This window comes from Dasypus novemcinctus, chromosome 9 (assembly GCF_030445035.2).
Source record: "Dasypus novemcinctus isolate mDasNov1 chromosome 9, mDasNov1.1.hap2, whole genome shotgun sequence".
NCBI lineage: Eukaryota > Metazoa > Chordata > Mammalia > Cingulata > Dasypodidae > Dasypus > Dasypus novemcinctus.
In genome coordinates this window covers 35591762-35663850 of record NC_080681.1, presented here as the reverse complement: position 1 = coordinate 35663850, position 72089 = coordinate 35591762, and positions in this window count along the sequence as shown.

Here is a 72089-nt window from a genome sequence, read left to right as displayed (position 1 = left end):
TGGATCAGGTTTTGAGCCGAGAGCACTGCCAAAGAGCACCATCTGCTGGCAGAACAAGGAAGTACATGTGAGGAAATTAAAAGTAATAAATAAGCTTTTTGCAACCTTTATAACCTCTCTACCCAAGGTCCTAGGAAGTTGGTCTGCAACCCATTACTGGCTCCAGGGCCCAGATTTCAGCAACTAGCAGGAAAAATCCTAAAGGCCCAGAAGAGGTTGAACAAATAATCAAAGAACAGCAGTAACACACAGCCTCCCACCACTAAATCCCTCCAAAAGAGTAATTGAGCATCTGAGTAAACTCACCATCAAAATCAGATGCCAGGACATCAGCAAAACATTAGAAGCCTTACTAACAAAATGGGAGGAATGGCCCAAGCAAAGGAACATATCAAAGCCCCAGAAGAGACACAGGATTTCAGACAATTAATCAATGAGAGTATACAAATTTCCAAAATCAAATTAATGAGTTCAAAAGCATTACAGCTAAAAAGATAAAGGACATCAAGAAAACAAAGAGTGGGCACAAAGAAGAATTTGAAAGCCTGAATAGAAAAGTACCAGAGCTCATAGGAATTAGAGATACAATAGGTGCAATAAAAAACACATTAGAGGCATACAACAGCAGATTCGAAGCAACAGAAGAGAAAATAAGTGATACAGAAGACATAACAGATAAAATTAAAAAGAGAAAAGAATGGGGGGAAAATTGAGCAGGGGCTCAGGGAGTTGAACAATAATACAAAGGGCAACAACATATATGTCATGGGAGTTCCAGGAAGAGAAGAGAAGGAAAAAGGGACAGAAAGAGTATTTGAGGAAGTGTACCCCAATCAGAATAAATGTGAATAGTCCTATTCTAAGACACATACTACTCAGAGTGTCAAACATCAAAGTTAAAGAGAAAATTCTGAGAGCAGCAAGGGAGAAGCAAACCATCACATACAAGGGATGCCTAGTAAGACTTAGTGCAGATTTCTCATCAGAAACCATGGATGTGAGAAGACAGTGGTATGATACAATTAAGATACTGAAAGAGAAAAACTACCAGCTGAGAATTCTTTATCCAGCAGAATTGTCCTTCAAATATGAAGGTGAGTTTAAAATATTCATATTTGGAAAGCAGACTTGGCCCAGTGGTTAGGGCGTCTGTCTATTACATGGGAGGTCCACGGTTCAAACCCCGGGCTTCCTTGACCCGTGTGCAGCTGGCCCCTGTGCAATGCTGATGTGCGCAAGGAGTGCCCTGCCACGCAGGGGTGTCCCCCGCGTAGGGGAGCCCCAAGTGCAAGGAGTGCAACCCATAAGAAGAGCTGCCCAGCGTGAAAGAAAGCGCAGCCTGCCCAGGAATGGCACCACCCACACGGAGAGCTGACGCAGCAAGATGATGCAACAAAAAGAAACACAGATTCCTGGTGCCTCTGATAAGGATAGAAGTGGTCACAGAAGAACACACAGTGAATGGACACAAAAAGCAGACAATTGGGGGGGGGCGGGGAAGAGGACAGAAATAAATAAATAAATCTATAAAAAATAAATAAATAAATAAATAAAATATTCATATTCATACCCAGGGGATCTGAATCTCTGGACTGACCATATGATAGACAGGTCCTGAGCCTCAACAGACTTCAGCTCCTACACTCTGATTTATTGGACTTAACCCACTCAGCTAACATGGAGTTGAAGAAGGTCAACCACCACACCATGGAGCCAAGAGTGCCTACAACTGAAAGCAAGAGGATTGCATCCAGCATCCATGTGGAATCTAAGCGCCCTCTTGACATAGATGTGGAATGGACACAACCAATCCAAGGTCCACAGGATGGAGGAATAGAATATGATTAGAGTGGACTTACTGATATTCTATTCATGAACTATCGTGGTTAGTAATTGAAGAAAATGTGGCACTGATGTGGAAAAAGTGGCCATGGTGGCTGCTAGGTGAGGGGATTGGGAGGAAGAGATGAGATGTGGAGGTGTTTTCAGGACTTGGAGCTGTCCTTGGTGGTGCTGCAGGGACAATTACCGGACATTTTATGTCCTCCTATGGCCCGCTGGATGGAAGGTGGGAGAGTGTGGGCTATGATGTGGACCACTGACCATGAGGTGTAGTGATGCTCAGAGATGTATTCAACAAATGCAATGAATGTGTCATGATGATGGAGGAGAATGTTGCTATGGGGGGAGTAGTGGGGTGAGGGGGGTGGAGGGTACATGGGGACCTCAAATTTTTTGAATGTAATATTTTTAAAAACGAATTTTAAAAATAAGTAAATAAATAAAAAATAAATAAAATAAAATATTCATATTCAAACAGAAACTATGAGAGTTCATTAAAAAAAGAATCCACCTTTGCAGGAAATATTGAAGGGAGCCTTACAGCCTGAAAGAAAAAAACAGAAGAGAATTAGAAGAAAGACTAGCAGAAAGGATAGCCAAAAGAGTGAAAAAGGCAGATGAAAATAAGATATGACATATGAAAACCAAATAATAAAATAGTGGAAGTAAATAATGCAATTACAGTAACATCATTGAATGTGAATGGATTAAACTCCCCAGTCAAAAGATACAGGTTGATAGTGGATTTTTTAAAAATTGAGCCATCCTTATGCTGCCTAACAGAGATTCATCTTAGTCCCAGGGATATAAACCAGCTGAAAGTGAAAGGTTGGAAAAAAGATACTCCATGTAAACAGTAACTAAAAAAGAGCAGGGGAAGCTATACTAATATCAGACAAAATACTTTAAATGCAAAAAAGTTATAAGAGATACAGAAGGCCATTACATATTAATAAAAGGGACAATTCACCAGGATGAAATAATAGTCATAAATATCTATGCACCTAACCAGGGTGCCCCAAAATACATAAGACAAACTCTGGCAAAATTGAAGGGAGAAACAAATATCTCTACATTACTAGTTGGAGAATTTAACACCCCACTCACATCATTAAATAGAACAACTAGACAGAAGATCAACAAGGAAACAGAAACTTGAACAATATGACAAACCAGCTAGACCTAACAGACATATACAGAACCTTGCACCCAAAGTCAGCAGGTTATACATTCTTCTCAAGTGTTCATGGATCTTTCTCCAGGATAGACCACTTGCTAGGTCAAAAGGCAGGTCCCAATAAATATAAAAAGACTGACATTTTACAAAGCACCTTCTCAGATCATAATGGAATGCAAGCCCTGGGAAGAGAAAGGAGTCATTTGCCTGAAAGGTTGCAGTCAAAGAGAATAGAGCAGCTGAGCAGCTGAAAAGGCCCAAGAGACCAGGCAGAGATTGCCTACTATCTTGCTTCAACACATGGCAACAGACTTTGTTGAGAAAGCTGTCTTTAGTTGAACTCTTTAGGCCTTATAACTGTAAGCTTTTACCCCCAATAATACTCTTTATAAAAGTCAACAGATTTCTGGTACTGTGGATTAGCACCTCTTTGGCTGACTAATATAGTGGGAATGTAGAATGGTACAGCCACTGAGGCAGATTATTTGGCAGTTCCTAAAGAAGTTGACTATAGATTTGCCACATGTCCCACCAATACCACTATTGGGTATATACCCAGAAGAACTGATAGCGGTAATGAAAATAGACATCTGCACACTGATGTTCATAGTGGCATTATTCACAATTGCCAAAATAAGAAAATAACGCAGGTGTCCATCAACCAATGAATGGATAAACTGGTGTATACACATGATGGAATATTATGCAGCTGTAAGAAGAAAAGAAGTCGTAAAGCATATGACATTATGTTGACTGAAGCAAGCCAGACACAGAAGGACAAACACTGTATGATTGCACTACTATGAACTAAACATATTGTTTTATCTGATGGAGTTAATAACCAGAAATTAGAAAGAGGTTATCGAATGGAAAGCTGAGGGTTAACTTGTGCAGAATTGGTACAAAGGATGTATGTCAATCTTTGGAAATGAATAGAAAAGGTGAAGCACAACAAATGTTTGTAACTAGCAGTATTATTTTGTGGGTATGACAGTGGTTTAAAGCAAAAGTCTAAGGTCATGAATACTACTAAAAGGAAAGCTAAAAAGTGTAACATGGGGAAGCAGATGTGGCTCAAGAGGTTGAGCACCTGTCTCCCACATGGGAGGTCCTGGGTTTGGTTCCAGTGCTTCCTGGAAAAAAAAAAAAAAAACAAGCCAAACAAATGAAAAAACCAATTCAGGGAAGCCAGTGTGGCTCAGTGGTTGAGCACTGGCTTCCCACATAACGAGGTCCCGGGTTCAATCTCCAAACCCCAGTACTGAAAAAAAAAAAAAAAAAGTATAACATGAGACTGTATAGTATAGTAAAACCACATAGGAAATATGAATATGGGTAAAATTGCATCTATAAGACCTTTTTTCTTTGAAACTGAACAAATGTTTGTTAATACTACAAGATGTTAATATCAAATGAAAAACACTATGCTAAGTGAAAGTAACTAGACACAAAATACTACATATTGTATGATCCCATTAATATAAATTGTAAATATAAATCAATTTATAAAGATGAAATTAGTCATTATATAGGGCTGGGAAGGATCGCTAAGGGATGTGGAGTTTTTCTCTTTGGAGTAATGAAGATGTTCTAAAATTTTTTGTGATGATGAATGCACAACATTGTGATTATACTAAAAGACACTGTTACACATTTTGGATAGATCATATGGTATGTGAATATATCCCAATAAAATTGCTTAATAAATAAATAACGCAAGCACAGCCAGAAATAGCAGCTATGCACAGTAGGGGAAGCAAAGAGAGATTGAGAGGTGAAGAATTTTCTTGATTGTTTTTTGTTTATTATTATTTGAAATAATGCAAATGCTCTAATAATGATTGAAGTGATGAATACGCAACTATGTGATTATACCAAATACCATTGACTGCATTTGGATGAACTGTATGCTTGATTTTTCATTTAGGAGGTACTGGGGATTGAATTGAACCTGGGTCCTGGTACATGGGAGGCAGGCAATCAAACACTGAGCAACATCTACATCCTGTTTTATTAACATGTATCAATAAAATTGATGTTTTTCAAAAAACTACAGTGAGATACCATTTCACACATTATAGAATGGTCATTACTAAAAAAAACAGAAAACCACAAGGGTTGGAGTGGATGTGGAAAAATAGGAACATTCATTCACTGTTGGTGGAAATGTAAAATGGTGCAGCTGCTGTGGAAGCCAGTTTTGTGGCTCATGAGGAAAGCTAAGTATAGCATTCCCACATGATACATCAATACCACGACTAGGAACATATATTCAGACAAACTGAAAGCAGGGACATGAACAGACATTTACACACCAATGTTCATTGTGCCGTTATTCACAATTGTCAAAAGATGGGGGGGGAAAAACAAGTGTTCATCAACCAATGAATGAATGAGCATAATAAGGTATATACATATGATGGAATATTATTCAGATGTAAGAACGACTGAAGTCTTGATGCATGTGGCAACATGGGTGGACCTTGAGGACATTATGTTGAATGAAATAAGCCAGATATAAAAGGACAAATATTGTATGATCTTCCTAATATGACCTAGTTATAATAAGCAAACTCATAGAGATAGAATCTAGAATATACAATACCAGGAGATAAAATTAGGGTAGAGAATGGGAAGCCGATGCTTCATTTGGACAGAATTTCTGTTTAGGTTGTTTGTAAATGGATAGAAGGGATGGGAGCACATTATTGTGAGTATAATTAACAGCTCTGAATTGCATGTGAATGTGGTTGAAAGAGGAAATTTAGGGCCACGTGTGCCACTAGAAGGAAAGCTAAAGGATAAATCATGGGACTATATAGTCCCATGCACCCTGTTGTGGATGGTACTGTGGTTAATAGTACAAATATATGAATGTTCTTCACCCCAAATCCCTCAAGAGTGAGGAATGAACAAATGAAAGGGGGGAGTTTAACCATGGACCAAAGTAGATTCATTGGTATTGCACTTATTATCTTGTGCTAATGGAAGAACTTGTAACACTGAAATAAAGATAGTTGCCAGGGGTTCAAAAGGGAGAGTAAGTATGAATAGGTGGAACACAGGGAATTTTTGGGGCAGTGAAATTGTTCTATATGATACTGCAATGGTGGACACATGACATATATTTGTCAAAGCCTATAAAACTGTACAGCACAATGTGTAAACCATAATGTAAACTATAGACTCTGGTTAGTAGCAATGCTTCAATATTGGTTCATCAGTTGTAACAAATGTACCACACTAATGTAAGATGTTAATAATAGAGGAAACTACGTGTGTGGGTGTGTGTGTGGCAGGGGGTAGTTATATGGGAATTCCCTATACTTTTGGTGTAAATTTTCTGTAAATCTAAATCTTGTCTAAAAATATAAAGATTATTATTACCGAAAAGAGATAAAGAAGTGAACAAAATAGATGAGAGGATCTAAGAACTGTAGAACAATACAAATTGTCTAACATATCAGAGGGGAAAAGATACAGACCAAGGCAGAGAAACATTTAAGATTATTGCTGAGAACTTCCTTAATATAATAAAGGAAATAACAAATCAGATCAAATAAGCTTGGAAAACTCCAAAAAGGAGTGTCTTGGTGTCCAAGGGCTCTTATGACAAATGCCACACACTGGTTGGCTTAAACAACAGGAATTTATTGGCTCACAATTTTGAAGGCTACAAGTCCAAAAAGAAGGTGGAATCAAGGCCATGCTTTTTCCAAAGTCCACAGTGTTTTTTGATGGCTTTCTGGCTATCCCCCTTCTCTGGATTCTACTTTTCCTGGCAGTCATCTGTGTCTCTGTCTAGCTTCCCCTGCTTATAAGTACTCATCATATGGATTGATGCCTACCTTGATTTAATTTGGCCTCATCTAAAAAGGATCTTGAAATATCATATTCACAAATGAGTCCACAGCCAAAGGAGTGGGGATTCGGACTTGAATATGTCTTTGTGTGGGTGACATGATTCAATCCCCAACAAGGAGAAATACTAAAAACAAGAAACAAAAACAAAGCCCTACACACACTCCAAAACACAATGATCTCAAACTTCTGAAAACCAATGAAGAAGAGATAATCTTGAAGGCAAGAGCAAGCCAGAGATAAAAGGTACATTGCTACTGAGGAAAAATGATACAAATTACAGCAGACTATTTATTATAAATATATATACCAACAGGCAATGGAGTGACCTCTTTAATATGCTGAAAAGAAAAAACGCAAACTATCTACTCAAAAATTTGACCATGTAAAAATACCTTTCAAACAAAGCTGAGAAAATTTTATTATTAGCAGACCTGCAAAGCAAGAAATGCTAAAGTCCCTCAATAATAATGGATAATATAAGAGATATAAGGAACTTGAATTTATACAATGAAATCTAAATCTCCAAAAATGATTAATAAGGGTAAATATAAAACCATTTTTCTCATTTTCAATAATTCCAAAAGATAATTGTTATAAAGACAGGATTCCCGAGAGAAACAGAACTGACAGGGTATGTGTATGAGAGAGAGAGAGAGAGAGAGAGAGAGAGAGTGTGTGTGTGTGTGTGTGTGTGTCTGTAAATGTTAAGTTATTCTAAGAATTGGCTCACATGACCAAGGGGTTTGGAAAGTTCAAATTCTATAGAGTAGGCCACAAATTGGGAACTCCAATAAGAGGGTTGATGAATTCCCCAGGAATGCCAGGTTGGCTGAAGTAGGGATAGAAATTCTTTCTTCTGACTGCTGAAATCATCGGTTCTCTCTTTAAGGCCTTAAATTGGGTGAGACTTCTCTCATTGCTGAAGGCAATCTCTTTTGTTGATTCTAGATGTAATCACCTGTAGATATAATCAATTAACTGCAGATTTAAAATTATGAAATACCCTGACAGTAGCAATCAGTCCAGTGCTTGCCAAACAACTGGATATCATAACCTAGCCAAGATGACACATGAATTTAACCATCACAACTTGGCACCCACACACATTTCCTTAAACTGTACCTAGTACCCAAATAAAAACAATAACAGTCATACTTTTGCCTACATAATTCAACTGTTTGTCCCACATACAACCAGAAATGCACTAGTTCTTTCCCCAAAAGAGGATGCAAGTCCTTGAGTAACAATTACTCTTAAACTTGATATCCAAAATTTAAATACTATGTCATAAAGTTAATATGACTTATTTTATATGATAAAGGGATAAGACAGAAAAGGAAACAAGGATGTTTGTTTTATATATATATACAAACATATTCATTTAAAAAAAACAAGAAAGAAATATAATAATGATTATAGCTCTCCTCTATGCAACTGTTCATATGTAATCCTACACCATTTTTGAATGGTACCTGTATATCAGGAAGAACCATCTGTAAACCAAGCCCAATTTTTCCTCTAGTCAGTCAACTAATGATAGAAAACTCCACAAGAGTCTGTAACTACAGCCTGGAAAAGAGACAGTAATGTGGCGTGGCAGAAGTGGGGGCCATGCACATTTGAACCACTTCTTCATGTAACTTCCTCTTTCCTAACCTGCTTAAGCCCTGGGATACTTCCATAGGGTCTTGCCAAAGGCTCCAGGCAGCATTTCTACTTGCCTCTGAAACCTCAAGTGCCATTGGATCTCCTGGATCATGTGACCCTAGTAGCAGAGCAGTTTGTGCAGCAGCCTGGATCTGTTGCAAAGCCCCCTCTTGCTCTGGTCCCTAATAAAAACTAGCAGCTTCTTGGGTCACTCAGTAAATGGACTAGTGTAACACAAATGCGGAATATGTTGCCTCCAAAATTCAAAGAAGTTAACTAGGTGTTGTTCCTCTTTTTGGCTGTAGGAAGGGCCAGATAAAACAGCTTATCCTTCACCTTAGATTGGATATCTTGGCATGCCCCAAATCACTGGAAGCCTAGAAATTTCACTGAGGTGGAAGATCCCTAATTTTTTTCATTTTATCTCCCACCCCCTAACTCACAAACATGTACAAATAAGTCTAGAGTTGTTGGTATTCCTTGCACAGTAGGTCCAATTACCATAATTCCATCAATATAATGGACCAGTATTACGTTTTGTGGAAGGAAAATGCAGTCTAGATTATGACATAGGGCTGGGGGGGTTGATATATCTTTGAAGGAGGATGGTTAAGGTATATTGCCAGCCTTGCCAGCTGAAAGAAAACTAATTCCGGTGGTCTTTATAAAGGTATTGAGAAAAAGCACTGGCCAGATAAAAAGCTGAATACCAGGTGTCAGGGGATGTGTTGATTTGCTCAGTGATACCACATCTGAACAGCAGCTGCAATTGGTGACACAAACAGGTTAAGTTTATGATAATCCATTGTCATCCTCCAAAATCCATCTGTGTTCTGCAAAGGCTGAATAGGAGAGCTGAATAAGGATGTGGTGGAAATTACCACCCCTGCATCCTTCAAGTCCTTGATGGGGGCACTAATCTCTGCAATCCATCCAGGAATGTGATGTTGCTTTTGATTTACTATTTTGCTAGGTTGAGTCGCTTGGCCTTTCCTTCCATAATAGCCCTCATTCCGCAAATGGAATTCTGCCAGTTGTTGAGTGTGTCAATTCCAATTATGCATTCCGGAACTGGGGAAATAAATACAGAATGGGTTCATGGACACACCAGATGCACTGTAAGATGTACCTAAGCTAAAACTCCATCAATACCCTGACCTCCATAAACCCAAACTCTGACTGGTGAATCACAGTGACATTTTGGGTCTCCTGGAATTAAGAGTGAGTGTCTAGTAAGCCCCCAAATGTCCAATTATTTCCTTTTCACCAATGCATAGTCACCCTAGTAGAAGGCTGTTAATCCCTGTGGCCATTTATTTTATGAATCCCAAAAAGAAAAATATTATGTTTGTAAACTAATCTATTCTTGTGGGTGGGACACTTTTTGATTGCATTAAATTTGGCTGAAGTATCTTTGATTAGCTTACTTGATAAGATCATTGTAAGAGTTTTGTTTGGCCTAAGTCAGTTAGGTGTAACTCAGATTGGGTATTTGCCCCTTTGCTGAGTCTGATATAAATGGAAACACAGAGAAAGACTGATGAGACAGACACAGAAAGAGAGAATTCTGTTATTTTGTACCCTGCCATGTGACAGAAAGGAGAAGACTCAAACAGCTGAGGTCCCCAGGGGAGGTGAGTCATTTGCATTATAGTTTACAACTGAAATTGGGAAGAAAGTGGAAACAGCGGAGAATGATATATCAGGACGCCCTAAGAGTCAGCCCAATGCCAGCTTGCTGTTGAAATTTGGAAGAATGCAGAACAGCTGAGCCACAGAGAGAATGCCCAGAGGGGAAGGAGAGACCAGGCAGAGATTGCCTGCCACCTTGCTTCAACATGTGGCAGCTGACTTTGGTGGGAAAACACCTCTTACGGTGCCCTGAGAGGACTTTTCACAGCCTTGGAACTGTAAGCTTTTGCCCCAAATAAATGCCCTTTTTAAAAGCCCACACATTTTCTGGTACTTTACATCAGTGGCCCTGTGGCAAACTAATATGGTCCCTTTGGTGAAGGCTAGGAGGAAGATGAACAGTAAAAGTTTCTAGCAGTGTGTCATGGTGCTTCTCCAAGGGAACTTGGCATTCCCTACATTCAAGGGGTTCTGGATCTGCAAATTATCACAGGTCTGGGAATTGATTGAGGATCCATGAGTCTTTGTGTGTGTGTGTGTATGTGTGTGTGTGTGATTCAAGTTAGGCTTTTGTTCACTTGACCGAGAACTTTCTGCTTATACTGATCAAGTAAGAATTTAATAGACCTGTCCATCTATTTCACTTCTAGATACCCCCATGATCAACTAGTCAACACCACAGGTCTCTGCGAGGCAGACTGTTCTGATTATATCATTGCCTCTGCTATCCATTACAGTAGCCACACCCACCTTACATTTGGCGAATTAAATTCTTCCACTTGGCTCCTGCCAACCAAGATCCAATCATTCCCATTTTATTTAAGGATCCAAGTACACTGGCAACAGTTTTCACAGTAATATCTGACCTACAGAGAAGAGTGAACACAGCTCTTTAGGGTATGATGAAGCTGCTCTTCCAAATTTATTCTTCACAGTCCTAGTAAAGGGTGTGTCCTCTGGACATTTCTGAGTGAGCTGGTCTTACATGATAAATCTGCTCTTAACATTACAATCTTTTTAGGTTTTTGGATCCTCTCATTTCAGCTTTTGGATTCCCCCTATCTGAAATGCAGTTTTGGCATTTCAACTTCAGGTAAGGCAGACCACTTTGTAGTCCATGCTTCATCCAACCACCAAAGAAACTCAGAGTCCTTTTTAACCCATCAAACCACAACAATGAAGCCAGAATCTTTGCTTAGTAGACCCATATCAATAAATTCAGCCTGATACTATTTTATGCAACTTCCACCACATCCCACATCCTTAATATCCATTCCCACATATATTCCCCAAATTTCTGTCCATACAAATTAGAAAAATTATGCCATTCTTTTGGAAATTGGCACACCTCCTGATGGGTCACACTTTGTACCTCACCTTTTGGGGCCTGTTATAACTTCAGTTGAGTTTTAGGTCTGAAAGAAACAGAGGGGTGGCGAGGTGGGTCATGAGAGGAATTAGCAGTGTCTTGCAAGCCAGCTACCTCAGGGCATTCCATTACAGTTTCATCTGGGGAAACGTGGTTCATATCTTCAGGTGGAAGTTTGAGGGATCTTTCCTGAGGGGAGGCAATTATAGGTTTTTATCATGCACCAGGGTTAATCTCTACAGTTGGAGGCAGGATGGCTGATTCCTCAGGGCTGATTGGAGGCAAGGTGACTGATTCCTAAGATCATACCATTATAAATTTATCTGGCAAAGAAAACCCAGCAGAATATAGGGCTTCCATGTCCCCATCATCATCATTATCAGCCCATATGTCTCCATTACAATGATCAGAATCCCATTCCTTCCACATAAATGCATTCACTTCAACAACATACACCCTAAAATGTTGGAAATTCAATTTATATTGGAATCCAGCCACTCACCCAATGAGACCCTGGCTCTGGTTTTCAGAACCCTCAAGTTTGCTGCTACAAGAAATAAGAGTTCCTTTTAGGATGCACACAGAAACTTTCATGTCCTCCATATGGTACTTGAGCTGAGAATTTGAAGCCTTGAACTCATCCTTTTCTTTAACAGCTGTTTCCAGCATATTTAGGAACAACCAGCCAGCATCATTATATGTATATAACTCCACAAAATTGTTTTAAGGTATCAAACACACTGTCAAATACAGTGCCACTCATAAGCATTTGGGTAGCAATATCCAAAGGTGATATTTTGTGTATCCCTATTGTTAATTCACACCATGGGTTATCAGTACCTTCTTGATCATTGGAAATAGAGACATCAGTGCCTTTTAATCAGACTAGATAACCTTCTCCCAAAACCCCAAAAATCTCATCCTCATAAATCTCAACCTCATAAATCTCATAAATCCTCATAAATCTCAACCTCATAAATCTCATCCTCAACATTTTGTTTCTTAAAAACCACTCTAGGGAAGTGGATTTGGCTCAACTGATAGAGCATCTGCCTACCATATAGGAGGTCCAGGGTTCAAACCCAGGGCCTCCTGGCCTGTGTGGTGGGCTGGCCCATGCAGTGCTGATGCGTGCAAGAAGTGCCATGCCACGCAGGGCTGTTCCTCATGTAGGGGAGCCCCACATGCAAGGAGTGCACCCCTCAAGGAGAGCCACCACATGCAAAAAAAAATGCGGCCTGCCCAGGAGTGGCACCACACACATGGAGAGCTGATACAGGAAGATGATGCAACAAAAAGAGACACAGATCCCCAGTGCTGCTGAAAAGAATGCAAGTAGACACAGAACACACAGCAAATGGACACAGAGAGCAGACAATGGGGGGGGGGATAAATAAATAAATAAAGCTTATTGTAGTCTTAAAAAAAAAAAGACTCTAGTTGCAAAATTGTATGAGTCAGGACTCTCCAGAGAAACATAAATGACAGAATATATATCAATATTGAGATTTATTACAAGAACTGACTTACATGACCATGGAGATTGGAGGACTGGAAGGTCCAAATTCCACAGGGCAGGTCACAAGTTGGGAACTTTGATGAATGATTCAATGAATTCCCCACAAGTAGCTGGCTGACTGAAATAGAGACTGAAATTCTTCTTTCTGACTGCTTTAATCTTTAGCTCTCCTTTTAAGGTCTTCGGCTGATTGGATAAGACTTCTCTCATTGCTAAAGGTAATGTCTTTTGTAGATGCAATTAACTGACTAACATTTTAAAATCTATGAAATAACCTCTCAATGACAAACAGGCCAGTACTGGCTTGACTGAGCACTGGCCACCATAACCTAGCCAAGTTGACACATGAACTTAACCATCCTGACTGTCTAAAGTAAAAATAATAGTAATGTATGGGGTTGGGAGTTGTAGTACTGTTTTAGTCTGCTAGGTTGCTGAAATGCAATATACCAGAAATGGGTTGGCTTTTACAATGGGGATTTACTAATTTACAAACTTACAAGTTCAAGGCTGAAAAAAATGTCCAAATCAAGGCATCATCAGGCAATGCTTTCTCCTCAAAGACCAGCTGCCAGCAATCCTTGGCTCCTCTACCAGATGGCAAGGCACATGGCAGCATCTGCTGATCTCTCACTTTTCTTCCAGATTGTGTTGTTTTCAGCTTCTGGCTTCCATGGCTTTCTCTCTCTTCATCAGGATTTCATTCTCTTTTAAAAGACTCCTGTAAGTGGATTAAGACCATGCCTTACTGAAGTAACCTAATCAAAAGGCCCTTTTTTTTTTTATTGACTTTGTAATAATATTACATTAAAAATATATATGTGAGGTCCCATTCAACCCCACCCCCCCCACCCCCCCTCCCCACCCCCAACAACACTCGTTCCCATCATCATGACACATCCATTGGATTTGGTAAGTACATCTTTGGGCATCTCTGCACCTCATAGACAATGGTTCACATCATGGCCCATACTCTCCTCCATTCTATCCAGTGGGCCCTGTGAGGATTTACAATGTCCGGTGATTACCTCTGAAGCACCATCCAGGGCAGCTCCATGTCCCAAAGACGCCTCCACCTCTCATCTCTTCCTGCCTTTCCCCATACCCATCGTCCACCATGTCCACTTTTCCCAATCCAATGCCACCTCTTCTATGTGGACATTGGATTGGTTGTGTCCATTGCACCTCTATGTCAAGAGGAGGCTCAGATTCCACATGGATACTGGATGCAATCCTCCCATTTTCAGTTGTAATCACTCTAGGCTCCATGGTGTGGTGGTTGTCCTTCTTCAACTCCATCTTAGCTGAGTGTGGTAAGTCCAATAGATCAGATTGTAGGTGCTGGAGTCTGTTGAGGCTCAGGATCTGGCTATCACATTGTCAGTCCAGAGATTCAAATCCCCTAAATATATCTTAAACCCCAAAATTAACTGCACCTCCAGCACATTAGCATGAAAGTCTTATGAAGGGAGATCCCATCTGAGTCCAGATTCATCACACATAAACACCATTTCCAAAGAGGGGCCATCTGCCCTGGTAGTTAACCCCATCGGCCATGACCATAACTCCCATGGGTCTCTTTAGCCCTCAAAGGAACCAATATCTGGGGGTTGTATCTGCTTTATCTGTCTCTCTGACTCTGCTCAGTTGTGCATGAGGGCAATCCTTCTGCCAGCCTCCAGACTCTTTTTTAGAAACTCGTAGCCATATAAACTCATTTCTCCTTTTCATTTCCCCCTTACTTTAGGTCAAACAGCATTTTAAAGTCATGGTATTTTATGTAGACGTGGATATTCTGCTGATCCGCATTGAACCTTCCGTATAAGGTCATTCAAAAGGCCCTTAATTAAGTAATCTAAACAAAGGTTCCCACCAATATGTCCGCACCCACAAGAATGGATTAACTTTAAGAATATGATTTTCTGGGGTCCATCCAGCTTCAAACCGTCACAAGAACATAATGTAAAAGTAAAATATATCACAACAATATCATAGAAGATTAAAAAAGGGAGAGATTGGAAGCATACTTTTGTAAGATTCTTATACAGTATGTGACGCAGTATAAGTTTATTTGAAGGCAAACTTCAATTATTTAAACATATGTATTATAAACATTCTGGCAATTCTGGTAGATTAAGTTATGTACCCCAGGGGGAAAAAAAAAACATGTTCTTAATCTACATTCTTGCAGGTGTGAACTCATTATAAATAGGACCAAAGATGTTATTTTAAGGCATGGAACAACTGAATGAGAGTGGGTCTTAATCTGTATTATAGAGGCCTTATAAAAGAGGAAGTTACAGAAGCAGGAATCCAGAAGGGAGAAATCACTGTCATGTGATTCAAGATTGGGATTGAAGCCGAGGAATCCTAAGGATTGTAGCAAGCCAGTACTGGAAAATTACTTACCCCTAAAGGAAGAAAGTCTTCTAAGCCTTCAAAATCATTATACAATGAATTCCTGTTGTTTAAGTCAATCCATTGTGTGGTATTTGTGTTAGCAGTACAGACAACATAAGATTGCAACTACTATGACAATTTTTAGAAGAGGTATAAATAAACTAAATAGTAAAGAAAAAAATGGAAATTTTTAAAACTAAATTCAAAAGCAGGCAGAAATTTAAAGGAAAAGAGAAAAAAAGACTAGATGGAAAAAATAGAAAATAATTAGGAAAATAGTAGATGTAATGCTGATCATAACAATTATTACATTAAATACAAATTACCTAAATACATTTTTAAAAGACAGAGATTGCCACATAGGATAAAAAGACAAGACTTAAATTTATGCTGTCTGCACAAAAATCACTTAAAACATAAAGATATATATAGGTTAAAAGTAGAGGATGGAAAATTTATACCTTGCAAACAACAATCAAAAAAGCTGGAGTGGTTATGTTACAACTGGACAAAATAGAGTGCTAAAAAAGGAATATTACAAGGGATAAAAAGGGCTCTATGAATGGAAGTGTTCCACAAGATCGTGCAATGATGGATATAGAACATGTTAAATTACACCAAAAATGTATAAAAGTCTATAGACTAAAATGTAAAGGGTAAACCATAATGTAAAACATAAGATAATTAAAAATTTAGAAAATTGTATAGTCTAAAATATAAACCATAATGTAAACACAAATGGAACCATGTTTGAAAGCTACTGTTTCCCCCTGATACTAATGACTATGCTTGTGAGCCTATACGCCTGAAATAAGAACAAGGCCTAGAGCAGCACTGTGCCTGGGAGTTTCCTCCTGACAGCCTTCATGTTACTCAAATGTGGCCAGGCTCAAAGCCAAACTCAGCATGTAGATGCAGTGCATTCCCCCCAGCGTGGGACATGACACCCGGGGATGAGCCTCCCTGGCACTGAGGAATCACTACCAAGTACCAGCTGATGATGCAACTAGAAAATTACCTTGAATTAAAGGTTCAACGCCGACCAGCAGAATATCCCTGTCTACATATAATAACAGGACTTTAAAATGTTGTTTGACTTAATGTAAGGGGGAAATGGAAAGGAGAAATGAGTTTATATGGCTATGAGTCTCTAAAAAAGAGTCTGGAGGTTGTCAGAAGGATTGCCCTTATGCACACCTGAGCAGAGTCTCAGAAACAGATAAAGTAGATACAACCCCAGGTATTGGTTCTTTTGAGGGCTAAAGAGACCCATGGGTACTATGGTCATGGCAGATGGGGTTCACTGCCATGTCAGTTGGCCCTTCTTTGGAGCTGGTGTTTCTGCGTGATGGAGCTGGACTCAGATGGGATCTCTTTTCACAAGACTTTCATGCTACTTTACTGGAATTGTAGTTGGTGCTGGGGTTTAAGATATATCTAGGGGATTTGAATCCCTGGACTGACAATATGATAGCCATGCCCTGAACCTCAGCAGACTTCAACTCCTACACTCTGATTTATTGGACTTACCCCACTCAGCTAACTTGGAGTTGAAGAATGTCAACCACCACACCATGGAGCCTAGAGTGCCTACAACTGAAAGCAGGAGGATTGCATCCAGTATCCATGTGGAATCTAAGCCCCCTCTTGACATAGATGTGCAATGGACACAACCAATCCAATGTCCACAGAGAAAATGTGGCATTGGTGTGGGAAAAGTGGCCATGGTGGCTGCTGGGTGCGGGGAATGGGAGGAAGAGATGAGATGTGGAGGCGTTTTCGGGACTTGAAGTTGTCCTGGGTGGTGCTTCATGGACAATTATGGGACATGGTAGATCCCCCCAGGGCCCACTGGATGGAACGTGGGAGAGTATGGGCTATGATGTGAACCACTGACCATGAGGTGCAGCGATGCCCAGAGATATACTTACCAAATGCAATGGATGTGTCATGATGATGGGAGAGAATGTTGCTGTGGGAGGCCGGGGGCAGTGGGGTTGAATGGGACTTCATATTTTTTGAATGTAATATTTTTTTAAAAATGAATTAAAAAAACAAAATAATAAAAAAGAATACAAAAAAAAAGAAAGCTACTATTTCAATATCTGTACATCAACTGCAGCAAAAATAATATGAACATGTAAAAAGATCATTGCTGGAGAAGGAACAAAGTGTTTGATGTTGGATATGTGGGAGTACTGTGTATTGTATAGGTGAATTACTGTGATCTAATACTTTATGAAGACAAATTTAATAATTAGAGAAAAAAAAGAAAGGATGTAGACACTAAGGAAGAAATGGAAGAAATTGCCTTGCCACTGTACATACAGGGCAACACCTATAGCGGTGAAGAAAGGCAAAATGTCAAAAACAAAGTTTTTTCATTTTTTAAATTTTTTGATACCCCAATTTATTTTTCTTTATTTTTTCTAAATTAGTATATATTCTATATCTAACCTTTAAACCCATCACTATATTCCATTACACTATTAATGGAATCTGGCAATATATTAGGCTCCATTTTTGAAGAAGTTTTGGACCACAGAGAGGTTCAACTATGGCAGAGGAGGAACACTGGTGTAGGGTGTTATTGATAGGGAGCACATGGTTGGGAGGGTGTTCTCCAGAGCATGTATACAGAGCACATAAAAACGTTTGGATATTTTCACAGCAGTTACAGTTAAAAACAACAACTGAGGGAGTGCTGAGTTGTTTGAGGTAATGAGCTCTATCACATTCCCCAGTGGAACAGCAACAATCCCCCAAGTGCAATGGCAAAGACCAATAAAGAAGGATGGTCCAACAATGAGCCCTTGATACTGATGACTATGCTTATAAGCCTGTGTGCCTGAAATATGAACTAGGCCTAGAGCTGCAGAGTGCCCAAGAGTTACCTTCTGAGAGCCTCCATGTTGCTCAAACGTGGCCACTCTCTAAGCCAAACTCAGCATGTAAATGCATTATCTCCCCCCCAGCATAGGGCATGACTCCTGCGGATGAGCCTCCCTGGCACTGAGGGATTACTACAAAGCACCAGCTGATGATGTAACTAGAAAAAGACCTTGAATAAAAAGGTCAACTCAGACCAGCAGAATATCTCAGCCTACATGTACTATCAGGTGTTAAAACTGTTCTTTGACCTTGAATAAAAGGGGTAAATGGAAAGGACAAATCAGTTTATATGCCTATAAGTTTCCAAAAAAGAGTCAGGAGGTCATCAGAGGGGTTGAACTTACACATGCCTCAGTAGGGCCCCAGAGACAGCCCAAGTAAATACAAGCCCAGGTACTGGTTCTCCTGAGGGCTACAGAGACTCACCAGTTCTAGGGTCATGGCAAATGGCTCTGGAATTCAGTGCCATGTCAGCATGCCCTACTTTGGGGTTTGTGTTCCTGAGTGTGATGGAGTTGGACTCAGATGTGACCTTTCTATACATGCCTCTTCTGTTACTTTTACTGGCCCTGCGGTTGGTGCTGGGTTGGTGTATACTTAGGAGACCTGAGTATCTGGACTGTCCATGTGACAGCCAGGCCCTGAGCCTCAGGAGACTTGCAACTACCGTCTTGCTTATTGGACTTACCCTGGCCATATATCAGGGAGGTGAAGAAAGTCAACCACCACACCAGGGAGCCAAGAGTGCCTATAACTGCAGGCAGGAGAACTGCATCCATCATCCATGTGGAATCTAAACCCCCTCTTGATATAGAGGGAGAGTGCACATAACCACTCCAGGGTCCACAGGCTGGAGGAATAGAGTATGGATTAGAGTGGACTTACTGATATTCTACTATGGAACTATTATGATTAGTAATGGAAGAAGTTGTATCATTGATGTGAAGAAAGTGGCCAAGGTAGCTGCTGAGTGTAGGGAGAGGGAGAAGAGACATGATGTGGGGGGCATTTTCAGGACTTGGAGTTGTCCTGGGTGGTACTGCAGGGACAGGTGTTGGACATTGTATGTCCTGCCATGGCCCACTGGGTGGACTGGGGGAGAGTGTAAACTACAACATAAACCATTATCCATGTGATGCAGCAGTGCTCCAAAATGTATTCACCAAATGCAGTGAATGTCCTACAATGATGAAAGAGGTTGTTGATGTGGGAGGAGTGGGGTGAGGGGGGTGGGGGATATATGGGGACCTCATATTTTTTTAATGTAACATTTTAAAAAAATAAAGAGAGAAAAAAAAGAAAGAAAAGGGGGGCTCCACATATGAGAAGGGAGTCAATTCACTAAAAAGAGAGAATAACTCTAGATGTTTATATTCCAAACAACAGAGCTTCAAAACACATAAAGCAACTGAAAGGAGAGAACTGAAAGGTGGAATAGACTAATCTACTATTATGGGGAATGACTTCAATGCTACTTATTTCAACAGTAATCAGTTAAACAAAGGACAGTCAGTAAGGATACAGGAGACCTGAATGACACTTACAACCAACTTAACAAAACTGACACCCAACAACAACAGAATATACTTTCTTTAAAGTGCATATAGAACATTCACCAAGACATATTCCAGGTCATAAATGAAGTCTCAAAATTTTTTAGGCAATCAAAATCATAGGCCATATTTTCCAGCAATGACTGAAGATCAAAACTAGATTTAAACATGAAATCAAAAACAGAAATATATCTGAGAAGTTCCTCCAAATATTTAGAAATTAAATAACCCACTTCTAAATAGCCCATTGGTCAAGGAGGAAATAAAAAGATAAATTGAAAAATATTTTTAATTAAGTGAAAAGAAAGCCACAATGTAGCAATATCTGTGGAATACATAAGGAGAAATTTATAGCATTAAATGATTTTATTAGATAAAGAGGTTTCAAATCAATCACCTAAAGTTTTCATCTTAAAGAACAAGGGAAAGAAGAGCAAATTATTCTAAATCAAGCAGGGGGAAATAAAGAATAAATATAAGAGCAGAAATCAATGGATCTGAAAACAAGAATAAAAGGGGAAATCAGTTAAGCAAAAAGCTACTTCTTTGAAAAAAGGCAATAAAATTGATAAACCTCCAGCCAGAATGATTAAGAAAAAATGAGAAATGATGCAAGTTGCCAATATCAAAATAAAAAAAGGAGACATCACTATAGATCATACAGTTTTTAAAAGGATAAGTGAAAAATAATAGTGTCTCTCTTTCCAGGTGATATGATTAAGCAGAAAGTTATAAAGAGTCTTCAAAAAGTTATTAAACTGATATGTCAGTTTAGCAAAGTCACAGGAAAATATGGACTAGCAATAAACAATTAGAAGTTGAACTTATTTTTAAATTTTTATTAATATTTCTGTATTTTATTTCTTCTTCTTATTATTTTATTTTATTATTATTTCTATTTATCTTTTGGTTTTGTTTTGGGAGAGGTTTTGGATTGAAGAAGGGTCACAACAGTAGCAGGGGAGGATCACTAGTGTAGGATGTCAGTGATGGGGAGATGTGTAAGGAGGGGTACACTGGGGGCATGCCTCTAGGGCATATGAATATGTTCAAGTAGCCATGAGTTGTTTTCTTGGTGGGTGGAGACCCCCAAAATATCTGAAAGTATATTGAATTCCCAACCTGGCAAGTCCTGCTACATTCTTTAATAGAGTGAAAAGAATCCCGAGTACATGGGCAGTGCCTAATGAAGAAGGACAGACCATTATGCCAGGCCCTTGATACTGATGTTTGTACTTATGAATCTTGTTCTTGTGTAACTGAAACTTAGTCCAAGAGTTACCTCCTAAAAGCCTCCTTGTGCTCAAATGTGGCCTCTCTCTAAGCCAAACTCAGCATATAAATGCACTTCCTGCCCATCCTTCCCCTGACATGGGACATGACTCTTGGGGATGAACTTCCCTGGCACTGAGGGATTATTACCAAGCGTCAACTAGAGATACATTTGGAAAAACACCTTGACCAAAAAGGGGAAATATTAAATATAAATGAGCTTTTATGGCTACAAGATTTCAAATGAGTCAGGAGGTCATTCCAGAGGTTACACTTATGCATGTCTCAGGAGGATCTCACTGACTGCTACAGTAAACAGTGCCTCAAGCAGGATTTTCCTGAAGACTCTAGAGATATCTGGACACTATAGGCAAGGCAGACAATCTTAGGTATTTAGCACCCTGTCAGTAGACCTTACCTTGGAATATATGTTCCCCAATGTAACATAGTTAGGCTCATTTATAATTTCCCTACACATGGCTATTCTGCCCCTTTTATTTGAACATACAATTACCACTACACTGGTTAAATATATGTCCCAGAGACTTAAATCTTTAGTCTGTTCATATACCAGTTGAGCCCTGGATCTCAGCAGAGTTGCAGCACCTACTGTTAAGTTCACTGGACTCATCCAGGACAACCAACAAAAGGATGATGATGGACAATACTCATCCCAGGAAACATGGAACATCTACAACTGCAAGCAAGACAATTACATCTATCTGCCCCATGGGATCTAAGCCCCTTCTCAATCAGAAACAGTGGATATCATCATCCCGAAATCCTCAGGATTGAGGAATGAACAAACATAAGTGAGGGAATGCAACTATAAGCTAACGTAGACTCATTATTATTCTAGAAATGGAAGGACTTATAACACTGATATAAAGACAGTGGCCACAAAAGATTCTGAGGGGAAGGAGAGGGAAAATAGGTGTGACATGGGGCACTTTTTGGGACATTGGAATTGTCCTGCATGACCTTGCAATGATGAATACAGGCCATTGCACATTTTGTCAAAACCTATAAAATTGTGCTGTGCAAAATATAAACCATAATGTAAACAATAGACCATGGTTAGTAGCAATGCTTCAATAAGTGTTTGTCAACTGTAACATATGTACTACACTAATGAAAGATGTTAATGGGGGAAAGTGTGTTTGGGGGGGGTGGGATATATGCAAATCTCCCTATATTTTCGATGTAACATTTATGTAATCTAAAGCTTCTTTCAAAACAAAATAAAGGGAAGCAGATGTGGCTCAAGCAATTGGGCTTCTGCCTACCATATGGAGGGTCCTGGGTTTGATTCCCAGGGCCTCCTGGTGAAAAGCAAGATGGCCCATGTGGTGTGGAGAGCTGGTTGGCCTGTGCAGCATGGAGAGCTGGCACAACAAGATGACACAACAAAAAGAGACAGAGGAGAGACGGTGAGAGACACTATAAACCAGGGAGCCAAGGTGGCTTGGGCTATTGAGTGCCTCTCTCCCATATCGGAAGGTCCCAGGATCAGTTCCCAGTGCCTCCTAAAGAGAAGATGAGAAGAAAAGATAAGCAGACATAGAAAAATAAATTAATAGATAAATTTTTTTAAAATAAAATACGATATTTTATTTGCAATATCACCCAAAACTTAAGTATAAATCTAACATAATAGATATAATATCTGCATACTGAAAACTACAAAATACTGATTAAATAAACCAAAGAAAACCTAAATAAATAGAGATACACTATATTTAATGATGGGGAGACTCAACATTCTCAATGTGCCAATTCCTACCAAATTGATCTAAAAATTCAACATGATTCCAATCAAAATCCTAGAAGTATTCTTTGTAGAAAGTAGCTAGAATAAAGATAGTGGTCCAGCCTTCTTTTCTCAATTTGGGACAATGAAGGGTCATTCTGGTTTCAGAATTCTCTGTAGGATGAATTCTGAAGACTCTGTTGAAATATAAGACTGCAAATTATAGTTTAATAGTTTCCGTAAGAGGCTCATGGAACCTTCCTTCAGTCATAGCAGTTATATGCCATGAACACAAATTTTAGGAGGGCCTTATGAATCTAAGAAAATGAGGAATGACTATTTGGAATAATCTAATGCACACATATTAACTTTTCTTCTTTCACCTAAAAAAATCCATAACCAATACATTATCTTTTAATTTTTTAATTTTAGAAAATTAGTTTCTAAAATTGATGGCTGCTTCTGAAAAAACTTCTAAATCAACAGAAATGGAATTGACACTGATGACAAGGTCAATACTCAATCCTTAGACTTGTAAGACTGTGCATAACATAATTTTAAGAGATTATGTTCAAGAGAGAGACAGAGACAGGGAAAGATATGTATTTGAAGAGAATTAAATTCCACAAAGTTCAAAGATTCCAGTACATTAAGAGATAAAAGGAACATTTACCATGGATTTTTAGAAGACAGTTTCTTATATTTTTAAGCTATAGATCATTTATACCATTCGTTTTTAGGAGCATTTTTAAATAATGATTCAACCCATACCAAAAAGGGTCAATCTTTTGCATAATAAAAATTAACTGATAATACAGATTAAGATACAAATTAGTCTTAAGAGAATGAAAAGACAGCTCACAGACCAGACAGGAAGAAAATATTTGCAAAGCATGTGTCTGATAAAGAACTTGTATTCAAATTTTTTTTTAAATCTCTTAACTCAACTTTAAGAAAACAACCAACCAAATTAAAAGGTGGGTGGGTGAGAGATCTGAGCAGACACCTCACCAAAGAAGATATACGGATAGCAAAAAAGCTTATGAAAAGATGTTCAACATCATCTGTTATTAGGGAATTGCAAATTAAAACAACAATGGGATACTGCTACATACCTACTAGAATGGCTAAAACCTAAAACACTGGCAACATCAAGGAGCAAAATCCATTTTGGAAGAGAATTTGGCAGTTTCTTACAAAGCCAACCACAGTCTTACTATATATGGTTTGGAATTATTTATCCCAGAAAAATATGTTCTTAATCTTAATCCATTCCTGTGGGTGTGAACCCATTGTAAATAAAATGTTTGATTAAGTTACTCCAGTTAAGGTATGGCCTAACTTAATTAGAAGAGGCCTTAATCCTATTACTGAAGGTCTTATAGGGAAGACCACTGCCTTAGTTTACCAAAGGCTGCCAATGCAAAATACCAGAAATGGGTTGGCTTTCACAACAAGGATTTGCTAAGGGGAAATCTTACAGTTCCAAGGCCATGAAATGTCCAAACCAAGGCACCATCAGAGATGCTTTCTCACCAAGGTCATCTGCTAGCAGATCCTGTAGTCCTAGCACATGGCAAGGCAAGAATGCCTCAAAACTGTGAGCCAATAAATTTCCATTGTTTAAGCCAACCCATTGCATGGTATTTATTTTAGCAGCCAAGAAACAAACAGCATACAATCTAGTAATTACATTCCTTGGTGTTTACCCAAATGAGTTGAAAAGTTAGGTTCACACAAAAACCTGTAAATGAACATTTATAGTAGCTTTATTCATAATTTCCAAAACTTGGAAGTAACCAAGTTGTCCTTCAATAGGTGAATCGATAAACTGTGGTGCATCCATACAATGCAATATTATTCAGCAATAAAAAGAAATAACTTATCCTGCATGACATTGCAGTGATGGATACAAGTCATTGTATATTTTTTAATATCTTACAAAATTGTGCAGGACAGAGTGTAAACTATAATGTAGACTCTTATCCATAGTTAGTAGCAATGCTCCAATATGTGTTCATCAATTGTAATAAATGCACCACACTAATGAGGGATGTTGTTGATACGGGAAAGTGTGGGAAGGGGAGGGAGTAGGGCATATCAGAAACCCTTATATATATATATATTTTTTTTTATTTAATTGCCCCCTCTCCCCTGGTTGTCTGTTCTCTGTGTCTGTTTGCTGCATCTTGTTTCTTTGTCCGCTTCTGTTGTCGTCAGCGGCACGGGAAGTGTGGGCGGCGCCATTCCTGGGCAGGCTGCACTTTCTTTCGCACTGGGTGGCTCTCCTTATGGGTGCACTCCTTGCACGTGGTGCTCCCCTACATGGGGGACACCCCTGCTTAGCACGGCACTCCTTGCGCGCATCAGCACTGCACATGGGCCAGCTGCACACGGGTCAAGGAGGCCCGGGGTTTGAACCGCAGACCTCCCATGTGGTAGACGGACGCCCTAACCACTGGGCCAAGTCCGTTTCCCACCCTTATATTTTTTATGCAACATTTATGCAATCTAAAGCTCCTTTAAAAATAAAAAAATTAATTAAAAAAAAAGAAATGAGTTATCAAGCCTCAAAAGACATAGAGGAACCTTAAATACATATTGCTAAGTGAAAGAAATCAATCTGAAACATCTACCTCCTCTGTGACCCCAATTGTATGACATTATAGAAAAGACAAAACTGTAGAGACAGTAAAAAGATCAGTGCTACTTAGAGGTCTGGGGGACAGGGGAGGGAAAGGGATGAATAGGTGGAACATAGGGCATTTTTAGGGCAGAGAAACTATTTGGTATATACTGTAGTGATGGGTACAAGGCATTATGCATTTATCAAAATCCAAAGAAGCTTACAACACAAAGAGTGAACCCTAATGCAAATATGGACTTTAGTTAATAATAATGCATCAGTATCGGTTCATCAATTTAACACATGTGCCATACTAATGCAAGATGTTAATTATAGGAGAAACTGTGTGTGAGATGGGAACTCTCTGACCTTTCTGCTCAATTTTTTATGTAAACTTAAAATTGCTCTAAAAATAGTCTATTAATTAATAATAAAAATGAGTCAGCTTTCTTTGTATCAGTTGAAAGTCTCTCAAAGATATTTTGTCAAGAGCAAATAGCGAGGCACAGAATGATGTGCAGGGTATATGCAAAAATAAAATAATGCATTAAGCATACACATAGAGCATATCTCTGTAAGCGTATACGAGAAAGTGATAACAGTAGGTACTTCTTTAAAAGGCCTCATGCACTCTCTCTAAGCCAAACTCAGCATATAAATGCATTGCCTTCCCTTCAGCATGGGACAGGACTCCTGGGGATAAGCCTCCCTGGAGCCAAGGGACTACACCAAGCACCAGCTGCTGATGCAATTGGAAAAAGACCTTGAATAAAAGAAGTAAATGGTAAAGACAAATGAGTTTATATGGTTAGGAGACTTCAAAATGAGTCAGGAAGTCATCAGAAGGGAAGTGCTTATACATCCCTCAGCAAGATCTCACAGACCAGCCCTAGGTAGTGGTGTTCCTGAGGGTTATGGAGATACCCAGGTCCTATGGCATTGGCAGATGGCTCCAGAGTTTGGTGCCTTTCTAGTGGGCCCTACTTTGGAATTTGTGCTTCTGAGTGTGATGAAGTTGGACTCAGATGTGACTTCTCTACATATGCCTTTTCTGCCCCTTTTATTGAACCTGTGGTTGATGCAGGGGTTGCTGTATGCTCAAGAGACTTGATTCTCTGGGCTATCCATGTGACAGCTGGGCCCTGAGCCTCAGGGTGTTGCAGTACCTACTCTCCAGTTTGTTGGACTTACCCAGGTCAGCTGACAGAGAGGTGAGGATGGACAACCACTACACCAAGGAACCAAGAAAGTGTATAGCTGTGGGCATGAAAGTCCCATCCACCAGCTATGGGGGATTGAAGGCCTCTCTTAGTTGAGAGGTGGAGTGGGCATTGCCATCCAAGGGTCCTCAGGATAGAGGAATAAAATATGGACTAGATTGGACTTACTGGTTTTCTACTATAGAATTATTGTGATTCTAGCAATGGAAGAAATTATAGCATTGATATGGTGACAGTGGCCACGAGAGTTGCTGAAGGCAGGGAGAGGAAAAGGAGGTGTGATATGGGGGCATTTTTGGGACTTGGAGTTGTCCTGAATGATATTGCAGGGACAGATGCAGGGAATTATATATCCTGCCATAACCCACCGAATGGACTGGGAGAGAGTGTAAACTACAATTTAAACTATAATCCATGCTGTATAGCAGTGCTCCAGAATGTATTCTTCAAATGCAATGAATGTACCACACTAATGAAAAGTTGTTGTTATGGGAAAAATGGGGTGTACATGGAGTGGGTCATATGGGAACCTCTTATTATTTTTTAATATATGATTTTTTGTGATCTATGTATCTTTTAAAAGTAAATTTTTAAAATATATTTAAAAGACCTCAAACAGAAATGGAAATGAGATGTTTTTCACTGCATACCTTTTTGGATCTTAGAATTTTGTACTATGTGCATGTATTATCTCAAATAAAAATTTTTAAAGAAAAATTTTTAAAAATTGAACAAGTGATTAAGTGGATTATATACAATACTATCCATTTAAAATTACTAACTACCAGTGAAGTAATATAAACAAGCACAAATTTTGAAGTGGTATCACCAGTAATCAGAATCTCCCATTTACTGGGTAATGGGTCTCAGACTTCTCTTTCCTAAATGTGGGTTCTAATGTCTATCTTTAAAAGTTATTCAGCAAATTAAATGATATACATAAAAGAAGCTGATAGAAAGCATGCCACAAATAGCAGCTTTCCCTCACTCACTGTGGCCATGGAATGCTAATAACGTAGAAGAATTACTCAGCAGTTTTGTTCTCATATGTGATAATGTTTCTGAACAACCATCACAGTGAGGTTGTGTTGGGCATATGATGGTCTCCCAAAGATGTTCACATTCTAATCACTGAAACTTGTGAATATGTTACTTTTTATGGATAAAGGTACTTTGCAGATATGATTAAATTAAGGATTTTGAGGCGGAGAGAATATCCTGGATTGTGCAGATAGGCCCAATGTAATCACAAAAGTCCTCATAAGTCAAAGAGGGAGGCAGGGAAGCCATAGTCAGAGAAGGAAACATGAGGGTGGAAGCAACTGATGGCTTTGAAGCTGGAAGGGGGCCACAAGTCTGGGGTGTGAGAAGTTTCTAGAAGCTGGAAAAGGCCAGAAGCAGCTCTCTCCTAAAGCTTCCAGAGGAGGCTGCTGACAGTTTCATTTTAATATCATCATACTCATTTCAGAATTCTGACCTCCAGAATTGTAAGATAACAAATTTGCCTTGTTTTAAATGTGTGGTAATCTATTTTAGCAGCAATAGGAAACTAATATCCAGGGTTTATGTAACCAGAACTGGTATTCACTGATAGGCAAATAGGATTATCACCCATCTGCTAATTCTTAATTTTCACCTACATACCTGAACACATTTAAAAAAAGAATCACCAAACAATTAAGACAAGCCACAGCATAAGAAGCAACAAAATATGAAAAAAAGGAAGTTATCATCCCCAAGGAAATATTTAAGGTATGAAGTGGGAAAAGGATCAGATTAATACAATTAGTATCCTCATAAGTATTTAATAGGAAATCTTTTCATGAGGGAAAAATAACAGGTTGCTACTAAACAACGGTTTCAGGAATTTAAAATATGATTGCTAAAAAACTCAGTACATGAGCCAAACAGCAGAATAGAAAAGTGAATTCATGAGCTAGAATATTGAGCAAAATAATGTTTTCAAGACACAATGAAAAAGAGCAAAGATATTTTTAAAAAGAGATGAAAAAATTAGAAGTCACAAATAATAGAAACACAACTTCACATATCTGCATAATAGGAGTTTAAAAAAGAAAAAGTAGAGAAAACAGAGGGAGGTAAATAATCAAAGGGCAGAAAAAGTAAATTGAAGCAAGATTCTAATCTTCAACTGTAATAGACCCACTGAGTGCAAGTAGAAATTATTAAAAAACCAAAAAGTCATTTCTACACACATCTTGGTAAAATTTTCAGAACTCTAAGGAGACAAAATCTTTAAGATTTTAAAAGTGAAAATACAGGAGCAAGGTTTAAATTGTCATCAGATGTCTTACCTACAATTTTGGATGCATGACGATGACAATGGAGCTATGTCCTTAAAATGCTGAGTGAAGTTACTTTTTAATCCAATACCCATTCAAAACTATCATTCAAGTGTAAAGGCAAAATAAGGACTTTTCAGGTGCAAGGCTCAGAACACTTACTACCATAACCCTTTCTGAAATTACTTGAAAATAACCAGTAAAATTAAAATAAACTCAACAAAGAACATGACATGATATGAGTGATGGAGAAAGTGGTAACTTTTATGTTTAAGCTTAAATAATATTGATAATATGGCTGTGGAACTTAAAGCAATATTAAGAATTAATTCCTAATAAAATAGGTCATAATTGTATTTACATAATAAAATATGAAACTGAAATTCAAATTATTCTAAGTAAAACATGGATGATACTAAGGGTTGGAAAGATCTTAAGAGGAGGAAAGTCATCAGGTGTGGGTGGTAGGTCTTAGATATTGAAAAATTCTCAACATTGATTTTTTTAAATATAAGTTTAAATGCTATTGCTTAAAACATAAGCATGATGACTGGAAGAATAAAAATGCATATATTCCCAAAATTTAGATTTTTTAAAAATGCATAACAAATAAAACCCACAAAATAAGATATGAGAAAAATAAATATGCAATCATAAATAAATGGGATGTGTCCAACTACCCTATGAAAGTGAAGATACTCAGTTTTGTGCTCGGTAGTTTCTGTTGTTTTTAATTCAACTAAACTTTAGCACTAGCTATTTATAAGGAACAGCTAAAACAAAATTACTCAGAAAGGTTGAAAATAAAGTGATAAGAAACATATACTAAATTCCAGTTATACCTGGCAGATGGAATACAAACCTCTCTACTCTCCTGAAAGAGTCAACAAATTCCTGGAATATAGGAAATGGCAGTTAACAGAGCTGAGAAAGATAAATAATAAGTGCTCGTAGAGTGGAATGCCAGTAAGAACAAAGTCACCCTTCAGCAATAAGATCAGGGGAAAAAAATTATTGATGCATTAAGATGCTGTCTGCCCAAAGATTTGAAAGACTTTAAAATAGAAAGTAATACAGAAGGTGTGAACTTAAACAAAACAATCATGCAGATGTGTGGAATTCCCATACAATACCCCTTCATCAACACACCACACTGTGGTGGAACATTTGTTACAGATTATTAGACAATATCATCATACTATTACCACCAACCATGGTCCATAGAGTACATTTGGCACACTTTTTCCATACTCTCATTAGCAACAGAGTACCTCTTTGGCACAGATGCATGAATACTACGGTATTGCTGTTAACCACAGTCCATAGCTCACACCAACTGTATTTTTCCCCTGTTTCTCCACATTCCCACTACCCTGCAATAGTGACATACATCTGTTCTAGCTCACAGAAGGACACTCTTACATCTGTACCAACAACCACAATTCTCATGCACCTCTGGGTTCACTATGTTATTCAGTCTCTAGATTATCCTCTAGCTTTCTTTCAATTGATACTTACATCTATACACTACCCTTTCCAGTCACATTTCCATTTATAAACCAGCTGTTACTCACTATATTGTGTTACTATCAACTCTATACATTTCCACACTTTTACAGTCAAGTTAATTAAAACTTCCACATACATTAAGCACCAGTAGTTCTTTTCAACCCTCCTGTTATCTCCTAATAACCTATTCACAACTTCTGTAATAAAAACATATTTTTAAAAATAATAATAGGGTGAGTTGGGGGAAAATACACAAAATGTAAGATATGGACTATAGTTGATAGTACAGTTTTGATGATATTCTTTTATAATTTGTAACAAATGTCTCACAACAATGCAAGGTGTTGGTGATGGGTTGATGTATAGGACCCCTGTATGATGTCATGCATGTTTGTTTTGTAAGTTCACAAATTTTACTATATACTTATTGTGTATGTTATGTTCATGTATGAATGATATACTTCAATAAAATTTTAAAAGATAGTAATTTCTCAACAATATTGAATTTTTATAAATTGTTACATTTGATAATAAAACATGCCTGATTAATCTTAAAAAAAAAAAAAAAAAAAAAACCTTGAGAAGGCTCAGGACCCATGGGTAACATTTATTGAGAAGGCAGGGAGAGGCATGGGGCTGAAAATGGGGCATTGGTTGCATGTCAATCAGAGGAATACTGAGTATCAATGTGAGAGTTTTTTGATATCCAAGAGTGGCCTTTTTATACTGAAAAAATGTATTTAGTCACTTACTTTAAATTAAAATTTTTCAATTTTTTATTAAAATTTTAATTAAGGCAACAAATTTTAATGTCTTGATTTCCTTAAATCTTCAATGTACGACTATATTACTCTATTTGTAGATATAGTAAATATTATATAAAAATATCTGCTTCCAATGTTTGATCAACTCAGACAGAACACATGAAATTCCCCTTCAATAGTCTCAATTACAAACATGGTTTTAAATTTTTCCTTAGACATTTTAAACTGCATTTGTAAATTTAATGTATTTGATTTTGAAGCATTCAAAATCATGGGGAAAAGGTACAATTTCAATAAACAAAACATTTCCAAGTGCCTCAATAATTCTTAAATCAGTGAATCTAGTAAGTTAAACTTGTAAAAATAATGACTGAGAAATTAGAAAAACAGCATCAGAAAGGGTAGGCAGAGCTCAGCCTTCTCACAAAAACAACAGAAGGGCAAAAAGCTGTCCAAGGGACCTGCTTTAGGGCTCTTACAGACCAGGAGAGTGCTGCATACCCCCAAGAAGGGTGACGGACAGAGAGATGGAGAAGCTTGAAGTGAAAATGATGAAATACTACTTGCAGTGCCAGGAATGGCACCCATCCCCCACTCTCAAGGCCAACAGTCTGGATTAAACCTGTGGCTCACTAGAGCCAACTAAGAGGGCAACAGACATCTTCCTCCCTGGGAAGAGGGGGCTGGGACAGAGGGTGGAGAATTGTTTCTCTTCAGTGAATTTGGCCAGCAGAGCCCACTTTGAATCTAGGCTCTGGCCAGACCAGAAGCACAGGCAAGTGGAGGTTGAAAGAAAAACCTTGGTGGAAAGATTCACCAACCAGCATCATCTGCTGACCAACCAGTAAACTGCAAAGAGAAAACCACTTTTAAATTCTCTCGTCCATTTAATCTGGTCTGCCCTCTATTAGTGAGGCCCTGACCCTATTTTGATAACTAAAACTGGGCAATTGTAAAGACTTAGAATAAGTTGAACTAAGAATTAAAGAAGAGCTGAGGAAAACAAAACCACCAGGCAATAGAAAGAAATTGACCATCAGAGTAAATTCACCAACATATTCAGATGCTTAGACATCAGCAAAAAATTCAAGCCATACTAAGAAACAGGAAGAGATGGCCCAGTCAAAGGGACAAACCAAAAATCCTAATGAGGTAGGGACTGAAGACAACTAATCAAGGATAATCACACAAATCTCCTAAATAAATTCAAGGAGTTGAAGGAAAATATTACTAAGGAGAAAAAGGATATTAAGAAGACACAGGGTGAGCATAAAAAAAATTTGAAAGCCTGGAAATAAATGTAACAGAGCTTATGCAAACAAATGACACAATGGATGAGATTAAATGGTGTATACTCAGGAGACCTAAATCTCTGAACTGTCCATGTGAGGGCCAGGTCCTGGGCCTCAGCAGACTTGCACCTCCTAACTTCTGGTTTCTTGGACTTACCCTGGCCAGCTGACAGGCAGGTGAAAAAGGTCAACTATCACACCAGGGAGCCAAGAGTGCCTACAGCTGCAAGCAGGAGAATTGCAACCATCATCTATGTGAAATCTAAGCTCCCTATTGATGTAGAGAGGGACTGGACATAGCCATCCCAGGGTCCACAGGATGGAGGAATAGAGTATGGATTAGAGTGGACTTACTGGTGTTCTGCTGGGAAACTATTGTGATTAGTAATGGAAGAAATTGTAGTAGTGATGTGGAGAGGGTGACCACGGTAGCTGCTGATGGTATGGAGACAGAAGAGGAGATATGGTGTGGGGGCATCTTCAAGAATTGGAATTGTCCTAGGTGGTGCTGCAGGGATGGATGCTGGATGTTGTGCATCCTGTCGTGGCCCACTGAGTGGACTGGGGAAGAGTGTGAACTACAATGTGGACCACTGTCCATGTGGCACAGCAGTGCTCCAGAATGTATTCACCAGGTGCAGTGGATGTGCCGCAATGATGGAAGAGGTTGTTGGTATGGGAGGGGTGCAGTGGATGGGGTGGGGGGTATATGGGGACCTCATTTTTTTTAATATAACATTTAAAAGAAAATAAAGAATAAAAAAAATACATTATGGGAAGCAGATGTGGCTTAAGTGATAAGGCCTCTGCCTACCATATAGGAGGACCCAGGTTCAATTCCTCGGGCCTCCTGGTGAAAAAGAAGAGAAGGCATGCCTGTGCAGTGAGCTAGTGCCTGCGCAGCAAGCCAAGTGCCCACTCAAGTGCCCATGTGATGAGTCAAGTACCTATGTGGCAAGCCAAGTTCCCACACAGTAAGCTGAGTGTTCATGTGAGTCCCCATGTGGCGAACTGAGTGCCCATGTGACTGCCCACATGGCAAGCCAAGTGCCTGTGTAGTGATCCAGTACCCAGATGGTGAACCATGCAGCAAGCTCAGTGCCTGCACAGACAGCCAGTGCCTGTAAAAGTGAGTCGCACAGCAAGATGATGATGCAACAAAAGAGAAACAAAGGGGAGAATCAAGGTGAAGTGCAGCAGAGACCAGGAACTGAGGTGGCACAATTGACAGGGAACCTCTCTCCACATAAGAGGTCCCCAGGATCAAATCCTGGTGGATCCTAGAGGAGAAAGACGAGACGAGAAGACAAAAAAAGCAACAGATACAGAAGAGCACACAGTGAATGGACACAAACAGCAAAAACAGGCAGGGGAGGAGAAGGGGAAGAAAAACAAATAAATAAAATTTCCTTTAAAAAATACATTAGATGCATGTAACAGCACATCTGAACTGATGAAGGACAGAATTAGTGAAATCAAGGACAGTGTATCTCAGCTGGAAAAGAATAGAGAAAATGGAACAGGGGTCAGGGAATTGAAGGGCAATGTGAAGTGTACAAACTTAAGTGTTAACTAGTGTCCCAGAAAGAGAAGAGAATGGAAAAGGGGCAGAAAGAGTATTTGAGGAAATTAAGACCAAAAACATTCCACCCTTATGAAAGATGTAAATATCAATATCCAAAAAAAATAACATACCCCAAGCAGAAAAAAATCCCAACCGGTTTACTCCAACATACCTATTGTTCAAAATGACAAACACCAGAAATAAAGAGAGGATTCTGGAAGCAGCAAGAGAAAAGCAATGCCTCGCTTACAGGGAATTTCAATAAGACAAACTGTCTATCTCTCTTCAGAACCATAGAGGTGAGAAGAAAGTGATGTGATGTATTTAGGGTACTGAAAGAGAAAAACTGCCAGCCAAGAAATCTTTATCTGGCAAAACTGACCTTCAAAAATGAGGGTGAGTTTAAAGTTTTCTCAGACAAAAATTGAGATAGTATATTATATCAAGAGATCAGATTTAGAAAGGATACTAAAGGGAATACTGTAGCCTGAAAGGAAAAACAAGGATGAGACACTGGAGAAGAGTGTAGAAATGAAGATTACTAGTAAGGGTAATTTAAAGGTTAAAAAGACAGACAATAGCAAGATATGGCAATAGAAATTCAAAGGGTAAAATGGACAAGTAAGTAATGCCTTTACAGTAATAACACTGAATGTTAATGGATGGAACTCCCCAATCAAAAGACATACTGGCAAAATGGATTTTTTAAAAATATCTGAGCCATCTATATGCTGACTACAAGAGACTCACCTCAGATGTAAGGACAAAACCAGGTTGAAAGCAAAAGACTGGAAAAAGATATTCCACACAAAGTAATCACAAAAATATGGGGTAGCAATACTAATACTGTATAAAAGATACTTTAAATGCAAAACTGTTATAAGAGATTAAAATGGTCATTATATTAATAAAAGGGGTAATTCACCAAAAAGAAATAATTATAATAAGCACTTATGCACCTAACCTGGGTGTCCCAAGATACATGAGGCATACACTGGCAAACTTGAAGGGAGAGTCTTCAATACACCATTCTCAGCATTAGGATAGAACAGCTGGTCAGAGGATAAATAAAGAAACAGAGAGCTTGAATAATATGATACATGAACTAGACCTTTGAGACATTAATAGAACATTACACCCCAAAAGAGCAGGATATACATTTTCTTCAAGTGCTCATGGATCCTTCTCCAGGATAAACCATATGTTGGGTCAGAAAACAGGTCTTAATAATGTAAAATGATTGAAATTATGAAAAACACTTTCTCTGATCATAATGCAATAAGCTAGAAATTAACAGACAGAAAAAGGAAAATCCACAAATACATGGAGATTAAACTACACACCCTTGAATAATCAGAAGATCAAAGAAGAAATTGCAAAACAAATAAGTAAATATCTTGAGACATGAAAATGAGAATACAGCATATCAAAACCTATGGATATAGCAAAAGTGCTGAGATGGAAATTTAGAGCCCTCAATGCTCACATTAAAAAGAGGACAAAGCTGAAACTGAAGACCTAACTGCACATCTGAAGGAACTAGAAAAAGAATAACAAACTAATCCCAAACCAAGACAAGGGAAAGAAATAATAAAGATCAGAGCAGGAATAAATGAAATTGAGAATAACAACAACAACAAAAACAATAGAGAGACTCAACAAAACTAAAAGTTGGCTCTCTGAGAAGATCAACAAAATTGAAAAACCCTTAGCTAGACTGACAAAGAGAAGATGAAAATAAATAAAATCAGAAATGGTGGGAGGGGGGACATTACCACAGACATTGCAGAAATAAGAAAGATCATAAGAGAATACTATGAACAACTGTACACCAACAAACTAGACAATGTAGACAAAATGGACAAATGCCTGGAAGCACAAGAACTACCTAGAAGAAATAGAAGACCTCAACAGACCAATCACAATTAACAGATTAAACCAGTCATCAAAAACCTCCCAAAGATGAAAAACCTGGGACCAGACGGCTTCACAGGTGAATTCTTCCCATCATTCAAAGATGATCTAATACCAGTCTTGCTTAAGTTCTTCCAAAAAAATTGAACAGGAAGGAACACTACCAAACTCATTCTATGAAGCAAACATCACCTTAATACCAAAATCAGGTAAAGATACTATGAAGAAAGAAAATTACAGACCAATTTCCCTAATGAATATAGATGCAAAAATCCTCAACAAAATACTTACAAATCAAAAACACATTAAAACAAGTGGCTTTTATCCCAGTACACATGGGTGATTCATCACAAGAATAGTGTAATAAACCACATTAACAAATTGAAGAAGAAAAATCACATGTACCTCACGATTTACACAGAAAAGACATTTGACAAAATATGCATCCTTTCTTGAAAGGAAACACCCCAAAAGATAGAAATAGAAGGAAGCTTTCTCAACATGGTAACGTGCATATATGCAGACCCACAGTTAGCATTGTACTCAATGGTGAAAGACTAAAAGTTTTCCCACAGATCAGGAACAAGGCAAGGATGCTCACTTCACCATTGTTATTCAGTACTGTACTACAAGTTCTAGCTAGAGCAATTAAGCAAGATAAAGAAATAAAAGTCACCTAAATAAGAAAGGAAGAGGGAAGCGGACTTGGCCCAATGGATAGGGCATCTGCCTACCACATGGGAGGTCCACAGTTCAAACCCCAAGCCTCCTTGACCCATGTGGAACTGGCCCATGAGCAGTGCTGATGCGGGCAAGGAGTGCCCTGCCACACAGGGGTGTCCCCCATGTGGGGGAGCCCCACACGCAAGGAGTGCACCCCATAAGGAGAGCCACCCAGCGTGAAAGAAAGTGCAGCCTGCACAAGAATGGCGCCACACACATGGAGAGCTGACACAACAAGATGACGCAGCAAAAAGAAACACAGATTCCCAGTGCCACTGATGAGGATAGAAGCGGTCACAGAAGACCACACAGCAAATGGACACAGAGAGCAGACAGCTGGGGGGGGAGGGGGAGGAAGGGGAGAGAAATAAATAAATCTTTAAAAAAAAATAAGAAAGGAAGAAGTAAAACCAGTGCTATTCACTGATGATGTGATCCTATATCTAGAAAATCCCGAAAAATCCACAACAAAGCTACTAGAACTAAAAGACAAGTTAAGCAAAGTGACAGGATGCAAGATTAATACACAAAAATCAGTAGTGTTTCTGTACACTGGAAGTCTGAGGAGAAAATTAGGAAAAAAGATCCATTTATAATAGCAACTAAAAGAATCAAATATTTAGGAACAAACTTAACTAAGGACGTAAAGTACCTGTATTCAGAAAATTACAAAACATTGCTAAAAGAAACCAGAGAAGGCCCAAATAAATGGAAGGACATTCTGTGTTCATGGATTGAGAGACTACATATAGTTAAGATGTCAATTCTACCCAAAATGATTTACAGATTCAATACAATTCCAATAAAAGTCCCAACAGCATTTTTTGCAGAAATGGAAAAGTCATTTCTCAAATTTATTTGGAAAGGTAAGGGCCCTGAATAACAAAAAAAAAAAGTCTTTAAAAAGAAGACAGAAATTGGAAGACTGTCACTTTCTGACTTTAAAGCATATATTTAGCTACAGTGGCAAAAAAACAAAACAAAAACCCAGCATGATACTGGCATAAAGATAGATAGGCTGGCCAGTGGAACCAAACTGAGAACTCATAAATAGATCTTCACATCTATGGTCAAGTGATTTTTGACAAGATATTCAAGTCCACCCAGCTGGGCCAGAACACTCTATTAAACAAATGGTACTGGGAGAACTGGATATAAATATCCACAAGAAAGAAAAAGGACCCCTATCTCACACCTTATATAAAAATTAGCTCCAAATGAATGAAGGACCGAAATGTAAAAGCCACAACCATAAAATTCCTAAAGGAAAATGTAGGAAAACCTCTTCAAGATCTTGTAGTAGGCAGTAGTCTCTTAAACATTATACCCAAATCACTAGCAATGAAAAAAATTGGATAAATAGGACCCCCTTAAATTTTGACTCTCTTGTTATTCAAAAGACGTTGACAAGAAAATAAAAAGGCAGCCCACTCAATGGGCGAAAATATTTGGAAATCACATATCCAATAAGGGTTTGATGTCCATATTATATAAAGAGATCATACAACTGAATGATAAAAAGACAAGCAACCCAATTAAAAACGGGCAAAAGTCTTGAATAGATATTTCTCCAAAGAGGAAATACAAATGGTAAAAAGGCACATGAAAAAACATCAATAGCTATTCTGGAAATGCAGATCAAAACTACAAGGTACCATCTCACACCTTATAGAATGGCCGTCATCACACACATACCAAAAAAACCCAAAAAACAGAAAACTACAAGTGCTAGAGAGGATATGGAGAAATAGAAATACTCCTTCACTGCTGGTGCAGCCTCTGTGGAAGCCAGTTTGGCAATACCTCAAGAAGAAATGCCATATGATCCAGCAATCCCATTACTAGGAATGTATTCAGAAGAACTGAAAGCAAGGATGCAAATGACATTTGCACACCAATGTTCTTGTAGCAGCACTTTCACAATTGCTAAAATATGGAAACATTCCAACTGTCCATCAACTAATGAAATGCTAAAAAAATGTGGCATATACATACAATGAAATACTATTCAGCTTTAAGAAGAAATGAAATTGGGATGCATATGGCAACATGGATGAACCTTGAGGATATTATGTCGAATGTCATAAGTCAGATACAAAAGGACAACTATTGTATGGTCTTATATAAACTAAATACAAGAGTAAACTCACAGAGGTAAACTCTAGAGTAGAGGTTACTAGGAAATAGAATGTGGGTTGAGAATGAGAGCTGATGCTCAATGTATGTAGAATTTTTAACAAGGTTTATTGTAAAAGTGTGGAAATGAATAGAGGTGACAGTAACACATTATAGTGAGTACAAATAACACTGATGATTTATAAATGAGATTGTGGTTAAAAGGGGTAGTCTGTGGATGTAAATACAATTGAAAGGAAACTAGAGAATAATACAGGGTATGTATAACAGTGATTTTGGTGGTGAATGAAGATTGTATTAATAGTATAAATATAAGGATATTCTTTTACAAAATGTTAATAATATGGTGATAACATGGGAAAATTACAACTAATGTAATAATAACTTATGGATGATAGTTAATAATATTGTGATTTTCTACAGCAATTGTAAAGAAGATATTAATTCTAAGAGATGCTTATAGGGGGAGAAAGGGGTATGGGATTTTTCCTTTTGGAGTAATGAAAATGTTCTAAAATTGGGGTCATGACAGCACAACTTTGTGATGAAAATGAGAGCCACTGAGTATACACTTTGAAAGGACTGTATCAAACACAGGGCTGTATAAAACAAGAAATCCAGTGGTGGAAGGTGGACTGGCATTAACAGGACAAATATGAGAACATTCTCTTGTGAAATGTAGCAAGTGTATAATACTATACAGGGTGTTTTAAAAAAAAACAAAACAGATATTTGAGAAAAGTTAGAGACCAAAATATTATACCAGGATGGGGGGGGGGGAGGGGAAAAATGAAGCATGAATGTTGTAGAAGCAGAGAAAAATTTTAGAAAAATAAACATTTACTCTGAGAAATATGAGCTGTATCATGAAAATAAGAACAGAATAATTATTTTATAAGGAACATTCAAAGATCATGAAGGAGCTCATTAGATTAAAAATTTGATAGAAATTTTAAAAAATCAGTAAAGGGATTAGAAGATAAAGTTTATGAAATCTTCCTGAAAGTAGAACAAAACAACAAAGTGATGGATGACAGTTGAGTGAATATCTAACTAACAAGAGTTCCAGAAAAAAAAGTAAAGCATAGAGAAGATTGTGTTGAATAAATTATCAAAGAAATAATACCATGAAATTCTCAGAATTTAACTATGTGAAACTTTATATTTAAAAGGCTCATAAAGTTCCAAGCATAACAAATGAGAAAAGACAAACATAAATATACATCATTATGAAATTTTCACAATATTGGAAAAAAAAGTTGTTTATAAAAGCTTGCACAAAAAAAAACTAAGAAAAACAAAAATAAATAAAAGGCTTGCACAGAATGGGAATAAAGGTCAAAAACTAAGGTTAGGAAATCAAATGGCATCAGGCTTCTCAACAATGATACTAAAATCTAGGAAGCAATGAATTGATGCTTTCAAAATTCTGAAAGATAGTTATTTCTAATTTAGAATTCTATATACAACAAAAATGACTGAGAGGCCAAATCTCTCAGGGAAAATTTTCTAAAAATGTTATCTCCTCTGTATCCTTTTATCAGGAAGCTATTAGAGAATGAACTCCATCAAAGTACAAGAACAAGAAAATAGAAAATACAGGACTTAGGGTATAAGGAATGCTAAACAAGAGTTCAGCGCTAGAGAATACCACCCATGTGGGAATGATTATAAATAAAATGATTATAAAGGGTACTGGGATGATTATTAACTATTTAGGAAGAATAAAACTTTGACTCTTGCATTATCCTATTCAGTAAAATAATTTTCACTTAGATTAGAAATTTAAAATGTAAAATAAAACCATGGAAGTTTTAAACTTATTTAATCTAGGGGTGAGGGGGCCATTTCTGGTATAAAACCAAAGGCAGCAATATAAAGAAAAAAGATTGATAGGTGTGACTACATTAAAATGTAAACCTACTCAACATCAAAAATAAGATGTCAAATTAAAAATCAAGCTACAGGAAGCAGATGTGGCTCAAGGAGTTGAGCTCGCTTCCCACATGGCAGGTCCCAGGTTTGGTTCCCAGTGCCTCCTGAAAAAAGTGAAAACAAACAACAAGCAAAACAAACAAAAAAAGCCAACTTGGGGAAGCTGATGTGACTCGTGGTTGAGCACCAGGTTCACACATAGGAAACCCCGGCCTCCATACCACAAAAACAAGAAGCCAAACTAAAGACTGGAAATATATATACAACAGGGAAAAAAAAAACTTAATAATTTTAATATTCTAAAAGTTTGCATAAATTAGGACAAAAATCACAAAAATGTCCAAAAACTGGCTGAAAGACCTAAAAAATAATTCACCAAAGAATACCAGAGGTGAATAAACATTTGGGAGAAAAAAAAACTTAACTAACAATTAGAGACATGCAAAATTAAAACAGAAATGAAATGCCATTTTTTTTCCTGGGAATATGGCACACAAACATTACTATGAGAAATGAAATTTGGTACAAACTTTCTGAGTAACATTTTGACAGTACATATCAAAAGTCTTTTATAAAAGTATGCTTTGTAATCCATGTATTACACTCTGGAAATAATTAAAAATGCAAGAAAAGAATTGACTCTAAGGATATTCACCACAATACTCTTTGGGAAAAATTGACTACAATCTAAATGTGCAACAGTAGTAAGTCATTGAAACAAATGATGATACAAATAGATTACAATGCAGCTACATGCAATGAAAATTGAAATATATTAGTTTGCATTAAAAAGATATATTAATAATGGAAACAAAAAGGTTATGAAAGGATATATGTTATCATTCATAAATTATACCATCTTTGTGTTCATATGTATACCAAGTGTCCAGCACATAATAAGCTCTCAACAAATATATCAAGTGTGTGAACTGTATACATTAGACATATAACCACACAGAAATATTAAGTATAAATATTAATTGTATAATTAAAAACAACTATAAAGTTTAATCTTAGCAATATATAACATAAAATTTAATAATACAGGAAAATATTTATGCCATACTGCTAAAAGCTTTTATACTTATACTTTTGTACTATAACAGTATAGAAGCAGAATAGTAATTATAAATATGGTGAATATGAACAGAAAAAACAGACTGGAATAAAATATTAATTTGGGTAATGGGATGATCATTGATTTTATTTTTCTTCCTTCTACATTTTCCAAATTTGGTGGCAATGAACATTTTGTAATGGAAAATAAAGTCTTTCAATGAGTTACACATTCTGAAATATTATGTATTTATTTAAAATTTTATAATAGTCGATGTGAAAAATGTTCATAGTATTTCATGAAATAAAGCAGTACATTGGAAATACTTCATTCAATATGTTTCAAATTGTTTCCCACACATGCACATAAAAAGGAAATAAAACAATAAGATTATATTAAAATCTTATGGATTTTATTTCTGAGTAGCAAAATTGTTTTCATGTCCTTCTTTTTAGTTTTCTGTATTTTCTAAATTCCCTGCAAAAAAAAGCAAAACAAAAACCTCTCTTTTGTAATCAGGAGAAAGGACAGTGTAAGGGGGAAGAAGAGATTTTTTGCTTTTGAGAACTGGAAAATATATGGATGGGTTGAAGTTCAAGCCATCAATCCTTGACAGATTCTCTCAGCTTTGTGGGAATTCATTCTCAATGATAAAATTATTTTTCTCTCAAGTACAGATTTCCTACAACTGTTCATGCTTATGCCTCTGAACATTATTAAAATATTAATGTATTCTTCTCATGTTGTCCTCTCATGTTGCCCACACTATCTGAAAAATAAATCTGTGCTTTTCCAACCTCTAAAAGAGTGAGGAAACCTGCCCAAGGTGACACAACTGCTTATCGGTGGGAGTAGGACTGGAACATAATAGTCCTGACTCCCAGTCCACTATTATCTTCTTGGGAAACAAGTTTTTAAAATCCAATAAACAATTGAAAACATGTTTGTTCTTTACCTACTCTCCTCCAACTGAGCGACAAGGAAAAATTTGACCTCTTCTATTATAGACCCAATTCCAACAAATCTCCAAGGACTCCTGCCTTAGTGGAAAGAGAACATAATCATTACGTAAGCATCAGTGTTTTCCACAATACTGGATCCCTAATGAATGTTTAATGACTACTTGCCACTTAATTGTTATAGTGTTTCGTTGATAGGGAGAAAGCCTACAAGATGAACTATAGAACCAAGCAAGTTTCACTTAGGCTATAGCCACAGTCTCTTTACCCATGAATAAAGCCCTCTGGAATTCTGAAAAGCTTCTGCCAGTGCCAGGAGGCTGACACACCTATTAGAAAAACCAACCATTCATATATGTACAAGAGATATACACACTTCATACACACAGTGTTCGGCATAGCCCCCAATCATAAAAATTTAAAAATTTAAAAAACGTATTTCAACAATCTGTCAGAACCATAAATAGTACCTCTTCTAATAACCCATAATAAGTTCTAAGACATACCAGACCAGTCTTTCAAATGGTAAATTTCCATGAACTATTAATGAAATAGCATTGCTTTCCTTTTTAAAATTCCTGGTCTAGCACTTGAAAACTAATCAAACTCAGAACTATTTAAACATAAAATTCAGCTTCTTTTTCACAATAAACACACAGTCCAAAAAACATCATTAACTCTAAGTTAGTAATGAAATGTTTGCTGCTATTTCTTCCAATCATGATAAGAAATGCTACTCACTAGAGGATGATTAAAAAGTCCAGATTCACACAAACTTCAAGAATGAACGCCTTCCTCAGTTGCTTTAAGTATGAGTCATATAAAGAAAAGGAAGACTGTGACTTAATATTCTTTTTACTTTGCCAAAAGCCTCTCCCAACCCCCGTCACCATCACCCACACACACACAAAAGCAATAAAATCTAATTATCTTCTTTGAAAGTTGACATCACAGTATGAGTATTTAGGCCATTTTAATCTCCATCCTAAATAAAGAAGAATAGAGGCATTGGGGTCTCTCTTGCTGTGATTTCTACTGCCATATTTGTAATCATGTTACTCAAAGAAAATGAGCAATCTCCTAAAGTAAAGAATGCCATTGTAAGCTTTTATCCATTATGAATTTCCTCTTAACTCACAAAACAGAATTTCACAGTTTGGAATTTAAGAGTACTGAGATAACACATACTTTTATGTTTAAAGAAAACAGATTAACTTTTCAGGAAATCATCTTCATTTGCTATAAAGACAAGATAGTTCATGAAGGAAAAATATACTAATTGATTGCTTTCTAAATAAAGCATGATCATTGAATTATACTAAATTGTCTTGAGTGTCAAATTAATCTCTTCATTATATGGAACCAGGCTGGCTGTTTTGTATTTCAATCCATCATTAAGAGTAGCTTTTGATTAATCAAGTTAATGGTGACAGTTTTTAGCTAGTGACAAATGATACATTTATTTAAGCTCAATTTCAGATGGTCTAAGCTATTGTGAGTAAAAGAAAAAGAACCATCAATTTGGAAGATTAGATTAGTATGTCTAGTTTGCACTGTACCTTACTGTGGCAAATGAGATCAGAAGTAAGGATTATATAATGAGTAAATCTCCTAAGCAACCTCCAGCACACACAAAAAAAATAATAATAATCCTCATCAAAGCTAGGGCAGGCAAAAAAAATAGATAAGTGGGACATCAGAACTGGAGACTTTTGTGCATCAAAGAACTTCATCATGAAAGTAAACACACAACCTACAGAATGGAAGAAAATACTTGGAAACCACCTATCTGATAAGGGTTTAACATCCAGAATATATAAAGAAATCCTACAACTCAACAACAAAAAACAACTCAATTAAATAGAAAGCAAGCAAAAGTCTTGAAAAGAGATCCTCCAAAGAGGATATACAAATGACCAATAAGGACATGAAAAGATCCTCAATATCATTACCTTTTAGGGAAATGAAAATCAAAATCTCTACATCCAGTGAGTGGTCCTGCAACACCATCTTGAGAAAGTGCATATACTTAATTTTGTTCAGTACGTATTTTGAATTCCATTTCCAAATTTGAAAAGCAATAAAACAGCAAATTTTCAGAACCTGACAGAAACCACCTTAACCAAGGCATCAAAGTTAACAATACCAGTAATGGACAAATCAAAATCATGTGCCTGATGAAAACAAAGAAAATGTCAGAGAACATGAAATTCATAGAGACTGAAAGTAGAGTGCATGTTACCAAGGATATGAGGCAGGGGCAATGGGAAGTTAATGCATAATGGGTTTTGGGTTTCTGCTTGGAGTGAAGGGAAAGTCATAGAGACGGATGGTGGTGAAGGAACCACAATCTTGTGAATGCAATTAATTCCACCAAATGATATGCTTTAGAGGGGTTGGAATGGGAAGATTTATGTTGCATATGTGTTTGCAAAATTTAGAAAAAGTGAAAGAAAGAAAAACTAAAGAGATCATGAAAACCGAATGCATTACACAGTACTGGAAGAAATCTAAGAACGGAGGAGGCAAAAAAGACATTATTGGGTTTTTTTATGTAAAACTTTATATTAACATAAAATTTCTTGAACTTGATAACTGCATTTGAGATGATTACATGAGTGAATATACTTGTTCAAAGAAATTTACGTGTGGTCAAGGAGTATAATGTGTGCAGAGAAATACATAGAAGATAGATATATAGATTAGAGATAGAGATACATAGAGAGATAGATAGTTTATAAATAGAAGGACACAGCAAATGCAGTAAAGGATTTAATTGGGGTATCTGGGGAGGTTGCGGTATGTTGGAATTCTCCTCCAGATTTATAGTTCTTTGCATATGTCTTGTAACTTTGAGATTATTTCAAAATAAAAAATTTTTAAAAAAAAAACATGTGCCTGAGACATGCACTGAGGAAGACACAACATCACTTCTACAATATTTTTGCCAACAAATGCAAAATCTGAACTTAATCATGAGGATATATCAAATAAACCCAAACTGAATTATTCTAAAAGATAATTGGCCAGTACTCTACTAAATGTCATGATCATGAAAGAAAAAAAAAACTGAGACATTTCCTATATTGGAGGAGACTAAAGATCCACAACAACTAAATGCAACATTTGATACCCTAGACTTGATCCTGTACTGGAAAAAGCACATACTGGTATAACTGAAAAAGTTTAAATAAGATCTGTAGACTAGATAACAGTATTGTAGCAATGGTAATTTCCTAATTTTGATAACCATACTGTGGTTACACAAGATGTTAATATTTGAGGAATCTGAGTGAAAGGTTTATTTGCATTCTTTGAACTATGTTTAAAATAAAAAAGAAATGAAGTGTTAAAAAAAAAAAAAACAGAAAGAGATACCCTTTCCTACCCACAAAAATGCTACCATAAAAAACAGAAAATAACACGTGTCAGAGAGGTTGTGGAGAAATAGGAACACTCATTCATTATTGGTGTAAATGTAAAATGGTGCAGCCATTGTGGAAAATAGTTTGGCAGTTCCTCAGAAAGTTAAGTATACAGTTACCATATGACCTAGCAATCTCTCTTTAGATATACACACAAAAGAATTGAAAACAGGGACTTGAACAGACATTTGCATATATAGTGGCATTATTCATGATTGCCAAAAGATAGAAACAACCTAAGAGTCCATCAACAGATGAATGGATAAACAAAAATATGGTAAATGCGTATGATGGAATATTATTCAGTCATAAAAAGGAATGAAGTCCTGACACCTACAACAACATGGATAAACCCTGAAGACATCACACTGAATGAAATAAGCCAGAAACAAAAGGACAAATATTGCATGATCTCACTGATATGAAATAAATAGAACATGCAAATTCATAGTCTGAAACTAGATTACAGGTTATCAGAGGCCAGGGCTGGGATAGGGAATGGGAGGTTAATGCTTAATTGGTACAGAGATTGGGGTGGTGGAATTTTAGTAATGGATGGTAGTAATGATAGCACAACAATGTGAATGTAATTAATACCACTGAATTGTATATTTGAATGTGGTTAAAAGGGGTAATTTTTGATTGTATATATGTGTTAATAGAATGAAAATTTTAAAAAACCATAAGACCATACAAAACAAAGAATGAACCATAATGTAAACTATGGACTATAGTTAATAGTATAATTATAGTAATATTTTTTCACAATATTTTTTCAACAATTTTAACAAAGACAGCAAATTAATGCAAAGAGTTAACAAAAGGAAAAGTGTGTGTGAGGGAGGGATATATGGGAGCACCAATCCGAAAAATTTTTTTTAAATAGTCGTGCAAACATTTCCACATTATGTTATGCTATGAAACATATACTAAGCTGCATATTTGGGCTAATTCAAATTTGGTGGATTTCCAAAACAATGTGACCAAACACAAAATTTCAACTTAGCTACCCATAAAGTAGGATTGATAAAATTAGAAATATTTTAGAAGGTCTCTCCTGAAAGTAACTGTTAATGCAGAACAAGAGGACAGCTTATTTTTCCTCTTCATTTAAGGGACAAAGACATGAACTAATGTTAAACTACAAACCTTTTAATCTGAGTATCAGTAACTAATTTGCCTAACCTAATCTTTCCATTTATAGCAAATCCTCTAAAACATGGTTTGGCCCACAGGTCAAACCCACCTGCCACCTGTTTTTGTAAGTAAAGTTTTATTGGAAGACAGCCATGATAGCTCCTTTACGTATGGTGTACAGTTGCTTTCATGATACAATGGTAGAGTTGAGTCATTGCGACAGAGATCTTATTAATTCAGGCCTGCAAAACCTGAATTATTTACTATCTGGCCCTTAACAGAAAAAAGTTTGATGATGCCTACTCTAAGATACTGGTTTTCAAACTTTTTAGCAGTATAATCCTTTCAAACAAAATCTTATAAGAAAGACCAGGAAATAAAACATCAGAAGGCATTATCTTATAATTGTACATTAATTTTATGAATTCAAATGTATAACATTTGCTTAATACAGAGTTAATCAATGCTAACAACAATCAGTTTTGTTGAACACAAAATTAGAAATTAGGAGTAGCAAATGACAGTTGCAGTCATAGAGGTATCCCTTAGTTTTTTTCTGTATTTTGTTGTGTTTTTTTTTTTTTTTTTTTTTTTGCAGAGATTTGATTCACACATGTAAGTGGCTGCAAATAGTAACAGTGTTTTTAAAGCTTCCCTTGCAAACTCAGGATACTCTTCAATTTAAAAATGACAGAAGTTTTATTCCAAGAAACTGCACAAGTTAACCTGGCAGCCCAAGTTAACACATGGCTGATCTCCAAGATTTTAAAATTCAGTACCTATCACATTTGCTATGTGTGCTCTATATTACCACTTCAGAAACAGATTTTTTAAAATTTAAAGGAATTTTTAGCTTGCTGTGGAGTTAATTGTATTTAAGAAGTACACAAAACTGTCTGCCAGGTACTCCTCCCCCACTTCTTCTGGAAAATGTTTTTCCCAAATTTCAAGCATATGGTCTTAGTAAGAGCATCCACGTCCCCTGGTGATAGGACGTTCGTGGCCACAGTGATTAACCTTAGCCAATCCTATCATAATCCTTTCCCAGGAGTCTCTTACTAGACATCAGAGGGAAGACATTTCACTTCTTTGATGTTGAAGTAGAGAGATATGAGTCCTGAATGTTGCCAGAGACAGTGCTTTTCAGTCTTGTAGAAAAAGCAGATAGAAGAGAGTGATAATGATACACTGAGAAAAGCAGAGGTGATGTGGAAAAAAGGGTCTTATGGCATTGAAGTTTATGCTTCTGGTTGACCTTAAGGTCTAGCTGTATCCCTATCTGTAGATTGATTACAAAAGCTAAGAAAGTCCCACCCTTTTTGTCTGAGGTAATTTGAGTTGGGTTTGTGTTGAGTATCCTAACAGATGCACACACCCCAGCATACTTGTTTTAATTGCAAACATATAAAAGTCTGGAAGGATATATATGGTAATGGACATTTGTCATTCTTTCTGGATCTCCACTATATAAATGCTTTTACTAAATTTGTGCAATCTAACAAAATCATTTCATCCTGCCTACGTATTCCTGAACTTGATTCTCCCTTATGGAGATTCTGAAATCTACCAAACATCTTTTTTATTATATTTCTTTTCTGTTTAAATCTGCCAGTGTTTTCTGTTATTTGCAATTAAGAACCTTCACTTAGGGAAGGGGACATGGCCCAATGGATAGGGCATCCACCTACTACATGGGAGGTCCGCGGTTCAAACCCCAGGCCTCCGTGATTCGTGTGGAGCTGGCCCATGCGCAGCACTGATGAGCGCAAGGAGTGCCCTGCCACGCAGGGGTGTCCCCCGCATAGGGGAGCTCCATGCACGTGCAAGGAGTGCACCCCGTAAGGAGAGCCACTCAGCAGGAAAGAAAGTGCAGCCTGCACAAGAATGGCGCCACACACATGGAGAGCTGACACAAGAAGATGCAACAAAAAGAAACGCAGATTCCTGGCGCCACTGATAAGGATAGAATTGGTCACAGAAGAACACACAGCGAATGGACACAGAGAGCAGACAATTGGGGGGCGAGGGGTAAGGGGAGAGAAATAAATAAAAAGTAAATCTTTTAAAAAACTTGTTAATATTAGTTACTTCTGGGGAGTAGACTTGGGGAAGGGTGATTTTTTTACTCTTTATGTTTCTATATTGTTTTAATTTTATTCCTCAAAAACAGTTTATCCTCTTCCCTCCAGAAAATGGGCTTTGTACTCCATGTTAAGAGTTTGTTCCTTATCCTTCATGAAATGGAAAGATGCTGAAGAGTCATAGACAAGAAAGGCGCAGTATGGAGAGGAACTTTGAAAAGAAGAAGACAAGCAAGGCAACCTTTGAAAATTATTTGCAGATAATTCAAACAGTTCATTATCAGGGTCTCATCAAGAGACGTGCTAAGACAGAAAGGAAGAGATAGACTTCAGACCATCTTGAATGGGACATTTGCAGAGCTTGATGCCTAACCACACGTGGGAGAGGAAACAATGAAACCTGCCAAGGGTAACTTTCAAGTTTCTTGTTTGAATGACTGTGTAATAGTGTTGCCATCATATGAGACAGAATGAAGAAATGGGAACAAGCTTATAAAAGAAGATGATAAAGTCTAGTTGGTCTCATTGATTTCTGAGTACCTGTGCACTAGTTAGGTAGAGATATCAAACAAGCAGCTGGAAATGGCAACCTGACATTCATAGGTTCAACGTGCAGCAGAAATATAAAGCTAATTTAGGTGATAATTGAAATCATGAGAATGAACAAGAACATGTAAGGAGAGTAGGTAGGGTAAGAAGAGCAGTAGAACAGAAAGAGGAGAATCCAGGGGAATATTAAGACTTTAGGACTAGACAAAGAAAAGTAAAGGGGATCTCATGAATGAAATGAAGAAACAGCAGTCAGAAATGTTGAAAGAGAATAAGTAATGTACAATATCCTGAAGCCACAGGTATGCAGAAACTCAAATTTGATGACATATGTGAAATTCAGCAGGAAAAAAAATATCTAATAAGAGAAGGACATGAACAATATCCTGGGATTTTGTCATCGGAATGTACCCACAAAGTGCAAAATGATGGCATTTCTGGGAATGCTGCTCTGGAAAGAGTTCTTTTTTTTAAATATGTCCTAAAACATATTTAGGAACCTAGAATTTAAATGTAATGATATGATATCATCGAGAATAAAAGGCCAATACAATAGAAGTTCTGTTTTGATTTGACCTGCTCCCCCACATACCAAGTAATTAAATTTTCATTCTGAATGAGGAAAGTAATCCTCTACATCCTCTCTGTAGGCTCAGTAGCCCATGGAATATGTTTCTTCACCCAGCTGAAGGAATCACAAATGTTCTACACTTGAATATACACACAGTCTCTCCTCTGTTTTTATTACATTTAAATAAGACTTTAAAAATGCTAACTTATCAGAAATACACTAGAGGAAAAAGAAACAGCATGGATATAACCCCCTACTAATGAGGACTAATGCATAATTATTATAATACATGCACTTCTCTCCACAGACGAATATTTATAAACACTGAAACAGTCTAGTTTACAGTGAAGTCTTATGTACAGATTGTTTTTCTCTTGTGGTTTGTTCTTTTTTCTTATTGTCGTAATATTTAATGAATTTCACAATCTCTGTTCATTCTCTGAAAATACTGAATGAATCTGTGTATATAATATGTCCTGCCTTTAATGAATATACAGAGATAAGATATTAAGCAACACTAAACATATCACCATCAATAAAAATAATCAGTTATCTCAATTTTAAACACCTAAACTAAAACACAATATGTTAAAACAAAGCTGTTTGAATTAAGTAATTTCAACAGATGGACTTTGGGGAAGGGGGTCAGAGGGAAGCAAACAATTAAGTTAATTCAGATACAACACTGATAAGCTTTGAGAGAGGTTTGTTAAATAGAATCCTTCTTCTCAGCCTGAATCCTGAGCTAACTGGGAGCTAAAGGATCGAGACCAAAATATCAGCACTATTACCATCAAAACCTGTCTAGGTTGAAGGACATGACTTAAATATGTATCAGCGATGGAAGGACATGAGCTCATTCACTCAGTCCTGTGCCGTGCTAAACAACTGCAGGTCTATCCAGCCATTGGAAGATCAAACATGAAGGAAAGCATTACCCAAAGACCATAGTTCACATTGTGTATTACTCCCATTATTCTTTCAATCTCTACTATAGAAAATAAACATAAAAAGTCACATGGAAAGACAGAATAGGATGTATGTTTCCTATAGGCAATTGACCACCCCCCCCCACACACACACACACACACAAAGAAGAGAAAATGACTGGACTTTGAATGGTCAATTCATCTCCCAAAATCCCTGGTTAAATAATTCACTGCAACTCTGTGTGTTCCCTCCACAGAAACCAAAGGATTGGTCAGGAAGTGACTCCCATTCCCCCAATAAATACAAATGATTATTAATTAATTTCAGTAGCATTTGTTTTCTTTTTTCTCAACTGCAGGGTGGGTTAAAGCATGTTGCTTATACACACTTAAACTGTCTTTGATTCTACTTGTCATAAGACCATGATCATAAGTCTACAGATATGCATTAAATATGTACTTATAGGTTCTTTTGTAGGGTCAAAGCTTGAGCCTAGAATCATAATTCCCTGAATTAAGATCCAGTTACTGGGAAGAGGATGTGGCTCAATGGATTGGGCTCCCATCTACCATATGGGAGGTTCAGGGTTGGATTCTCAGGGCCTCCTGGTGAAGGCAAGCTGGCAATGGCAAGCTGGCCCACACAGAGTGCTGGCCCATGCAGGGGTCCTGGCCTGCATGGAAAGCTGGCACAGCAAGATGATGCAACAAAAAGAGACACAGAGGAGAGACAATAACAGATGCAGCAGGCCAGGGTATTGAAGTGGCACAAGAGATTGAGCACCTCTCTCCCACTCCAGAAGGTCCCAGGATCAGTTCCTGCACAGGTACAGGTTAGGTTTAGGTTGAGGTATGTATATGTACAGAGTGGGGGTGGGTGCAGGGAATCTTTTGCAGCTCTTGTATTCTGTGGCTGTTTCTCTGATTCCACCTGGTCATAACCAAACTTCCAGTCTCAAATTCATCAGAACTAGAGTTGTATTACTCCACTATGCAAAGTGGAAAATTTCCTATAAATGCCAGACCAAGATCTGCAATGGTAAATTGCCTGTTACCAAATCTGGAATTACCCAATTATCTCTGCATTTTCTCCCTCTTCCTATTCTTCAAGATATTATCTCTAGCTATACACCTGATGAATACTAGATATTATACACCTGATGTAACAAGTGTGGAAAGAGACCTTCACCATTGCCTTCTGGTATACTCAACAAGTAATCTCTTAATTAAGACTTCTGTAGAATTCTTATAGTCATAAAATGCTTTTCAGATACCTGCAATTGTCTTAAATTGACTTAAGAGCATATGGTAAATAACTTAAATCCATGCATTATCTCTGTTCTTTATTGCTGCCTACTGGTATGACAAAAGAGAAATCAAAAACTATAAATCCACAAGGAAAAGAGAACAAGGAGACAAAAGCAGAAGAGGGACATCTTCTATCACACTTGAACATGAACGAATGGTCATTCATTTTGCAAAGCAGAAAAACCCAAAACCTAAAGCCGCAGAGGAGGAAAACCAACAAAAAAACATTTTAATAATGCCACCAGAACCCACAGAAAGCAAAGGAGTTCAAGGCACCAGAAAAGTTGAGTTAAAAATCTATATAGGGAAGTGGATGTGGGTCAAGCAATTGGGCTCCCATCTACCACATGGGAGGTCTCAGGTTTGTTTCCCAGGGCATCCTGGTGAAGGCAAGCTGGCCCACACAGCAAACTGGCACAACGAAAGAGACAAAGAGGAAAGACAATGAGAGACACAACAAACCAGAGAATTGAGGTGACTTAGACAACTGGGTGACTCTCTCCCACATTGGAGGTCCCAGGATTTGTTCCTGGTGCCTCCTAAAAAGAAGATGAGAAGAGAAGATGGGCACACAGCAAATGAACACAGAGAGCAGACAGCAAGCACAAGCAAAAAGGGGGACTGAATAAATAAATAAATCTTTTTTAAAAATCTATATAGGGAAGTGGATGTGGCTCAAGTGATAGAGCTTCCACCTACCATATGAGAGGACCTGGGTTCGATCTCTGGGGCTTCCTGGTGAAAAGAAGAAGAGAAGGCATGTCTGTGTGGCAAGCCAGTACCCACGCAAGTGCCTGCATGGTGAGTCAAGTGCCCACGTGGTGAGCCAGTGCCAGCACAAGTGCCCACATAGCCTGCGTGGTGAGCCAGTGCCCCGCACAAGTGAGTCATGCAGCGAGATTATGACACATCAAAAAAGAGACAAGGGGAGAGTCAAGGTGAAGCACAGCAGAATCCAGGAACTGAGATGGTGCAATTGACAGGGAACCTCTCGTCCCATCAGAGGTCTCCAGGATTGAATCCTCGTGAAAACTACAGGAGAGAAAATGAGAAGAGAAGGCAACACAGTCAGCAAAAACAGCAAGATGAGAAGAGGGGAAGGGGAGAAAATAAATAAATAAATCTTAAAAAACAAAAATCCATGTAAAGGAGAGCGGGTGTAGCTCAGTGGTCAAGCCCCTGCTTCACATGTACGAGGTCCTGGGTTCAATCCCTGGTACCGATTTTTTTTAAAATGCTGGTTGCAACCTATGCAATCAGTTTTATATCCCACTAATGAGTGCCACATGTATCAGTCCATGCCAAAGGGGTGCTGATGCAGAGTACCAGAAATCTGTTGACTTAAAAAAAAAATCTAGGGAAACGGACTTGGCCCAGTGGTTAGGGCGTCCGTCTACCACATGGGAGGTCCGCGGTTCAAACCCCAGGCCTCCTTGACCCGTGTGCAGCTGGCCCATGCGCAGTGCTGATGCGCGCAAGGAGTGCCCTGCCATGCAGGGGTGTCCCCCGCGTAGGGGAGCCACACGCGCAAGGAGTGCACCCCGTAGGGAGAGCCGCCCAGCGCGAAGGAAAGTGCAGCCTGCCCAGGAATGGCACCGCCCACACTTCCCCTGCCGCTGACGACAACAGCAGCGGACATAGAAACAAGACGCAGCAAATAGACACAGAGAACAGACAACCGGGGGAGGGGGGCGAATTAAATAAATAAATAAATCTTAAAAAAAAAAATCTATATGAAGTCTTGCTACTCAAAGTTTGTGAACCAGATGCATAGACATCTCCTAAAAGCCCCACTCCAGGCTTTCTGAGTCAGGACCTGTATTTTAACAAGATTCCTAGGTAATTTGTAAACACATTAAAAATTAAGAGGCAGTTCAATTCTCAGAATTCCTCCCACATCCTATAGAGGCAGGTAACTCCTCCCTCCCACCCCAAGAGAAGATAAAAATTTTCTCTTTGGAGAAGTTGAACTGGAGAGATTCCAGACTCAGGACCACTGCCATAACTGAAGACAGGAGTGAAGAGACAGATAAAGAGCAGTAGACTCTGCTCAAGTCTTCATACTGAAGGGTAAGGTCCACAGGTCCCTTATCTGTTCAGCTCTCCAAGGTCAAGCAACAGGCCCCAGATCAAACATTAGAAAATTCCCCTTGGGGGAAACTACCTCAAGGAAGACCTACAGATACTGACATTTGGGGATTCCCAATGAAAAGTTATCTCATAACTTTATCCTTTCGAGAGTAAAAGAAGAGTAAGACACAATTCTGATACAGATCAGAACAGAGGGGTGGTTTTGTAATACAGTGTACATTCTGTCTCTCGGATTGATCTCCAGTCCAGCCCCTGCAGTAAGAATAGCAAATACTCCGATCAACTGGTAATGTCTTCCAGTGACACTCACAGTGGGGGCAAAAAAAAGATGTAATTTATTTGCAATGTGTGCCTCAACTGTGGGAGGAGATTTAATAACACAGGTGATAATAAACTAACAGCCTGTATTACTGAGAAACCACCATTTATCCTTTACCTCACAATTGAAGTAGATATTATTATTATCCCTTTACTTAGACAAGGAATTTGAGAGTTAGAAAGGTTAAATAGACTTCCAGATAAAATGGCATATTGAAAATACACTGCCACTTTTGCTCCCTCCAGAAACAGTACTCATTTTGAGTGAAATAATCCCACAAGGATAGGATAAACAAAAAAGGGGGTAAAATTTTTGCAAACTGGCAAGTAAATGAGGAATAGTAGATGATTTATCAAACCCAAGAACACTGACTCTTAAACTGGCATGAAGGAAAACAGAAAACCAGCACAGTTCATAAAGGAGAATCTCTGAAATGTTTAGGAATTAGAATTCCAAATTGTTCTGGAAGTGAAGATAAAGGGAAGTGACTAAAAAATAAAATGGATTGGTTGAAATCTCTAAGAAACAGTCAAGAGAAGCCGATGTGGCTCAAGCAATTGGGCTCCCGTCTACCATATAGGAGGTCCAGGGTTCAATGCCCAGGGCCTCCTGGTGAAGGCAAGCTCACCCGTATAGTGAGCTGGTCCACGTGGAGTGCTGGTCTGCACAGAGTACATGCAGGAGTGCTGCCCCACACGGGAGTGCTGCCTCACATGGAGAGCTGGCTCAGCAAGATGACACAGCAAAAAGAGACACAGAGGAGAGAGAATAAGAGACACAGCAGACCAGGGAGCTGAGGTGATGCAAGAGAATGATCGCCTCTCTTCCACTCTGGAAGGTTCCAGGATTGGTTCCCAGAGCTGCCTAATGAAAATATAAGGGGACACAGAAGAACACACAGCGAATAGACACAGAGAGCAGACAAATGGGGGGAGGGGGAGGACAGAAAAATAAATAAATCTTAAAAAAAAAAAAAAGAAGCCATCAAATCCCCAAATCACTCCCACTTCTGCCCTTCTCCCATCAGGGAAAAAAGACAGGGGATTTATTCTCTTGAGAGGGTAAAACAGTTTTTGACCTGGAGGAACCAGGTATTGTTAAGAGCATGAGTGCTGTAATAAAAATGGGCATCTTATATCCCTGACTCCCAGAAAACTGGTAGTCAGGTATTCTCCTTCTAGGCAGGAGAATATAAGAGTATTTGCATCTATGATGGTCAATTTCATGTGGCAACATGTCTAGGTTTTGGTGTCCAGTTGTTTGGTCAAGCAAGAACTGGTCTGAATGTGAAGGTATTTCATGGATTTAGGCCATTAGTCAGTTAATTGTATCTATGGCTGCTTACATCTAGAATCAACAAAGGAGATTGCCTTCAGCAGTGAGAGAAGTCTCACCTAATCAGTTGAATCCCCTCAGGAAGAACTGTCGATTTCGACAGCCAGAAAGAAGAATTTCTATCTCTTCTCCAGACAGAGGGCTTCTCCTGGAAAACTCATCATCACCTTTATTGGAATTCCTAACTTGTGGCTTCCCCTGGGGAATTCAACATCTTTATTGAGTTTCCAATTTGCAGTCTGTCCTATGGAATTTGGCTTGCCAATCCTCATAGTCACATGAGCCAATTCCAATTTTAAAAGTCTCAATATTTATAGTTATAGTTACAGTTATATATGTCCTGTTGTCAATTCTGTTTTTCTGGGGAACCCTGAATAATACTGCAGCCCCACCAGAATACGACCAGTCAAAGAGGAAATTCCTGAAGACTCCCACATTAGAGTTTTTCCAACTAAACAGATCTCTCCTCCACAGGGAAAGTCATAGTAACAAGCTGCATTCATGTATTCAGTTTCCAATCTGTGTTTTAAATATGAGCAGCCACCCAAAGATTATCAGACATTGGAGAATAAAACAAACAATTGGAAAAATAACTCAGGAAACATAAGTTTCAGGAGAAGAAAACATTTTAAAAGCAAAACATGATGAATATCTTCAGAGAGGTAAGAGAAGGTATTACAACCATGAAATAAGAATGGGATACTATTAAAAAGGAACATCAAAGAGATTAAGTAACTTGCCTAGGAAAATGCAAGTTGGATGAGGCAAGATCAGGATTGAAACTCAAAACTGTCTAATCTCAGAAATAAAACTCCCTTAACCATTGCACTTACTGTTTCTCAGTGGTCTGTGTCATTCTTGCCCAACAGATGTGAGCAGCAAGTGAAAATGAAAACAGCTCTTCTGCTACAAGACTCTAAGGACATAAGGAAATCTATATGTTTTAAGGTCCACCTAAACCAAACACTGAGCATAAAACAGTGTTCAACAGAAGTTTTATTTTAACATAAAGATCAAAGAAAGAACTCTCCTCATTTAAGGTGAGATTCTTTTGCATCTTGGGGAACAGTACAATGACAGCATCTGCAGTGTAAGGTAACTTTGACCCAGTACAACATAGAACTGGAACAATAAGGCTTTTCGCAGCAGCAAATGCAGGGGAGAGCAGTTTTGGAAATATCAGAGGTTTTGTTTCAGTGGCTTCAGAGAATCATCAACGATTCAGAGGCGCCTTTGCAATACCAAAGGCCTTAGTAGATCACCCCAGAGAAACAAAGTAATAAAGGGGTGAAAATAAAAGACATTCATGGCAGTTGAGGGAAAAGTAAGAGCACATGAGCAGACCCTCTGGAAACTCAGAAGTATTTGGGGAGCATTATGAATAGGGAGCATTAGTGGGGCTACAATAGTAGATAATAGCAGAATCAGAGATTGTGCCTTTGGTACTAATTTACTTCCAATCTGGTGTTCCCAGGAATATCCAGGTTAGGACAGAGACTGTATATGAAGAGCACCTTAGTACATGAACATATGGACATTAGAATATAGGCTAAGTCATTGCTCCAGGAGGGCCCTAGACTGCAGGTATCTTGGGCATGGTGACACAAATACACAGTTCATGGAAAATAAGAAATAATTAAATTATAAGCAAATTAAAGTATGTCCCTCCTCACTTATCATTAGAGAAATATAAATTAAAATTATATAGAAGTATTCACTACAAGATTGGCAAATACCAAATTATGTGATAGTACTCACTATTGGCTAGAACATAGGGAAAGAGAATACTCATACACTACTGGTCAGAGTATAAATTGGTATAACCTCTTGGAAGAGCAATTTGACTATAGCTGTCATAGAAACTTAACTGTTAATAAATTACCCCACAGAAATTTCACAAGCAGTTTACTTGCAAAAATAAGTCAAGATATATGTACAATGATGTTCACCAAAGCATTGCTTATCATAAACCCTGGGAAGAAAACTTAAATAGCCATCAGCAAAAAACTGTTTTGAGTAATTAGGTTCACTTATGCAATGGAACACTATATAACCACTAAAATGAAATGGATCTATCTCCAAGATATACTAAAAAGTGGAAAAAATTAAATTCAGAAGATTAAATATAATATACTACTATTCTATCTAAAATATGCATGCATATTTATAGGCACACTCATATATATACTTATATTTGCAAAGTAGATGTCAGGCACATTTCTGGAAACTGTTCATAACAGTTACATCAGGAAAGAGAAATTGCTGGTTTGGAATGGGAGGCAGACTTGTTTTTTATTCTATGTATGTAGATTTTTACTATATATTTTTTCATTTTCAAACAAGTAAAATATTGAAAGAACATTAAGTTAAAAGTTGTGTATCTTTATCAGAATCACCAGCTACTATTAGAAATAAAATATTCCTGAGTCTATATCCTTGACCTGGAATTCTTTCCACATACTAGAAGACATAAAATTAAAATTCAACAAGTACAAAACTAGGCCGCTCATCTCATCTTCTCAAGTATTACTACCACAACCATATATCTTTGTGTTCCTATATTTCCTAATTTCAGTCTCTTGAGTCAGAAACTTAGAAGTTATACAAGAGTCAACCCTTTCCCTCATCCCCTAAATCCGAACAACAAATGTAGTCAATTCTACCTCCTAAATTGTTCACAAATCTATCTCCAACCAGTCATCACCTCCTCTAACTTTGTTAACATAGTTACAATATTTCCCCAGGTTATTCTAATTTCCTTCTCACTAACTCTCTGCATCCAGGATCTCTTGAATCCATATTCTACACAGTAACCAGGGTGATATCTCAATTGACCCATCTGCCTGCTTAAACCCCTTCAATAGTTTCTTGTCTTCTTTTGAATAAAATCTAAACTACTTGGCATTTCATGTAACTGTGATTTGGCCCCTGCCTCCCTCATCTAACACTGTCTCCACTCTTTCTTTTCCCTCCCCCTCAGCCCACAAACCTGCCACTCTAAATTCTTGCAAGCTCCCAATCTCATAATACCTAGTCCATGTCATTCCCACTTGTTAAAATACTTTAGCCCCCTTATCTGTCTAATGCCTACTGTTCTTTAGTATTGGTTTACTTGGTAGCTCTACCTGATTGTGAACCTCCTTATGTTACCACTTCTATTGTCCTATCCTACCACCATGCTAGATACATAATGTATCTGTAAATATTTGTTGAATAAATGAGACAAGCTAGGCAAACCAGCTGTCATTCAAATAAGGTAAGGACAACTCCTCAGTTCAAAAATAAGGTCTTCTCTGAAAGAAAGGATTCTTGTTAATACATCTTTCAATGTCTTTGTTTTGCTCTTTGTTAATACCTTACAATGGTTTTGCTTAAACAATAGAAATGTATTGGCTCATGGTTTGAGGCTAGGAGAAGTCCAAAACGGAGGTGTTAGCAAGGCAGTGCTTTCTTCCTGAAGACTGGCGTTCTGGGGCTGGCTGCCAGTGATCCTTGGCTTTTCCGTCACATGCCAATGCACATGGCATCATCTTCTCCTTTCTCTTCTGGATACTGTTGACTTCCAGTTTCTCACTCCTCTCCACGGCTTTCTCACTCTCTTACTGACTTTATTTTGTTTATAAAGGACTCTAGCAACCCGGATTAAGACCCAACCTCATTCAGTTAATGACTAAAAAATAACATCTTCAAGAGATACTATTTACAATAAGTTCACACCCACTGAGATGCAGATTAAGAACATGTGTCTTGGAGGGTACACAATCCAACCTACCACACTCTCCTATCGCACATCTTAAAAACCCCACTGGTGAAGAATGTCCTTACATTGTGCCTAAAAAAATTACTGAATCCATGCTACATAGGCCCACTGAGAGGCACTACCAATGAGATGTGACAGAATTAGTATGAACTGCTCAAGTAAGGAAGTAATAGCTTTCTACTGATAAAGGTTAATATAAATAAACTGTAAAATATTAAAGAACAATTTACAATCTACCTGTGATTAGTCCCTTAAAATTGCAACAACGTCTATAAGAAAAAACTCCAATTCATTTAACCTAGGAAATATTATAGATGGTGGAAAATAATATTTGCTAGAACAATGAAATCAGGAAAAGAAAATTCAAACTATATAAAGCCCTTGAGAGTGGAACGTAAACATTCAAATCTCAACTCATTTTCCCGTTGCCTAAATGTCTTGTAGCTGCAGAAACATTCTCTATCACCTTGACATTTTTCTTTTGTATACAGATTTTATTTACCTGAATTATTAACACTGCTTTTGTTGATGTCCATGTCCTAATTTTCCTCTCTTCATTCACCTGTCATGAGTGTTTTGATTCATGTTTCAGGATACGATGAACAAAATATTTCTTTGGGAAGTTGGGTAGTAATACCAATGTTTTGTACTGCTAAGAGATTATGCAGTTTTCCCAGTTTTAAAAATAATGATCATTCCTTCTTTTTTTGTAAACTGTCAGTCACAAAAATTATACTTTAATCCCTATTGAATGGATAAAAGATAGATTTTAAAGTATGGATTACATGTCAGATGAGAAAACATAGTACATAGAGGCTGCAGTGAGCAAGCAATTCACCATATGAAATATATGCCTTCAGGAAAAAGCCCTCAAGTCAATAATTGTAAACAGCAATTAGTAAAGCTCATGAGAGTATTATTTTACTCCAATAGCCAAAATCTTTGTTTTTTACCAGCATCACACTATACAGCATGCAGTGTCCATGCTCAAAACCTATTTGATTTCATCAGAAGTTTTGTAGCAGCAAACATAGATAGAAATACACAAGGCTCACGATTATAGCAAGATAAACTCCCCAGCTGTCATTTAAAATGGGGGAAGGGTTAACAGTCTTTCAGCTCTTTTTAAAAACGTACTCCTAGTTTTCTCTGTTTCATTTTACCATAAACAAACTTTCATTATTGAAAAGGAAGAAAAATCAAATCTGTCTTTTTGCAAAGTTTCCTTGAAACTCTTTAAGGAAAAATGACGCGTCACCAACTCCCCCTGAAATCTCAAAGATTTAGTTGCGATATTAAGGGGCCATATGTACAAACATGCTTTCATTTCAAACAAACAGGCTCATTGGGAAGAAAAAGTTTTCTGTCTTTGATTTATTTTAGAATGATAAAATGAAAGGCACAGCGATACATACCTTAAGCCCTGTGAATTCACAATGGGACTTTAAAATAAAGAGGCAAAAAACCTTTGAACTAACAAAGGTCCATCACTGCACACTTTTTTCTCACAAGTGCCTTGTAAAGGAAATTATGCTAGATGGAGGGACCAGCTGACTTTTGCCACTATACCTCTAGTAACATAACACATTTCCAGACCATATCAATCCAGTCAGAATGTACGTCATTGGCTCCTCTTGGACCTTTCCTCTTACCGCGTCGCTCTGTTTTTAGTCCAATGCCCTGTGAAAGCGTTCACTCACTGGCTTACATTTGAGTGTCGCTTTGTACTAGCCCAAAGCCCAAAGCCTACCGACTGCATTAAATTGATTAAAGTCGTCCCAGAGGCTACCTAGGCTTTTACACTACCCTGAGATTAAAGAAAGAAAAATATATATATATCTCCTTCTTCTGAGGATGTTTTGGTTTGGGCTGCGCGGGTAATTTGGATGAGGTGTTGGGTTTTGGGGGGGATTGGGTGCACTGGTTTTATGTTTTTTCTCTGTAGTTTTCGAAGAGGTCGAGAAAAATACAAAGCTCTTATATCAGAAAAAGAGAGGAAGCTTTTATTACAAATGATCTCTAATTACTCCTTTGTTCCAAAAAGACAGCAATTACAGCTGCTGAAACTTAAGAAGCCAAAACTATAGCCTGATGAAGCATTCATCCTCCACCATGGAGAAAGAGCCTTAGGTAAGTATTAGTAATTTTCCTAAATTTAACTGAATGAAAATGCTCCCAGGCCAGTAAATTCAAAATCGAAAAGAAAAGTGGGAGGTCAAAATATCAAACAGTCCATGTGTAAACCAACCATAAGCCTATGAAAGAGTCAAGGAAACAGAATGGGATCCAGCATAATTTCAGTGTCTGTTTTCTATCATACTAGGAGAAGGTGTGGCACAGTTATTAAGACCATGGGCTCAGAGTTACACCTCCTGGTTATCTGACTAGCCTCACCAATTATGTGACTTGGGGAAGTTACCTAACCTCAAAAGCTCGGTTTTATCTGTAAAAATAAGGATAATAATGTCTCTCTCATTGGGATATAAAAAAAAACTTTAAGGAAAATGCATTTTAAGTATGTAATTCAATTCAGGCAGCATATAGTACACACTCACTACCATTAATATTATTCTGCATGAAATAGTTCCTGCAGTTCAACAAAGCAAGTTTAGAAATAGGATATGGTTTGGTTTGAGATACTTGGCTTAGCTCCAAAAGACCTGGATTCTAGTTTTGGCTTGGTTGTTTATTTGCTGTTTGACTTTATGCAAATTTCGGGGCTTCAATATCTTCATCTATATAAGAGAGTTACATTAAATTGATGGTTTTCACACTTTGGTTAAAGCAGAACTCTGTTTTCAAGTGAAATCAAACCTTATTAATACCAAAAGTTCCTGCCATGTCACTGAAACGGTTCTTGTTCAGGGCATCAACAATTTCCATGCTACCAGATCCCATGGTAAATTCTCAATCTTCCGTCTACTCTGACTTATAGCAGCATTTGACATAATTGACCATTCATTTCTTTTTTTTTCTTTGTCTTTATTTTTTTAATGTTACATTCAAAAAATGTGAGGTCCCCATATACCCCCACCCCCCTCCCCCCACTCCTCCGCCCATAACAACAACCTCCTCCATCATCATGAGCCATTCATTGCATTTGGTGAATATATCTCTGAGCACCACTGCACCTCATGGTCAATGGTCCACACCATAGCCCACACTCTCCCACAGTCCACCCAGTGGGCCATGGGAGGACGTACAATGTTCGGTAACTGTCCCTGCAGCACCACCCAGGACAACTCCAACCCCCGAAAATGCCCCCACATCACATCTCTTCCTCCCACTCCCTACCCCCAGCAGCCACCATGGCCACTTTCTCCACACCAATGCCACATTTTCTTCGATTACTAATCACAATAGTTCATGAATAGAATGTCAATAAGTCCACTCTAATCTATACTCTATTCCTCCATCCTGTGGACCTTAGAACGGCCGTGTCCACTCCACATCTATATCAAGAGGGGGCTTAGATTCCACATGGATGCTGGATGCAATTCTGCTTTCAGGTTGTAGATCCTCTTGGCTCCCTGGTGTAGTGGTTGACCTTCTTCACCTCCATGTTAGCTGAGTGGGGTAAGTCCAATAAACCAGAGGGTAGGAGTTACAAATCTGTTGAGGTCCAGGGCCTGGCTATCACATGGTCAGTCCAGAGATTCAGGTCCCCTGGGTATACATTAAACCACAGCACCAACTACAGTTCCGGTAAAAGTAACAGGAGAGGCTTGTGGACAGCTCCATCACACAAAAACATAAACTTCAAAATAGGGCCAACTGACATGGCACTGAACTCCATCTGCCATGACCATAGAACCTGTGGGTCTCTGCAGCCCTCAGAAGAACCAACACCTGGGGTTGAATCTACTTTATCTGTCTCTGGGACTCTGCTCAGGTGTGCATAAGGGCAACCCCTCTGATAACCTCCCAGCTCTTTTTGGAAACTCATAGCCATATACACTCATTTGTCCTTTCCATTTCCCCCTTTTATTCAGGTCAGAAAGCATTTTTAACTCTTCACTTCTTTTTGAAACATTTTCTTCTCTTGGTTTGAAGGTCAGCACATGTGGCACTTTGAAGTTATTTTATGAATCCCAAAAAGAAAAAGATTATGTTCTTGAACTAATTCATTCCTGTAAGTGTGGGGCCTGTTTGATTCACTACCTCAGTGAAGCATGACTCAAGTTAGGGGTTACAGAAGCTTTATATAAATGGAGACACAGAGAAAGACCCACAGAGGCAGGAAGCCACCTTTTTGGATCCTGCCATGTGAGAGAGGACTCTAGATCCCTAGCAGCCAAAGCTTAAGCATGAAGTCCCCAGGAGGCTGGACCCACGGAGCAGCTCAAGGCTAAAAAGAGGAGCCATAAGCCTGATTGCCCACAACTGAACTCAGGGAGAAAGTGGAGCAGCGGAGACAGAGAGAGGAGGCCCTGAAAGAGGCAAGCCCTGTGCCTGGTTGTCCCCAGCTGGCCTCCGGGAGCCAGTAGATGATGCAGGGGAAAGCAGGGGCCTCGGCAGAGAACGGCCACCATCTTCCCCACGTGGCAGGACACCAGGATCACCAGTAGCTGACTTGGGCGAGGAAGCACCTCTGATGGTGCTTTGATTTAGACATTTCACAGCCACAGAACTGTAAGATATTACCCTAAATAAAATCCCCATGCTAAAAGCCAATACATTTCTGATACTTTGTATGGGCATCCCTGTGGCAAACCAAGCACAGCAGCCTGGCTTTCTTCCTAGCTCGCTGAATGCAGCTTTGTCATCTTTAATGAGTCACATTCCCATTCCCAATCTTTACCTGACTCAAGCCCCGGTTTTCTTCTCTTTTTTTGCTCATTCCTCAAACGATCTCATCCAGTCCTGTGTATTTACATCCATTTATATAATTAAGACTCCCAAAAGTATATACTCAACTCCAAACTTCCCTGAGTTCCAGATTTGTGTATCCAAACACCTCTCAGCAGCACTACTCTAAACGTTCAAAATCCAATTACTTCTATTTCCCTCAATCCTTTTTTACTGGGCCAAAGAGAACTTTTATTTTCCCCTGCTAATCCCACATCTCAACAAGGCTCCCTATTTCTACAAATAATACTCCCATCCTCTAGAACTGTCCTTAATACTTCTGTTTTATTTATATACCATGCTAGGTTCAAAAGCAAGTTCTACTATCACTTACCTCAATATATATCCAGAATTTTACCACTTCGCTTTATATCTACAGCTCCCTTTCTAGTCCAAGTCGCCATCACCTATGGCAAAAATTACTGCAATCGCCTGCTTCCTGTTGGACTTTTTGCTTTATTCCTCTTTTCTCTAACAATGTTTCTTGCCTTAAAAGTCTACGTTGTCTGATGTCAGTAGAGCTCTAACAGCTTTCTTTTATTTTTTAGAACAGTCTGAATATGATATTTTTATATAGTGTTCTACAAAAAAGGAAAAAGGAAAACTCAAAGAATCTTTTATAGCCTCACATATATTGGCAGACTTTTATATGTTAGAATATCCATATTGAATTAAAAATATTTTAATCTATGATTTAGTTCAAATAAAAATGGATTAGAACAAAGTTAGTAGCCATATGCTCCGTGGATAGTCTCTTTCATTTCCATTTTGTTCACTGCTGATTTTGTTGTGTGTATTAAACCATGTGATGGTTAAGTTCATGTGTCAGCTTGGCTAGGTTATGGTGTCCAGTTGTTGGGTCAAGCAAGCACTGACCTGATTATTACAGTGCATGTATTTCATGGATTTAAATCATTAGTCAATTAATTGTATCTATGGCTGATGACATAGACAGTCAACAAAGGAGATTGCCTTCAGCACAGAGAGAAGTCTCATCATATCAGTTGAAGGCCTTACAAAGGGAGAACTGGTCAGTTCAACAGTGAGAAAGAAATCTATCCCTATTTCAGCTAGCCAGCTACTCCTGGAGAATTCATCGAAACCTCCTTTGGAGTTCCCAACTTGCAATCTGCCCTATGGAATTCAGATTTGCCAATTCCCACAGTTGTATGAGCCAATTCTTATAGCAGATCTCTTAATATTTACATATACATATAAACAAACACACACACACACACACACACACATCTTATTGGTTCTGTTTCTCTAATTCTTAGAGCCCTAAGTAATACCTCTGTATTATTTATATTATTTAATCACTTCTTTCAGGAGAACAAAATCCACTTGGTCTGGTTCACCCAATTCAATCAGCCTTGCAGTTCCCTTTCTTGTGTGAATGTCAATGTTACAGCCAGATGTAACTTGCAACCTTTCCATATTTGTCTTTTTGCAGCTATTTAATTTCTCATCTTAGAAAAGTGTTTTTCCCTATTAGCAGATGTATGGAATGAATATATGCTGTTCTTTATTTTTTTAATTAGAGAAGTTGTGGATTTACAGTACAATCATGCATAAAATATAAGGTTCCCATATGCCAACTTATTATTAATAACTTGCATTGGTGTGGTACACTTGTTACAATTAATGAAAACACATTTTCATTAAGTGTACTACTAACTATAGTCCATGGTTTAACCTAAGGTTCACTGTTAGTGTTGTGCAGTTCCTTGGGATTTAAAGAAAAAATTATTATAGTAACTTATATACAACCAAACATTTCCCCTTTTAACTACATTCAAATATATAATTTGGTACTATTCATTACATTCACGATGTTTTGCTACCATCATTACCACCCATTACCAAAACTTTTCTAACATCCCAAACAGAAACTATACATTTTAAGCTTTAACTCCCTATTCCTTACCAGCTTTCTTTTAATTAGTGTTAAGTATATATTTTCCTGTTCTTTTACTTTTAACCTTTCTTTGTTCTTATTTATTTCCTTATTCTTTATTCTGTGTAAGCAGCATATAGATGGGTTTTGTATTTTCATCCAGACTAACAATATCAGAATTTTACTTGTAATGCTTTTACTGATGTAGTATATTTAGGGCTATGACTTTACTGTTTGTCTTCTGTCTTAGCCTATGTTTTATATTCTTTTTCTTCTCTGTTCTTTTCTTTTTTGGATCAATCAAATATATTTGTTTCACCTTTCCCTCTGTCAACTTGGGATACTATTTTTTAGTTATTTTCCTATTGATTACATAGACTTCATCATGCATATTTCATCTAATTCAGTCTAATATAAAAAAAATTACTTTTACCATTTCCCAATAATGCTAAAATCTTAGACTATTTTAATTCTATTCACTCCTCTCTTGCCTTTTGCATTATTTTTACATGAATTTTATTTCTATATTAATTTAAAACTCCAAAAGACATTACTATTGTTGTCCTGTAAAGTCTATAGTCACTTATATTTGCCCACATACTTGCTCTTTTTAATGTTCTTCATTCCCTCTTGAATTTACATGCCTCTTTCAGAAGAATTCTCTTCACTATTTCTTTTACTACAGATCTAGGAAATAACAAATTCCCTCCATTTTTATTTTATGAAAAACGTTTTCACTTAACTTTAATTTAAAAAAAAAAAAAAGAATATTGTCTAGGTTGGCAGTTATTTTCTTGCAGCTTGTTGAAGGTACCATTCCATTTTTTCCTGACTTCCAATATCTCAGTTGAGAAGTCAGATGTCAGTCTTATTGCTATTCCTTAAAAGGAATGTGTCTTTCTCTGGATGCATTTAGGCCTTTTCTCTTATTGGTTTATCATCAGTTTTATATATTGTTTTCTTTGAATTTGTCTTACTTGAATTTCTGGATTAATGACTCGTCAGTTTTGGAAAATTGTTAGTGATTACCTCTGAATATTATTTCTACTCTATTCTCTCCTCCTCTCCTTCTGGGACTTCAATTACACATCCTTATCAGCATGTCCCACATTTATCTTATCTGTTTTTCCATTTTTTTTTTCTGTATGTGCTTCCTCTTAACTATTCCCTCTTGATCTATTTTCCAACTCCCAAAAACCTTATAAGCTCCAGATTATGCTATCTTACACCAGAAGGTCTTTCCCCTTTCTGCTATTAGGAGGGTGGCCCTTAGGGTGATTATTCATCTCAAGCCAATCAGGAACTGAGCAGAGCTGGGGTTGTGGATATGTTTTAGTAAGACTCAAATCTAACTTTTCTTGGTCCTGTTCCTAGGGCCTGAATCCCGGAGCTTTTAATTGTAAGCTTGTAAGACTTTGACTCCACAAACCTGAAAGACTGAGGAATATTCTGTTCTCCCTTTCAGAGGTTTACAATTTAGCTCTTTAGCTTCCTTCCCCACACAATGCCAGATGTGGCAAATGTCTTCACAGGAAGACTCAAGATGGTCTGAGAGTCTTTCAGTCTTCAATTTTGTTAACTCCAGCCCTGAAAAAAAAAATGCCAAAATTTTTGATAGTTTCTGTGTCCTCTATGAATGGCCTTCTGCCAGAGCTTAAGCCTGAATTTTTTACCTCTATCTGTACCCAAAATTAGTAAGTGTCCCAGATAAAAAGTAGCTTTAGATCAACTCACCATTCCTTTTAGGATTTCATCCATTACTTATTTGGTTTTAGGGACTCTTCTCCTGGAGAAAGCTTTGTTTCCTGAGCATCACAAGACTATGGGATATTTCACTATACCTTTCAGAGGCTTTCAACCTAGCTCTTTAATCTCCTGTGAATCATCACAACTACACTGATAACGCGTGTGAGATCCTGCCAGTCTCCAATTTTGTCACTCCAGCTCAACACAAGCACTAAAAGCTTTATTCTCCCCAGAAGCATCATTCAGCCTGGCCCAAATTGTGTTCTTCAGGCTTTGTCCAGAATTATCAGGTGGGACGATGATTGCTGATCATCAGTTTCTCTCACAGACTCTTAGTCTGTCTCATCCTCATCACTAGAGGCAGCTCTCTAGTGCCTTTAAAATTTTGTTTCTCTTAATTTGTTCAGCTTTTTCTAATTGTTTTCTGCAGGAGAATTGCCTTACCACAATTGCCTTACTACTGTTTCCTACTCAGAAATGGAAATCTATGTAAACCTCCTAACAATTTTTGTGGTTTCCACGCTGATGATGCTATGGGCTATTCAACAACCAGAAACTAGGATGACCCTTTTGAATCATAAATCAGGTCACATCATGATCTACACTTGTAATAAAATCCAAACTCTTTATCATGCCTTCAAGGCCCTACATGTTCTTGCTCTGACACATCTCTGACTACACCTCTTAGCTTTCTCCCATCCTTCACTGTGCTCCAGTAATGTACCTCTTCTTATTCCTCAAAGTTGATAACCAGAAATCTGTTCTTCTTCTCCCCCTCAACCCACACCTTCAGAACAAAAGCTGTATAAGACTAAGGATATTGTCCACCTTGTTCAAGAGTTTTATTCCCAGCACCTAAAATGATGTCTAGTCATGTCATATGTGCTTGTATTAGTCAGTCAAAGTCTATTTTCCTGTGTTGGAGCAAGATGGCTGCTGACGTCTCTGAGGGTTCAGGCTTCCTGGGTTCCTCCCTTCCCAGGGCTTGCTTCTTTCCAGGCTTAGGTTTCCTCTCTTCTTGGAGCTCCAGCTTGAGGATTCAGCATCAAACTCCAACATCAAAACTCCATCAAAAACCCTCGACTCTGTCCTTTGTCATGCCTTTTATCTGTGAGTCCCCACCCACCAAAGGGTGGAGGCTCAATGCCCTACTGGCACAAGAGGTTTACATAATTACTTAATCAATATAATCTAATATGCCCAGAGGAAAAAATCAGTTTACAAACATAATCCAATATTTCTTTTTGGAATTCATCAATAATATCAAACTGCTAAGTGCTAGATAAATATTTACTTAATAGATGAATGGATGAAGTTGAAGTTGCCTTGGCTGAAATGTGGCTAGGGTTCTGAAGGCCTGCCTAATAACCTCCTCTTTGCTGCCCATCATAGTCTAGATAATTGAAAGTTGACTACATATTTTTAATGAAATTTTAATCAAACTCTTACAGAAATCCTGAAACATGTTCAAAGAAACTCAGGGTTCCAAGTCCAAAAAATCAATTATAACAGAGCTGGTACAGCTCAGTGTTGAACACCTGCCTCGCATGTACAAGATCCTGGGTTCAATGCCTGGTACCACCTAAAAAAGAAAATTATATAGCGAAGATTCCTTCCAGTTCTAATATTCTAGCAAAAACACCATGGTAGGTAAAAAGCCAAAACTGAATATTCCAACAGGCCCATTCCACTGGTGCATATTTTTCACCAGGAAATATATACATCCTTAGATGTCCTAATAATTAAAAACGCAAAAATAGTAGTAACTATACAGTTACTTTTTAGATCCAGCTGATTTTCTACTTTCCATTTCAGTGCCAGGCCTTGAAACCAACTAAGATTAGTTCTAGGGACTAGAACAAAAATGACATTCTTCACCAGAATGCAGAAGCATCTATATTACTAGCTGTGCCTGTGGTAATTTTATGTGTGTAGCTTAAATACCAGCAGTTTTGCAGTTGGGGACCATTAAGATCTCAGGCACAGAATTATACAAGTTTTATTTGCAGGTAAGAAGGAAAAAATAAAATAAAATGTTCCCACTGACCTATGCTCTGCCAAACACTTGCTTTTCCTGAAGATGAAAAGGGACTTCATATTTATGGAACTTCACAAAAGTAATGACTATATAAGATCCAAATAACTCTAGTCCCTGGGAAGAACTGCTTTTCATCAAAAGAGGTAATTAGTAATCACTCACACAGATCTGGTATTTTCTTCCTATTTCTAGAAAAAGTATCAATTTTTTCTCTCTCTCTGGGCAGCTTTCCATCATTCCTCAGAACAAGATTTCCCTGAAGTATCACCTTAGAAGGCACAACAGTTATTAGGTGTACCTTTGGCACCTAGTTCTTTTCACTGCAATGCATCTCTTTCATGATTTCATTGGTCCAAGTGGTATACAGCTTGGTTTGTTCTGCTTAAATAGAATAAATAAAACAAGAAGTGAAAACTTAAACTAAACCTTCAAATGAGAAATAATTACCTTAAACTCTGACAAAATTATTTCAAGAATACCTAAATCCGTAATCTAGAGGCAAATTCCTTCTATGGGTGAAATAATAGAAATTTTCTCTCATTTTTTTTTTTTGTTTTGTTTTTTATTTTGTTTTTGTTTGAGGTACCAGGGCCAGGGATTGAACCCAGGACCTCATATGTGGGAAGCGGGCGCTCAGCCACTGAAACACATCAGCTCCCCTGAGTTGTTTTTTCATCTATTTGCTTGTTGTTTGTTTTGTTGTTGTTGTTTGTTTTTTGGAGGCACTGGGAATCTAAACCAGGACCTCCATGTGGGAAGCAGGTGCTCAACTGCCTGAGCCACATCCACTCCCTCTCTCATGTTATTCTAAGTTCAAATCAAATATTATCTTAACACCAATCATTGGCCACAAGTACCATTCTGCATCTGAAAGAAAAGTTCAGGATGACTTATGGTTTACACAAGTTCTACTTACTTTATATAATTAACCTTGATGCTTTCCTTTTTTTTTTTTTTTTTAGACCAGTAAAAAGAATATTGGGAAATGGGGAAAAGAACCCAGATTGCTGAGAAAAGGGAAAGAAGGCTAGAAATGTGCATAAAGATTTGATGCGGGGTGGGTTTTGGCTTGTGGTTACCGTTTGAGCTATTAGTTATTCCTCTCCCTGCTAATGCTAGAGGGAAGGTCCCAGCTG